Source organism: Stenella coeruleoalba (genome assembly GCF_951394435.1).
Source record: "Stenella coeruleoalba genome assembly, chromosome: X".
In the NCBI taxonomy this organism is placed as follows: Eukaryota; Metazoa; Chordata; class Mammalia; order Artiodactyla; family Delphinidae; genus Stenella; species Stenella coeruleoalba.
The window spans coordinates 110,123,442-110,185,218 of NC_137152.1; the positions used below are offsets into that span (position 1 = coordinate 110,123,442).

At 40.3% G+C, this 61,777-nt stretch overlaps 2 protein-coding genes across 4 annotated transcripts; both read right to left on the bottom strand.

Annotated features, from left to right (window-relative positions):
• Nucleotides 1–28: 28 nt before the first annotated feature.
• Nucleotides 29–19,944, bottom strand: LOC307180453 (integrator complex subunit 6-like). 3 transcript variants are annotated; one of them, XM_079910728.1, is made up of 5 exons: nt 19,812–19,944; nt 12,174–12,317; nt 10,231–10,602; nt 1,839–1,932; nt 29–1,119 (listed from the first exon to the last, which is right to left on the bottom strand). In XM_079910728.1, exons 2-5 carry the CDS (start codon nt 12,301–12,303, stop codon nt 1,038–1,040), a joined length of 678 nt encoding a protein of 225 aa, XP_079766854.1. In that variant the 5' UTR covers nt 12,304–12,317; nt 19,812–19,944; the 3' UTR covers nt 29–1,037. The 3 variants fall into 3 exon arrangements, with proteins under 3 accessions (XP_079766854.1, XP_079766852.1, XP_079766853.1); XM_079910726.1 differs by having other exon boundaries at nt 12,174–12,351; nt 19,812–19,923; XM_079910727.1 differs by lacking the exon at nt 19,812–19,944 and adding an exon at nt 18,965–19,781 and having other exon boundaries at nt 12,174–12,351.
• Nucleotides 19,945–38,312: 18,368 nt separating this feature from the next.
• On the bottom strand, nt 38,313–50,159 carry MMGT1 (membrane magnesium transporter 1). The gene is made up of 4 exons (XM_079910612.1): nt 50,015–50,159; nt 46,183–46,235; nt 43,749–43,852; nt 38,313–42,142 (listed from the first exon to the last, which is right to left on the bottom strand). The coding sequence occupies exons 1-4, from the start codon at nt 50,091–50,093 to the stop codon at nt 41,983–41,985; spliced, it is 396 nt and encodes a 131-aa protein (XP_079766738.1). The 5' UTR covers nt 50,094–50,159; the 3' UTR covers nt 38,313–41,982.
• Between the last annotated feature and the right edge of the window lie 11,618 nt (nt 50,160–61,777).

Here is a 61,777-nt window from a genome sequence, read left to right on the forward strand (position 1 = left end):
CGCGCACAGCAATGGAGGACCCAACGCAGCCAAAAAATAATAAATTTATTGTAAAAAACCCAACAGTGTGCACTTTTTTTTTCTGGAAGGAATAACAAAGCAGAAGAAACAGAAAACTAGAAATTTCTCTAGCATCAGGGACCTTGTGAAAAATCAATAAAATGATATATATATGCAATGTCAGAATCTCTTTGCACATTTAAATTTTTGCATATTAACACAAACATAACAATACTGCCCCATATAAACCTTTGTATAAACATTAAAGGAAATATATGCATTATTTTGTCTTTTAGTGCTTCTGAAGCACAGAATGCACAAGTCCCCCTGAAGACTTTCTGTCGTCACATGCGAGAACAAATGTCAGGGGTTGAGGCAGCCTCAGGTGCACTTTGTAATGTCTCTAGACAAAATAGAACAGAGTTGGAGGTAGATTGTTTGGTGACTTCCCCTGCCTCTCCCATGGAGAAATAACTTACCCAAATAGCAGCTTTCTTACTCTTTGATCCAAACTGTCCTGAATCTTGCATGGTTTTAAGGCACAACTAGGAATGGTTGAAAACTTTGTTCAGCACACACAAGATTACCAGTTGGCCTCTGAACACCTATTCTTTCTAAAGGACATAGTAAGAGCACCAAGTAGTGCCCCACCTGCACGTAGCCCCTAGTCACTCTGGAAATGCCCAGGATGGCCAAGTTCAAGAGTGAACCCTTATCACATGTGGTAGGGGCAACAGGGTTTACTGATTTTAACCTGCTGGATTAATAACATCACCTTCCTCAATTGGGAAAAGTAACAACAAAACAACAAAGTAATACTTTCAAAGAACACTCATAAGGCAAAAGCCAGCTTTTGCCGCCAAATAAACTGAAAACAAAAAGCTCCACTGCTTTTTCTTAGCCTCTGGAAGGCAGTTCCCTTGACTAAAACATCGTAGGATAATCAACAATATCCCATTCTATCCTACAGCACAGAACACTTATTCTTTTTTCCTCCTTGGTCATTGCGTTAACATCATGATCTGCTGTTGATGTGATTAAACGCTGTTGGGAAGGTGATGGGATTCTATTTCTTCTAGTAGCTTCTCAAGGTACTGAATTAAGACTCGTCTTTTGAACCTAAAAACGAAAAAGAAATTTTATTATCCAAGAGGTCCTTAAAGCATTTATGATGCGCGAGGCACTGTGTGGGGTACAAAGTTGGAATGGCCATTCACATGGGAAATAGAAAATGTATGTCCGTGTAAAGATAGGGCTTAGCTAATACCGAGATTACCAGCTGAGAGCCCAAGCCCACCTCAGACTGTGAGGAGTGCAAAAGGCTCCACAGACCTGGATGATTGAATTGGCCTCAGGTAGTATTAATCTAAACGCCTCTGCAGACAGCCGTAGTTATGACTGAAGGCCAGGGCTTAGGAAAGCAAAGCAGGACTTCCCTGGTGGCACAGTGGTTAAGAATCCTCCTGCCAATGCAGGGGACACGGGTTCGAGCCCTGGTCCGGGAAAATCCCACATGCCACAGAGCAACTAAGCCCGTGAGCCACAACTACTGAGCCCGCGTGCCACAACTACTGAAGCCTGTGCACCTAGAGCCCGTGCTCCACAACAAGAGAAGCCACCGCAATGAGAAGCCGTCGCACTGCAATGAAGAGTAGCCCGCGCTCGCTGCAACTAGGGAAAGCTCATGTGGAGCAACGAAGATCCAATGGAGCCAAATAATTAATTAATTAATTAAAACAAAAAAGAAAAGCAAGGCAGAACCAATCCCTCCGCCTGTCTTGCATTGGGCAGCCCTCCTGCTTCAAAAAACACAATGAAGAGTTCCTCTTTACACCCACCTTGCAGCTTCCTTGATGGTAAATTCAATAAATTGTTTCCTCACTGCAAGAGGTCCTTGCACTCCTTCAAGCAAAATGAAAATTCTTTCATACTCTGAAGATATTAAAAAAATTAGTATTTTTAAAAATATGGATGAAAAATAAAATTCAGTCTTTACACATCATCAGTAATCATTCCTTGTGTGTGGAAAGTTAGCTATAGTTTGTATTTGAAACACTCAAATCAAGATATCCGCACATATCTGCTACGGAAACTCTAAACACTAATTAAATGTGGTCTACTGAATAATGGCCCCCCAAGTTGTCCATGTCCTAATTCTGAGAACCTGTGAACATGTTACCTTATATGGCAAAAGAGACCTTACTTTGCAGATGTGATTAAGTTATGGCTCTTGAGATGGGGAGATTATCCATGTTTATACATGTTGCCCAACGTAACCACAAATATCCTTATAAAAGAGAGGCAGTAGAGCTGGTCAGAAAGAAAAGATGTAAGGGTGGGAGCAGAGGTTAGAGAGGAGAGAAGGGGCTAAGTTGCTGGCTTGAAGATGGAGGAAGGGCCCACGAGCGAAGGAACACAGGCAGCCTGTAGAAGCTGGAAGAGGCAAGGAAACAGATTCTCCCTAGAGCCTGCAGAAGGAACCCTGGCCTGCCAACACCTTCTTGCTAGCCCAGTGAAAATAATTTCAGATCTGACTTCCACAACTCGAAGATAATACAGTTTTCAGCCACGAAGTTTGTGATAACTTGTTACAGCAGCAAAAGGAAACTATTACAGTAAGTAAGGGGAAAAAGAGAGAGAAAGGTGTATTGGGTCTTTTTTAGGTAAAGCCAGAGGAATCATTTTAAATTATGTGAAAACCCAGTACTTCCCAAAAATGCACCTCAAGAGATACCTTGAGAGGAACTTCCGGGAAGATGGCGGAAGAGGAAGACGCGGAGATCACCTTCCTCCCCACAGATACACCAGAAATACATCTACACGTGGAACAACTCCTACAGAACACCTACTGAACGCTGGCAGAAGACCTCAGACCTCCCAAAAGCAAGAAACCCCCCACGTACCTGGGTAGGGCAAAATAAAAAAGAATAAACAGAGACAAAACGATAGGGACGGGACCTGCACCAGTGGGAGGGAGGTGTGACGGATGAAAAGTGTCCACACACTAGGAAGCCCCTTCGCGGGCGGAGACTGCGGGTGGCAGACGGGGGCAGCTTCGGAGCCGCGGAGGAGAGCGCAGCCACGGGGGTGCGGAGGGCAAAGCGGAGACATTCCTGCACAGAGGATAAGGGCTGACCGGCACTCACCAGCCCGAGAGGCTTGTCTGCTCCCCCGCCGGAGCGGGCGGGGCTGGGAGCTGAGGCTCAGGCTTCGGTTGGAGCGCCGGGAGAGGACTGGGGTTGGCGGTGTGAACACAGCCTGAAGGGGTTAGTGCACCACGGCTAGCCGGGAGGGAGACCGGGGAAAAGTCTGGACCTACCGAAGAGGCAAGAGACTTTTTCTTACCTCTTTGTTTCCGGGTGCGCGAGGAGAGGGGATTAAGAGTGCTGCTTAAGGAGCTCCAGAGATGGGCGCGAGCCGTGGCTAAAAGCGCGGACCCCAGAGACGGGCATGAGACGCTAAGGCTGCTGCTGCCGCCACCAAGAAGCCTGTGTGCCGACACAGGTCACTCTCCACACCTCCCTTCCGGGGAGCCTGTGCAGCCCGCCACTGCCAGGGTCCCGGGATCCACGGACAACTCCCCCGGAAGAACGCACGGCGCGCCTCAGGCTGCTGCAACGTCACGCTGGCCTCTGCTGCCGCAGGCCCGCCCCGCACTCCGTGCCCCTCCCTCCCCCCGGCCTGAGTGAGCCAGAGCCCCCGAATCAGCGGCTCCTTTAACCCCGTCCTGTCTGAGCGAAGAACAGACGCCCTCCAGCGACCTACACGGGGAGGCGGGGCCAAATCCAAAGCTGAGCCCCTGGGAGCTGTGAGAACAAAGAAGAGAAAGGGAAATCTCTCCCAGCAGCCTCAGGAGCAGCTGATTAAAGCTCCACAATCAACTTGATGTACCTGCATCTGTGGAATACCTGAATAGACAACGAATCATCCCAAATTAAGGAGGTGGACTTTGAGAGCAAGATTTATGAATCTTCCCCTTTTCCTTTTTTTGTGTGTATGTGTATGCTTCTGTGTGAGATTTTGTCTGTATAGCTTTACTTCCACCATTTGTCCGAGGGTTCTATCCGTCCCTTTTTTTAAAAATTTTTCTCTTAATAATTACTTCTTATTTTAATAACTTTATTTTACTTTATCTTCGTTCTTTCTTTCCTTCCTTCCCTCCTTTAGACAACGAATCATCCCAAATTGAGGAGGTGGACTTTGAGAGCAATATTTATGATTTTTTATTCTTTTCCTCTTTTTGTGAGTGTGTATGTGTATGCTTCTGTGTGAGATTTTGTCCGTATAGCTTTGCTTCCACCATTTGTTCCTGGGTTCTATCCATCCATTTTTTTGTTTTTTGGGTTTATTTTGCTCTTAATAATTATTTTAATAACTTTATTATATTTTATCTTAATTTTACTTTATCGTCTTTATTTTCCTTCCTTCCCTCCTTCCTTCCTTGCTCCCTCCCTCCCTCCTTTCTTTCTTTCTACTTCTACTAATTCTTTCTTTCTACTTTTTCTCCCTTTTCTTCTGAGCCGTGTGGATGAAAGGCTCTTGGTGCTGCAACCAGGAGTCAGTGCTGTGCCTCTGAGGTGGGAGAGCCAACTTCAGGACACTGGTCCACAAGAGACCTCCCAGCTCCTCATAATATCAAACGGCGAAAATCTCCCAGAGATCTCCATCTCAACACCAGCACCCAGCTTCACTCAACAACCAGCAAGCTACAGTGCTGGACACCCTAGGCCAAACAACTAGCAAAACAGGAACACAAACCCACCCATTAGCAGAGAGGCTGCCTAAAATCATAATAAGTCGACAGACACCCCAAAACACACCACCAGACGTGTACCTGCCCACCAGAAAGACAAGATCCGGCCCCATCCACCAGAACACAGGCACTAGTCCCCTCCACCAGAAGGCCTACACAACCCAGAACCAACCTTGGCCACTGGAGACAGACACCAAAAACAACGGAAATACAAACCTGCAGTCTGCAAAAAGGAGACCCCAAACACAGTAAGATCAGCAAAATGAGAAGACAGAAAAACACACAGCAGATGAAGGAGCAAGGGAAAAAACCACCAGACCTAACAAATGAAGAGGAAATAGGCAGTCTAGCTGAAAAAGAATTCAGAATAATGATAGTAAAGATGATCCAAAATCTTGGAAATAGAATAGACAAAATGCAAGAAACATTTAACAAGGACCTAGAAGAACTAAAGATGAAACAAACAATGATGAACAACACAATAAATGAAATGAAAAACACTCTAGATGGGATCAATAGCAGAATAACTGAGGCAGAAGAACGGATAAGTGACCTGGAAGATGAAAGAGTGGAAATAACTACTGCAGAGCAGAATAAAGGAAAAAGAATGAAAAGAACTGAGGACAGTCACAGAGACCTCTGGGACAACATGAAACGCACCAACATTCGAATTATAGGGGTTCCAGAAGAAGAAGAGAAAAAGAAAGGGACTGAGAAAGTATTTGAAGAGATTATAGTTGAAAACTTCCCTAATATGGGAAAGGAAATAGTTAATCAAGTCCAGGAAGCACAGAGTCCCATACAGGATAAATCCAAGGAGAAATACACCAAGACACATATTAATCAAACTGTCAAAAATTAAATACAAAGAAAACATATTAAAAGCAGCAAGGGGAAAACAGCAAATAACACACAAGGGAATCCCCATAAGGTTAACAGCTGATCTTTCAGCAGAAACTCTGCAAGCCAGAAGGGAGTGTCAGGACATATTGAAAGTGATGAAGGAGAAAAACCTGCAACCAAGATTACTCTACCCAGCAAGGATCTCATTCAGACTTGATGGAGAAATTAAAACCTTTACAGATAAGCAAAAGCTGAGAGAGTTCAGCACCACCAAACCAGCTCTACAACAACTGCTAAAGGAACTTCTCTAGGCAAGAAACACAAGAGAAGGAAAAGACCTACAATAACGAACCCAAAACAATTAAGAAAACGGGACTAGGAACATACATATCGATAATTACCTTAAATGTAAATGGACTAAATGCTCCCACCAAAAGACACAGATTGGCTGAATGGATACAAAAACAGGACCCATATATTTGCTGTCTACAAGAGACCCACTTCAGACCTAGAGACACATACAGACTGAAAGTAAGGGGATGGAAAAAGATATTCCATGCAAATGGAAACCAAAAGAAAGCTGGAGTAGCAATTCTCATATCAGACAAAATAGACTTTAAAATAAAGACTATTAGAAGAGACAAAGAAGGACACTACATAATGATCAAGGGATCGATCCAAGAAGAAGATATAACAATTGTAAATATTTATGCACCCAACATAGGAGCCCCTCAATACATAAGGCAAATACTAACAGCCATAAAAGGGGAAATCGACAGTAACACATTCATAGTAGGGGACTTTAACACCCCACTTTCACCAATGGACAGATCATCCAAAATGAAAATAAATAAGGAAACCCAAGCTTTAAATGATACATTAAACAAGATGGACTTAATTGATATTTATAGGACATTCCATCGTAAAACAACAGAATACACATTTTTCTCTAGTGCTCATGGAACATTCTCCAGGATAGATCATATCTTGGGTCACAAATCAAGCCTTGGTAAATTTAAGAAAATCGAAGTTGTATCAAGTATCTTTTCCGACCACAACGCTATGAGACTAGATATCAATTACAGGAAAAGATCTGTAAAATACACAAACACATGGAGGCTAAACAATACACTACTGAATAACGAAGTGATCACTGAAGAAATCAAAGAGGAAATCAAAAAATACCTAGAAACAAATGACAATGGACACACGACGACTCAAAATCTATGGGATGCAGCAAAAGCAGTTCTAAGAGGGAAGTTTGTAGCAATACAAGCCTACCTTAAGAAACAGGAAACATCTCGAATAAACAACCTAACCTTGCACCTAAAGCAATTAGAGAAAGAAGAACAAAAAAAGCCCAAAGTTAGCAGAAGGAAAGAAATCATAAAAATCAGATCAGAAATAAATGAAAAAGAAATGAAGGAAACGATAGCAAAGATTAACAAAACTAAAAGCTGGTTCTCTGAGAAGATAAACAAAATTGATAAACCATTAGCCAGACTCATCAAGAAAAAAAGGGAGAAGACTCAAATCAATAGAATTAGAAATGAAAAAGGAGAAGTAACAACAGACATTGCAGAAATACAAAAGATCATGAGAGATTACTACAAGCAACTCTATGCCAATAAAATGGACAACCTGGAAGAAATAGACAAATCCTTAGAAAGGCACAACCTGCCAAGACTGAATCAGAAAGAAATAGAAAATATGAACAGACCAATCACAAGCACTGAAATTGAAACTGTGATTAAAAATCTTCCAACAAACAAAAGCCCAGGACCAGATGGCTTCACAGGCGAATTCTATCAAACATTTAGAGAAGAGCTAACACCTATCCTTCTGAAACTCTTCCAAATTATAGCAGAGGGAGGAACACTCCCAAACTCATTCTACGAGGCCACCATCACCCTGATACCAAAACCAGACAAGGATGTCACAGAGAAAGAAAACTATAGGCCAATATCACTGATGAACATAGATGCAAAAATCCACAACAAAATACTAGCAGACAGAATCCAACAGCACATTAAACGGATCATACACCATGATCAAGTGGGGTTTATTCCAGGAATGCAAGGATTCTTCAATATATGCAAATCAATCAACGTGATACACCATATTAACAAATTGAAGGAGAAAAACCACATGATCATCTCAATAGATGCAGAGAAAGCCTTTGACAAAATTCATCACCCATTTATGATAAAAACCCTGCAGAAAGTAAGCATAGAAGGAACTTTCCTCAACATAATAAAGGCCATATATGACAAACCCACAGCCAACATCGTCCTCAATGGGGAAAAACTGAAAGCATTTCCACTAAGATCAGGAACAAGACAAGTTTGCCCACTCTCACCACTATTATTCAACATAGTTTTGGAAGTTTTAGCCACAGCAATCAGAGAAGGAAAGGAAATAAAAGGAATCCAAATTGGAAAAGAAGAAGTAAAGCTGTCACTGTTTGCAGATGACATGATACTATACATAGAGAATCCTAAAGATGCTACCAGAAAACTGCTGGAGCTAATCAATGAATTTGGTAAAGTAGCAGGATACAAAATTAATGCACAGAAATATCTGGCATTCCTGTACACTGATGATGAAAAATCTGAAAGTGAAATCAAGAAAACAATCCCATTTACCATTGCAACAAAAAGAATAAAATATCTAGGAATAAACCTACCTAAGGAGACAAAAGACCTGTATGCAGAAAATTATAAGACACTGATGAAAGAAATTAAAGACGATACAAATAGATGGAGAGATATACCATGTTCTTAGATTGGAAGAATCAACATTGTGAAAAGGACTCTGCTGTCCAAAGCAATCTACAGATTCAATGCAATCCCTACCAAACTACCACTGGCATTTTTCACAGAGCTAGAACAAAAAATTTCACAATTTGTATGGAAACACAAAAGACCCCGAATAGCTAAAGCAATCTTGAGAACGAAAAACGGAGCTGGAGGAATCAGGCTTCCTGACTTCAGACTATACTACAAAGCTACAGTAATCAAGACAGTATGGTACTGGCACAAAAACAGAAATATAGATCAATGGAACAGGATAGAAAGCCCAGAGATAAACCCACGCACATATGGTCACCTTATCTTAGATAAAGGGGGCAGGAATGTACAGTGGAGAAAGGACAGCCTCTTCAATAAGTGGTGCTGGGAAAACTGGACAGGTACATGTAAAAGTATGAGATTAGATCACTCCCTAACACCATATACAAAAATAAGCTCAAAATGGATTAAAGACCTAAATGTAAGGCCAGAAACTATCAAACTCTTAGAGGAAAACATAGGCAGGACACTCTATGACATAAATCACAGCAAGGTCCTTTTTGACCCACCTCCTAGAGAAATGGAAATAAAAACAAAAATAAACAAATGGGACCTAATGAAACTTCAAAGCTTTTGCATAGCAAAGGAAACCATAAACAAGACCAAAAGACAACCCTCAGAATGGGAGAAAATATTTGCAAATGAAGCGACTAACAAAGGATTAATCTCCAAAATTTATAAGCAGCTCATGCAGCTTAATAAGAAAAAAACAAACAACACAATCCAAAAATGGGCAGAAGACCTAAATAGACATTTCTCCAAAGAAAATATACAGATTGCCAACAAACACATGAAAGGATGCTCAACATCACTAATCATTAGAGAAATGCAAATTAAAACTACAATGAGATATCATCTCACACCAGTCAGAATGGCCATCATCAAAAAATCTAGAAACAATAAATGCTGGAGAGGGTGTGGAGAAAAGGGAACTCTCTTACACAGTTGGTGGGAATGTAAATTGATACAGCCACTGTGGAGAACAGTATGGAGGTTCCTTAAAAAACTAAAAATAGAACTACCATATGACCCAGCACTCTCACTACTGGGCATATAGCCTGAGAAAACCATAATTCAAAAAGAATCATGTACCAAAATGTTCGTTGCAGCTCTATTTACAATAGTCCAGAGATGGAAACAACCTAAGTGTCCATCATCGGATGAATGGATAAAGAAGATGTGGCACATATATACAATGGAATATTACTCAGCCATAAAAAGAAATGAAATTGAGCTATTTGTAATGAGGTGGATAGACCTAGAGTCTGTCATACAGAGTGAAGTAAGTCAGAAAGAGAGAGACAAGTACTGTATGCTAACACATATATATGGAATTTAAGGAAAAAAAATGTCATGGAGAACCTAGGGGTAAAACAGGAATAAAGACACAGACTTACTGGAGAATGGACTTGAGGATATGGGGAGGGGGAAGGGTAAACTGTGACAAATCGAGAGAGAGGCATGGACATATATACACTACCAAACGTAAGGTAGATAGCTAGTGGGAAGCAGCCGCATAGCACAGGGAGATCAGCTCGGTGCTCTGTGACCGCCTGGAGGGGTGGGATAGGGAGGGTGAGAGGGAGGGAGACGCAAGCGGGAAGTGATATGGGAACATATGTATATATATAACTGATTCATTTTGTTGTGAAGCTGAAACTAACATACCATTACAAAGCAATTACACTCCAATTAAAAAAAAAAGAGATACCTTGAATCTATTCTGAATCCTAAACGGAAAGGGACCTCCATTATATTATTGATAGATGGTCTTTCACTACTTACTTCGCCCAAATTTTCGAACTTCCTTCATTAACTGGTGTTTTATATCAGCATTGATTCCTTGTGCCATAGCAGGAGTTATTTGCGATGTATTTGGCCCAGTTTCCAAAGCAGATGTTACCGAGACTTTTTGATCATCTACAGAGACGCTGCAGTTCTTGGTTCCTCCTATGACTGCATTACTACCAGGATTGTGCATCAGGTCATCTTTCCTGAGACTAGTGAAATCATCAGACAGGCAATCCACTTGGTCGGGCGGGATACTATCTCCTGCCATATTCATAAGCTCTGGGGCAGCAGATTTTGACAAGAAGCCATCGGGTGAGATTTGACCATTTTCCATCTTCTCATGAACATCGTGAGTGACGGTAACATCTGGAAACCAAATTAACAAGTGGAGCTGTGACGTAGGTGCATTATGGCAACCCCACAGGGACCACCCGCTGCTCCTCAGTTTTGAGGAAATTGTTTCATAAAGCAAGAGGATGTACCAGATGGAGCCTGAGACCCCTCAAATTGGGCTCAGGAAGTAATACGACAAACGCACTTTCTTCTCTTCATGGCACCATGAACACATATGGAAACCACGTAAGACAGTACAACGAATAAAGAGGCTCAGGTCCCTGGTGCTGAGGGTTGAGCTGCAGCTCGTGCTTTACAAGCTGAAAAGCAGCAAGTCTCACTTGGTGGCATGATTGCTGTCCTTTACCTATGAAATGCCATGCTCTACCGAGCTTGACATCAGATTACATGCCCCCCCCCCCGCCAAACTCCCGCCTCTCTCCCTCCAAAGTTCTGAGGAAACACAGGTGGTGGCCACTAGACCTGAAGGCTGTGTATGGCCCCCGTCACCCCACCCCAAATCCCTGTCAGTATAAGATCTTCCTCATGCATCTTTTCTCTCTCAGAAACCTGAGTTTCTTTTTACTCCAGGTCTGACACCTCTTCTCCATTGACTCGTCCTGCTCTGTGCCGGGCGCCGTGCCAGGAGCCGGGGAGCGGCAGCCAACAGGACAGACGCCAGCAATCCCCGCCCTTATGGAGCTTCCATGCTCATGGGGACGCCAGGCAGTAAGTGTACAACGATCCAACAGAATTATTACGGTTGGAATTCGTGTTAGGGAAGAGGCAAGCAGGGATGGGACAGAGAGCAGGAGGGGAGCCCCAGCGGACCACGTGGTCGGGAAGGCCCTCCTGAGGAGGTGTCCTTTGGGCAGAGCCTGGAGGAGGAGAGAGAGCCGGCCTGTGCACATGCAGAGGAAGAGCTCCAGGCTGCGGCAAGGGCACGTGCAGAGCCCCGGGGAGGGGACTGGCCAGGGAGCACAGAGCAAAGGATAGAGGCAGAGAGAGCAAGGAGGAGACGACAGGCCACGTGTTAGGAGAGGATGGCAGGGCCAGGTCGTGCACAGCTGGGAGACCAGGGTCGGGAGCTCAGATTGTGTTCTGAGTGCCTAGGAAAGGTGATGATGGGTCTTCAGCATGGATGTGGCGTGATCTCATTTCTGTGTTGACATGATCACTCCGGCTACAGGGTTAGACAGTGAGGGTCAGACTCTAGCAAGAATAGCAATCAGATCAGATAAGAAGCTATTGTAGTATCTTGTTGAAAGATCATGTCAGAGGGGAGTAGACAGAGAAAAAATGGTGGGATTCAGGAATCTTTACAATAATATTTACAGGGAAAATGACAAGGGTAAGCAGAAAAAAAGAATGAAAGCGGGTTACGAATATGAGAGGAAAACCAGTAGGTCACAGAGTATAGCAATCCCAGAAAGTTTCCATGAAGGAGAGAGTAAACAACTGCGTCAAATATGGCTGAGAAATTAATAGCAATCTCAGCCAAAACTAGTGAGATTGATGAGAACAGCTCCAGTAAAGTGTAGGAGGCAGAATCCAGACTCTACTGGCTAAGACCATGAAGAGGAGGTGAGAACAGTCATTCTTACCATCTTCCATGGACATGGATGAGGCCCAAACAGAGGATCCTCCTTCTTGTTCCTGTTTCACGGACAGCAGGTCCATACTCAGCTTTTCCTTAGATGAAGAAGGATTCTCGGGTTCTCCACAAAGTTCCATTTGGTTTTCAGGCCCTACAGTAAACTCCGCTTCATCACTCATCATTTACTGAGAAACATCAATGCACATGTTCCATTTGCAACAAAACTCCAACAATCACAAAGTTGCAAACAGTTTGCATATGTATATATAACCAAGAAGTTGAATCATTAATTTGAGTTTTCACCATGGTCCAATATTTACCATACCTCAACAAATACTCTTTTCAGAAAATGCAACTGAATTTTAATCCAGTCTATAGTTTAAAAAAGGAGGAAGCTGGGACTTCCCTGGTGGTCCCGTGGTTAAGACCCCGCCTTCCAAAGCAGGGAGTACAGGTTCGATCCCTGGTCAGGGACTAAGATGCCACATGCTTTGGGGCAACTAAGCCCATGCACCACAACTACTGAGCCCCACGCACCACAACCTGAGAGCCCGCATGCTGCAACTACAGAGCCCATGTGCTCTGGAGCCCATGCGCCACAACTAGAGAGCCCGCATACTACAACTACTGAGCCTGCGCACCCTGAAGCCCATGCACCACAACTAGGGAGAAGCCCGAGCGCCGCAATGAAGAGCCCATGCACCACAACGAAAGATCCCACGTCCCGCAGCTAAGACCCGATGCCGCCAAAAATGAATGAATGAATAAGTAAATAAATAAATATTTTTAAATAAGTAAATAAATAAAAATTTTCAAAGGATGAAGCTAATACACAAGGTGCTGTCCAAAGCCAAACACGGTGTAACCATGAGTAATCAGAATGCTTGGGGAATGGGCAACTCTCAACAAAAAAGGGCATTACTTTTCTAAGGGGAAATAATTCCCTTTCTTTGTCCTCATTTTATTTATTTTTCAAATCAGTTTACAGTTTTTTTTTCCTTTTTATTTATTTTTTGGCTGTGTTGTGTCTTCGCTGCTGCGACCGGGCTTTCTCTAGTTGCGACGAGCGAGGGCTTCTCTTGTTGCAGAGCACGGGCTTCTAGGCATGTGGGCTTCAGTAATTGCAGCACACGGGCTCAGTAGTTGTGGCTCGCAGCCTGTAGAGCACAGGCTCAGTAGTTGTGGTGCACGGGCTTAATTGCTCTGCGGCATGTGGGATCTTCCCAGACCATGGATCAAACCCGTGTCTCCTGCATTGGCAGGCGGATTCTCATCCACTGTGCTTCTTTGTCCTCATTTTAGAAGGCCAATATAAACTGATAACAACATCTCACAAGGACATTTGAAGAAAAGAAAACTATAGGTCTTTATACTAATATCTCTCCTGAACTTAAACCCAATAATCCTAAACCAACGAATAATAAAATACAATAATATATAAAAAGGATATACATTCTGTCTTGATGAGGGTATACTGCAGGGAGGTAAGATTGGTTTAAAATTCAAAAATCAATGTAATGCTTAACAACACTTAACAACAACAACAAACCAAGGGAAAACCTTATGATCACTTCTATAGATGGGTTAAGTTTCAGCACCTATTCATGATAAAAAACTATCCACAATCTAGAATAGAAGGCAACTTCCTTAATCTGATAAAGTGTATCTACCCCCTAAAAATCTATAGCAAATGTCACACTTAATGATGAAATATCAAACATTTCTCCCTGCGTTTGGAAAATAGGATGTTCACTATCCATCAACAATTTACTGATGGTTCTAAAAAGTGAAGTATTACCAGGAAATTATAATAGTTGTAAAGTTTGGAAAGGAAAAAGTAAAACTGTCATTATTCACAGATGGCATTACACAGAATATGCAAAAGAATATAAAATCATTAGAGTTAATAAGTGAACTTAATCAACTTATCAGTTATAATAAAAACCACTTTGTGGTTATTATTATTACCAGTTTTCTATTCCCATATAATAGCAACAAATAATTAGAATATGAAATTTTAAATACCATTGATAATAGTATCAAAAACATCAAATATCTAAGTAAATAGTGCTAGAGCACAACACAAAAAGTATAAAACATCACTGAGAGAAAGTAAAGACCTCAGGAAACAGAAAGAAATACTTTTTGCATGGATTGCAAGATTCATTATTGAGTTGTTACTGTCAATTCTCTCAAAAATGATCTCTACTAATCCAATTTAAAATCCCACCATGAGAAAAGACGGCCTCTTCAATAAGTGGTGCTAGGAAAACTGGACAGCTACATGTAAAAGAATGAAATTAGAACACTCCCTAACACCATACACAAAAATAAACTCAAAATGGATTAGAGACCTAAATGTAAGGCCAGACACTATCAAACTCTTAGAGGAAAACATACGCAGAACACTCTATGACATAAATCCCAGCAAGATCCTTTTTGACCCACCTCCTAGAGAAATGGAAATAAAAACAAAAATAAACAAATGGGACCTAATGAAACTTAAAAGCTTTTTCACAGCAAAGGAAACCATAAAAAAGACGAAAGGACGAAAAGACAACCCCCAGAATGGGAGAAGATATTTGCAAACTGGCAAAGGATTAATCTCCCAAATATACAAGCAGCTCATGCAGCTCAATATCAAAAAAACAAAAAACCCAATTCAAAAATGGGCGGAAGACCTAAATAGACATTTCTCCAAAGAAGATATACAGATTGCCAACAAACACAGGAAAGGATGCTCAACATCACTAATCATTAGAGACATGCAAATCAAAACTACAATGAGATATCACCTCACATCAGTCAGAATGGCCATCATCAAAAAATCTAGAAACAATAAATGCTGGAGAGGGTGTGGAGAAAAGGGAACTCTCTTGCACTGTTGGTGGGAATGTAAATTGATACAGCCATTACGGAGAACAGTATGGAGGTTCCTTAAAAAACTAAAAATAGAACTACCATATGACCCAGGAATCCCACTACTGGGCATATACCCTGAGAAAACCATAATTCAAAAAGATACATGTACCACAATGTTCACTGCAGCAGTATTTACAATAGCCAGGACGTGGAAGCAAGCTAAATGTCCACTGACAGATGAATGGATAAAGAAGACGGGGCACACATACACAATGGAATATTACTCAGCCATAAAAAGGAACGAAATTGAGTTATTTGTAGTGAGGTGGATGGACCTGAAGTCTGTCATACAGAGTGAAGTAAGTTAGAAAGAGAAAAGAAAATACCATATGCATATATATGGAATCTAGAAAAATGGTACTGATGAACCTAGTGGTAGGGCAGGAGTAAAGATGCAGATGTTGAGAACGGACTTGAGGACACAGGGGAGAAGGGGAGGCTGGGGCAAAGTGAGAGAGTAGCACTGACATACATACACTACCAAATGTAAAATGGATGGCTGGTGGGAAGCTGCTGCATAGCACTGGGAGATCAGCTCCATGCTTTGTGACCACCTAGAGGGGTGGGATAGGGAGGGTGGGAGGGAGCCTCAAGAGGGAGGAGATATGAGGATATATGTATATGTATAGCTGATTCACTTTGTTTTACAGCAGAAACTAACACAACATTGTAAAGCAAATATACTCCAATAAAGATTAAGAAGAAAAAGAAGGAAAAAGAAAATAAAATCCCACCATGTTGCATTTTGGTGAAAATTGACAAGCTGATAGTAAAAAGTGTATGGAAATTAAAGGGCTTAGAATAGCTAAGACAATCTTTAAGAAAAACAAAGTTGGAGGACACGCACTACCAGATTTGAAGACTTGCTACAAAAGTACTGTAATTAAAACAGTCTAGTAATGGAGCAAGAATAGGCCAATACACGAATGGAAGAGGACAGAGAATCTAGACACAGATCTGGAAATATGCTAAACAGCTGAATTTATGACACAAGGTCCCCGGCCAACCACTGTGGATAAGATAGTGTTTTTAATATGTCCAGTTATGTACACGGGAAAAAATAAAGCTTGCTTCTTACATCATCCCATTCCACAAAAATTTATTAGAGATGAATGGGAGATCTGGTGGAAAATTCAGAATATTATCTTCATGGCTTTAAGGTAGGCAAAAATTTATTTTTGAGGATAAAAAAGGACTAACCAAAAATAATAGACTGTCTAATTAGACATAATTAAATTTGAAACTTCTGTTTACCAAAAAGACATGATTAAGAGAATGAAAAAGCAAAACATGTATATAGAAGATACTCAAAATTTTGTAGATATATAAATTGGATAAACATTTATACATTTAATTATTCATATATATCTATGTATTATATAATCAATTTAAACAATGTATATAAATATTTGTGCATATTTATGTATGTATATATAACTGGATATATCCCTCTCTCCAAAAAATCAGTGAAATCCAGAATATATGCAGAACTGTAAATCAATTTAAAACTTACAAACATCCTAATAAAATATGGGCAAAAGACCTGAAAAGGCACTTCGTATAAGACATACTCACATGGCCAATCCATATCTAAAAGGTGTTCAGTTTCATTAATCAGCAGAGGAATGCAAGTTTAGACATAATGAGAAGTCACTGCACACCCACCAGAATGAAATGAAAGACTGCCTGTAGAGCAAGTGTTTGTGAATATGTGGTCCAACTGGAACTCTCATACATTGCTTGCTGAACCCAGATTTCCACCTAGAAGCTCAAGGACATAGTTGAAAGGTTAGCTAGAACTCTCTTAAGGCTGAGATAAAGAAGTCAAGAAAATACTATTGAGCAATCTGCTTTGAGTTGCAGCAAGGTAATTCTTGGAGCAATAGAAAGCATGAACTAATGGAGAGTTTCTTTAAGGTGTTGCTGTGTGAACAACTCAGCCTTGAGTTCTCTCTGCAAAAAGTGGGAAGTGCCCTAGTCTGTTTCAGGAGAACAGTTTTAATAAGACCCTGTGAGAGGGTCTTATTTTTTCCCCTCAAAGGAAAAAATAGACCAAAACAACAGACATCAACCTTGCTAGTGAAGAAAAAGCGTATCCCCAAATGTTGGCTATTGTTACTTCTCCTTTAGTGAATTGCTTCTTCTTGAAATGCTCTTGACTTTCCCAGCTACTATGTTTGCCCTTTTCATACTGAGTTATATCTTTTTATATGTTGAGAACATATACCTCATATCTCTATTATTCATTGTAAATTTTTCCCCTAGCTCGTTGCAAGCTATGCAGTATTCTTTCCTTAAAAAAATTTTTGCTGTTTAAGATATTTGGAATGAAATAAACCTAATACAGAAAATAAGGAAAGAAGTTAAAAGGAAGGCAAGACAACACAACTTTCCCTATAAATGTTAAAATTAAATAATAACCGGGAGTTCTTATGGTCAAGATGATAAGAAAATATGCCTTCACACAAACTTCTAAATTGCTGCAATTTTTCTGGAGGTGCATCTTTCATGATTTCTTCCCATGAGATACTACTTCTACTAATTTATAGAGATGAATTTTATAAATGCTTACATATAAATATTGTATTATACATAAAGATTTATAAAATGGAAAAATCACAAATAAATTGGATGCTTAACAATGCAGATGTAAATAAAAATCATTATATAGCTATATGATTAAATACTTTGCAACCATTAAAACACAAGTTTCAGAATAACATTTGTGATCTAGAGAAAAGGCTTCTGACATAAGTTAGAAAAAAATGTAGCAAATTCTAAGATATGTAGTATGATCTTAACTTGGGGTAAAAAGCATAAATATTTGCACATTAAAAAACTGCTAAAAGCCCAGCAATTCCACCCCTGGATATATATCCGAAAAAAGCAGAAACACTAATTCGAAAAGATACATGCACCCCAATGTTCATAACACCATTATTTACAATTGCCAAGATATAAAAAGCAACCCACGTTTCCATCAACTGATGAATGGATAAAGGAGATGTGGTATATATGTACAATGGAATACTGCTCAACCATAAAAAAGGATGACATTTTGCCATTTGCAGCAACATGGATGGACCTGGAGGGTATTATACTAAGAGAACTAAGTCACACAGAGAAAGACAAACAGTGTATGATATCACTTATATGTGGAATCTAAAACATACAACAAACAAGCGAATGTAACAAGAAAAAAGAGATTCACTGATAACAGAGAACAAATCAGTGGTTACCAGCGGGGAGAGGGAACAGGGAGGGGCAATATAGGGGTAGGGGACTAAGAAGTACAAACTAGTACGTATAAAATAAACTACAAGGATATACTGTGTTATACAACACAGGGAATATAGCCAATATTCTATAACTATAAATGGAGTATAACCTTTAAAAACTGCAGGTCACTATATTGTACACTTGTAATTTATATATTACTGTACATCGATTATACTTCAATTTAAAAAAAAGAAAAAATAAGCAGAGGTTAAAAACGGCTAAAAGGAAAGATAACAAATGTTTTACTGTTTTCTGTTTGTAAATATACAATTTTATTTTCTCCCAATAGAAGTTTTGTTTTTAAAATCAGCATAAAAGTATGCAACTGAAAGAAAAGAAAAAAACACACCAAAACCCCAGAAATCTAGAAGTACCTCACCACCCCAGGGCTGAGACACAGCATCCAAGTAACAGCGTTAGAGCACCCAACTAAGATGTCCCCCCAAAGGCTGAGACACCACATCAAGCAGAATCCACCCCATGAGGCGGACACAAGAGCCCAAAGAAGAGTCCTCAGCCATGGCTGAAACAGAGGACCCAAGAACCAGGAGCCACCCCTACATAAGCGAGATAAAGTGCCCAAGAAAACGTCCTCACCTCGGTCTAAGAAACGGCACTCAAGACAGAGTTCCCGTCCTGGGCAGGGGCCAACCTTCCAAGGAACAGTCTCAGTTGCCTCGGATCCCACAGGAAGCCCCAAGAACGAGCCCAAACCCCCAGTGCTGAGAAAGTGCCCAAGGGAAAGTTCTCTCCCGCAACGGCTGAGCCACAGCCCCCAAGGGAGAGGTCCACCCTAGTCTCAGAGCATCCTTGGAATGGCACCCCGTCGGCTGTGACAGCACCAATGCTAAGTCCTCTCAGAATGGAGAACAGTGCTCCCACTAACAGTCCCCACGGGCCACGAGCAGATCACAAGCAAAAGCCACCCAATCAGAGTGGACACAGAGGGTCAAAGGACAAGTGCCCCCCCATGCTGAGCTGGGCACCTGAGGAGAGGCTCTCACAAATGAGGGAGAGCCAAGGGAGAGGGAGCCACAGCCCTGGGGTGACCCACCCAGGAAACCTCCCCTCTCAGGGCTGGGACAGACACCAAGAAGCGCTCGGCCCCCGGGCCTGCTGAGCTAAGGCACCCGAGGAATGGCCTCCCCGGGGCTGAGGCCAGCCCCCAAGGCAGCGTCTCCCCAGAGCTGAGGGGGTCCCACCCTGGACGGAAAACACACAGGGACTGACACCTTCCGGGGCAGAGAGAAGGCCCCTGGGGAAAAGAGTCCACATTCCCACTGTCCATCCTGACCTTAACGGAGAAGCCTGGAAGCAACTCACAAAATGGCGATAAATGGGTGGAGCCTCACGGGTGGAACTTTCTGGAGTGTGCCCTGAGGTAGTTGCTGGACATACACCCTCTAGGGTCCCTGGGAGTGAAGTACACGAGTAAGCGTCTCACCAGAAGCCGATGTGTTATTGCCTGAGGGGGCTCGAGGGAAGCCTCTGGCCACAGTTGCTGCCGGCACGAGCTCCTCACCACTGCGCACTGGGGACGCTTCCGCCTAGAGAGGTAGCCGCCCAAAACCCAGAGCCAGCTTCCGCTGGCGTTGCCTCTGGCTCCCTCTACAGGCTGACTTCTGTGTTCACGTCAGCAAGAAGAAAAAAAATAAAGGGACCAGAACCACTTTCACAGATCAGGCCAAAAGGGTGACTTCAGAGCTGAGAGGTAAAAAATCCAAAACTGGCACACTATAGTACAGAAAAAGAGGAAAGTTATATCATCAAAAACGCAACAGATATTCATGAGGATAAATTAAAAGCATTTGTTAAGACAGGTGTCTACCGGAAATCTACAACCCACTTTATTCCTAGGGGAGAAACAGAAGTATTCAACTTAAAATCAAAGCAAGACAGACCTACTAGAGAATGGACTTGAGGACACGGGGAGGGGGAAGGGTAAGCTGGGATGAAGTGAGAGAGTGGCATGGACTTATATATACTACCAAATGTAAAATAGATAGCTAGTGGGAAGCAGCCGCATAGCACAGGGAGATCAGCTCGGTGCTTTGTGACCACCTAGAGGGGTGGGATAGGGAGGATGGGAGGGAGGGAGACGCAAGAGGGAAGAGATATGGGGACATATGTATAACTGATTCACTTTGTTATAAAGCAGAAACTAACACACCATTGTAAAGCAATTATACTCCAATAAAGATGTTAAAAAAAACAACAGAATATCCAGTTCTCTTGGATTCCTTTTTTTCAAATTTACTTCCCCAGGGGCACTTCATAGTGTCCTGAACTGCGATGAAGAGTGGCCCCCCGCTTGCCACAACTAGAGAAAGCCCTCGCACAGAAATGAAGACCCAACACAGCCAAAAATAAATAAATAAATAAACAAAAAGACACGCACATCCCAATGTTCATAGCAGCACTATTTACAATAGCCAGAACATGGAAGCAACCTAAATGTCCATCAACTGAGGAATGGATAAAGAAGATGTTGTACATATATACAATGAAATATTACTCACCAATAAAAAGGAACGAAATTGGGTCATTTGTAGAGATGCGGATGGACCTTGAGTCTGTCATGCAGAGTGAAGTAACTCAGAAAATAGCGTATATTAGCACATATATGTGGAATCTAGAAAATGGTAGAGATGATTTGCAAAGCAGAAATAGAGACACAGACATAGAGAACAAACTTAAGGATACCAAGGGGAAGGGGGTGGGTGGGAGGAATTAGGAGACTGGGATTGACATATATACACTATTGATACTATGTACAAAATAGATAACTAATGAGAACCTGCTGCTTTAATCTTAAAATTCTTCCAAGCAAGAGAGAGGAGTTAATGTAGCAGGAGGCAGAGCCATGAGTTTGTGGCCACTTGCTCATGCAAAGTACTTGTGGCTTCAGGACCTACTTGAATCCACTCTTGTACATACCTCTTCCATTTGATAGCACGCTGCTTCTGTGCATACCCTCCACTGTGACTTGGTGGGTAATAAAACACCCGCGTTAGGATGGGCAGCTCAGGTGGCATGGGAACTTGGTGTCCCGTGGTCAAGCATTCAGTCTCTACTAAGGCCCAGGAGTAGGGCAAATGTTTCTCACATGTACTAGAATGATGTTTGCCTCCAGGAAATTAGTGCAAGTTCAGAGCTGGGGTCCTATAATCCTAGAGAAATTGGAGTATTTCTCTTCCCCTAATAAGCTAAGACTGCAGTGAAAATCACAATTACAAAAGCAAAAGAGACAGTCTTCTATTTTTCATATTTGTCCAATCAGGATATACAATTGAATAAAAGGGTTTAGAAATTGGTTTTTGTTTTAATACAAAAAAAAAAAGAAACCATTCTTGTAAAAAGTGTCTGAATAGACTAAAGATTTCTAGTGATATCTGAATAAGATTCAAAACTTAACTTTTTGTTTGGGGGATTGTATTTAAAAGTTCAACCCCTGTCTGCTGAAGCTAATCATTATTGTTAATTGATAGATAGGGGAGAAGAAACCTTATTAAGTTGCATCTATTAATCTTTTGATCTGGAATTTTATACACATTTTCACTTTCAAAGCTTATTTTTTACTTGATTAAGCCACAGCAAAATTATAGAAAGCTGCAGCCCCCAGGGATATAAAGAATGCTCCAACAATGTGAAATCACAGATGCTTGGCCAGAAAGCCACGCATCTGAGGTTTTGTCAAAGAACTGGAAGCCATGGTAGTTATTCTCCTCAACACCAACATCCTTCCAGAATTCCAAGCTTATTTTTTTGTGTGTATGGAAAATAGTTTTTCTTTTAATTGAAGTATAGTTGTTTTACAATGCTGTGTTAGTTTCAGGTGTACAGCAAAGTGATTCAGATATACAGATAGATAGATAGATAGATAGATAGATAGATAGATAATTCTTTTTCAGATTCTTTTCCCTTACAGGTTATTACAAGCTATTGAATATAGTTCCCTGTGCTACACAGTAGGTCCTTGTTGTTTATCTGCTTTATGTATAGTAGTGTGTATCTGTTAATCCCAAATTCCCAATTTACCTCCCCCCGACTTTCCCCTTTGGTAACCATAAGTTTGTTTACTATGTCTGTGAGTCTATTTCTGTTTTGTAAATAAGTTCATTTGTATCATTTTTTTTAGATTCCATGTATAAGTGATATATGATATTTGTCTTTCTCTGTATGACTTACATCAGTTAGTATGATAATCTCTAGGTCCAGCCATGTTGCCGCAAATGGCAGAATTTCATTCTTTTTATGGCTGAGTACTATTCTATTGTACGTATATACCACATTTTTTTGAAGTATAGTTGATTTACAATATTGTATTAGTTTCAGGTGTACAGCAAAGTGATTCAGTTATACATACATCTGTATCTATTTTTTTCAGATTCTTTTCCCTTATAGGTTATTACAAAATATTGAGTATAGTTCCCTGTGCTATACAGTAGATCCTTGTTGCTTATCTGTTTTATGTATAGTAGTGTGTATCTGTTAATCCTGAATACCCAATCTATCTCCCCATCCTTTCCCCTTTGGTAACCATAAGTTTGTTTTCTGTGTCTGTGGGTCTATTTCGGTTTTGTATATAAGTTCATTTGTATCATTTTTTTTTAGATTCCACATATAAGCGATATCATATGATATTTGTCTTTCTCTGCCTGACTTACTTCACTTATTATGACAACCTCTAGGTCCATCCATGTTGCTGCAAATGGCATTATTTCATTCTTTTTTATGGCTGAGTAATATTCCATTGTATAAATATACCACATCTTCTTTATCCATTCATCTGTTGGTGGACACTTAGGTTGCTTCCATGTCTTGACTACTGTAAATAGTGCTGCTATGAACTTTGGGGTGCATGTATATTTCTGAGTTAGAGTTCTCATCTTTTCAAGATATATGCCCAGGAGTGGGATTGCTGGACACATGGTAACTATATCTTCAGTTTTTTAAAGAAGCTCCATACTGTTCTCCATAGATATTGCACCAATTTACATTCGAACAGTGTAGGAGGGTTCCCTTTTCTCCACACCCTCTCTAGCATTTATTATTTGTAGACTTTTTGTTGATGGCTATTGACTGGTGTGAGTTGATAACTCATCGTAGTTTTGATTTGCATTTCTCTAATAATTAGTGATGTTGAGCAGCTTTTCATGTGCTTCTTGGCCATCTGTATGTCTTCTTTGGAGAAATATCTATTTAGGTCTTCTGCCCATTTTTTGATTGGGTTGGGTTTGGGGGTGGAATTTTTGGCGTTGAGCTGTATGAGCTGTTTGTATATTTTGGAAATTGATTCCTGTTGGTCGCATCATTTGCAAATATTCTCTCCCATTCTGTAGGTTGTCTTTTCATTTTGTTTATGGTTTCCTTTGCTGTGCAAAAGCTTTTAAGTGTAATTGCAAAGCTTACTTTCAGTACAGTAGAATTTATGTAAAATTGTCATAGCAGTAAAAAGTATTAAAATGAAATTGTTAGAGTGTTAATGTAAGAAGCCATTTCACTCTTGACACAGTTATTTGGAAGGGATTGCTTTACTGGTTCTATAATTTTAAAAATATGTTTGTTAAACACCCTGTCAGAAGAGAGTCATTTTCATTATTACAGATTCCTATACTGTTAAGATTCACCTGTGCTTTGGAATGTTCATGAAACATACTTTCTTTTGGAATATATTTCATTGCTAAGAAAGTTTAAACATTGCTTTCACCTCAGTGTAGAAATACCATTGTTTTGTTCTTCTTTCAATGCTACTAAAATAAAACTCATTTTCCATTTAAAATATCCCACTACAGCAGTACTTATATTAGTGTTTGATTGAGTATTCAGAAGACTGGAATCTTGAAGGGACACCTTTAGAACCCTGCCTACCACACAGGCCCAAAGTGGACAGCTGCAGCACTCCAGTACACTCTGGGACAGCCCGGAAGGATATGGTGAAGGGTAAGCCTCCCAGAGGGAAGAACTTTGAGCAGTGCACCTGGTTGTTCATTCTGCCTGGAGGAGAGACGGCCACAAGTATGAGTGCATATCCATGCATAGGTCATGTCCGAATTATTGGCTGAAGGGTCAGGGACTTTGAGGATGCATGATTGAACATTTGGGACAAGGAGGCCCAGGGAAAAAGTATGTGGATACACCTGTCCAAATCGATAGATGATATGAAGGTATTTGTGTCTTACGAGAGTTCTCAGCAAATAAGCTTAGCAGAGCAGAATTTTAATAATCTGATGGATAGGATATTCATTATCTAGACATCAATCAGCCTCTTTCCCCAGCATTCAGGTCACAACCCAATGGGCTCAAGAACCAAGTGGCCAAGTGGCAAGAATGGAGGTTCTTCTCAGCAACATGGGCTTTCACTTGCCAAGGCTGATGTCACTATAATCACTGCTGAGGGCCCGATCTGCAAGAAGCAGAGACCAACAATGATATGGCATCAGTCTCCAGGGTGATGGGCCAGTTACCAGGTGGCAGGTGATTACACTGGACCACTTCTATTAAGGAAGGGGCAGTGCTTTGTCCACACTCAAATAGACACTCTAGATATGGATTTTCCTTCCCACCTGAAGTGCTTTGGAGAAACGAATATTTATAGACTTGAAAAATGCCTTATTCACCATCATGGTATTCCAATCAGCATCACTTCTAAATAAGGAACCCATTTCACAGGAAACTAGTGCAGCAATGGAGCACTGTTCATGGAAGTCACTGGTCTTATTATGTTTCCCCTCATCCTGAAGTGAAATGACCTTTGGAAGACTCACATATGTTTTTAGCTAGGTGGTAAAAACTTGAGGGGCTGGGGCAACAACCTCTAGGAGATGGTAATGCTCTATCTAGGTATTTATATGCATAGATATATGGTGCTATTTCTCCCATAAAATGGATTCATGGGTCCTGCAATCAAGGTATGTAAATGGGAGTGCCTCTCCTCACTATTAACCCTGGAGATACAATAGAAAAACGTTGTGTCTTGTCCCCACAACTAGAGCTCTAGCTCTTCTGAGGTAGAGATCTGAGTTCCAAAGAAAGAAGTGCTTTCACCATGGGATACAACAATGACTTCATTGAATGGGAAGTTGGAACTTCCAGCTGACCACTTTGGACTCCCCATCCCTCTCAAGCAACAGGCGAAGAAGGGCTATACTGTCCTGGCCTGAGTGATTTAACCTGACTATCAAAGGCAAGTTGATTACCTACTACTAAAGGGGCTATGGAGGACTATGATATATCTAGAGAGCTGCTTGATACTCCCATGTTTTGTGATTAAAGTCAGCAGACAGTGTATGTAATATCAAATCATCACAGTGTACACTTTAAATACCTTACAATTTTATTTGTCAATAAAGCTGGGGAGAAAAGTCAATGGATAATTATAATAACCTAATTGAGGCAGAACGTCTAATGGCCAAAGGATTCAAGAATGAATGCTGAGGGGCTTCCCTGGTGGCGCAGTGGTTGAGAGTCCGCCTGCCGATGCAGGGGACACGGGTTCGTGCCCCGGTCCGGGAAGATCCCGCATGCCGCGGAGCGGCTGGGCCCGTGAGCCATGGCCGCTGGGCCTGCGCTTCCGGAGCCTGTGCTCCGCAACGGGAGAGGCCACAACAATGCGAGGCCCGCGTACCGCAAGAAAAAAGAAGAATGAACGTTGAGTCACCTCCCCAGGGAAAGAACCATGAAGAGCTGAGTGCTGGCTGAGGACAATGGTATTAAAAGAAGGTAGTTATAAATACCAGCAATGTGACCTGCTGCACAAACCAGGACTGTAATAGTATTTAGCCTGATGAGTTAATAACATACCCCTCCTCAAAGGGAAAACAAATAAATAGGAAAGCAAACTATATTTTCAAAGAAAATTCTTAGGGCCAACGCCAGATTTTACTGACATAGAATCATAGCAATAAAAAGCTCCACTGCTTTTTCTTTCTGGAAGTTACCTTGAATGCCATATTCTAGGAAACTTCAGCAATATCCAGCACCATCCTACAGCACAGCAAGCTTTTCTTTGTTTCTCACTGATGGTTGTTATAGGATTATGTTTTGATGTAATTAACTTTGTTGTGAAGATGGTGGGAATTTATTTTTCTAGTACCTTCTCAAGGTGCTGAATCTTCTTTTAAATCTGAAAATAAACAGGTATTTCACTAACCAAAAGATGCTTAAAACACCTCTGTTGTATAAGACATTGCGAGGGATACAAAAAGGAGCTTACAATCTACCTGGGATTATAAAATGAAACCCCATGGAAAGTTTCAGGATACAAAATCAACACACATAAAGCACTTGCATTTCTATACACTAACAGTGAACAAACTGAAATTGAAATTAAGAAAACAATTCCATCTATAAGAGCATCAAAAAGAATAAAATACTTAGAAATAAACCTAACAAAGAAGGTGAAAGATTTGTACACTGAAAACTACAAAACATCGCTGAAAGAAATTTGAGAAGACACAAATAAATGGAAAGGCATCCCATGTTCATGGATTGGAAGATTTAGTATTGTTAAGATGCCCATACTAACCAAAGCAATCTACAATGTAATCCCTATCAAAATCCCAATGTCATTTTTTACATAAATAGAAAAATTGATCTTAAAATTCTTGTAGAATCTCAAGGGATACTGAATAGACAAAAAAAAAATTGAAAAAGAATAAAATTGGAAGACTAACATTCCTGATTTCAAAGCATATTAAAAAGCTATAGTAATTAAAACAGTGTGTTACTGGCATAAAGGCACACAAATAGACCAATGGAATAGAATAGAGATCCTAGAAATAAACCCTCACATATATGGTCAAATGCTCTTCTATATGGGTGTCAAGACTACTCAATGGAGGGACCTCCCTGGCAGTCCAGTGGTTAAGACTTCGCCTTCCAATGCAGGGAGTGTGGGTTCGATCCCTGGTCAGGGAGCTAAGATCCCACATGTCTCACAGCCAAAAACCCAAAACATAAAACAGAAGCAATATTATAACAAATTCAATAGACTTAAAAAAATGGTCCACATCAAAAAAAATCTTTAAAAAGAAAAAGAAAAAGACTACTCAATGGAGAAAAGAGTGTCTTCAAAAAAATGGGACTTACCTGGTGGTCCAGTGGTTAAGACTCCACGCTTCCACTGCAGGGGGCGCAGGTTTGACCCCCTGGTCAGGGAACTAAGATCCCGCATGCCACGCAGCATGGCCAAAAAATTTTAAAAAAATTTAAAAATGGTGTTGGGAAAACTGCTTATCCACATAAAAAGAATGAAGGGACTTCCCTGGTGCTCCAGTGGCTAAGACTCTGTGCTCCCAATGCAGAGGACCCAGGTTTGATACCTGGTCAGGGAACTAGATCCCACATGCTGCAACTAAGAGTTCACATGCCGCAACTAAAGATCCCACATACCGCAACGAAGATCCCACATGCAGAAATTAAGACCTGGCACAGCCAAATAAGTAAATAAATATTAAGAAAAAAAAGAATGAAGTTGGAGTCTTATCTTACACCATAAACAAAAATTAACTCAGAGTGGATTAAAGACCTAAATGTAAGACCTAAACTATAAAACTCCTGGAAGAAAACATAGGGGAGAAGCTTCATGATACTGGACTTGGCAATAATTTCTTGGATATGACACTAAAAGCACAGACAACAAAAGCAAAAATAAACAAACGCTGTAATGCAGAAAAGGCTTTTGCAGGGGAATGAGTTCAGAAGTTCAGTTTAAACACATGGAATGGATTGAGTTTTAAATGTCTCTTAGACATGCCAGTGGAGATAACATGTATGTATTTGAATTTAAGTCTGGAGTTCAGGAGTAAGTTGTAGTCTAGAGGTATAAACTTAGGAATTGTTGAAATACACATCATATTTAAAGCTCTAAGACTATGTGGGATCATCTAGGGAGAGAGTATATTCAAGGGAAGAAGGCCCAGGATCCAGATTTGGGGCCCTACAATATTTAGTGGTGGGAATGAAAAGAAACAACTAGAAAAGGAGAATGAAAAGAGTATCGGCAAACAGGGAAGAAATCAGGGAAATGTGGTTTCTGGAAACCCAAGAAGATTTCCAGGGAGGAGTGAGTGAAAAACTATATCAAATACTGCTGAGAAGTTAAAAGCAACATGGAGCAGACACTGGGGACTTGACATGACAGTTTCAGTGGAGTGGAAGTTGCAGAAGCCAGACTCCTCTGGATTAGAATATGAACAAGAGGTGACAACATGCAGACCCATCCTCTTGTTGAGCCCATCCTCTCCTACTGCTTCAGGAACCTGCTCCATCTTCCTAACACTTGCAGTAACTCCAAATTGTTGCACCTTATTAGATTCTTTCTCTTCCACTTGCAAACATGTTCATATCTCTCTGTTCCTCAAAGACATAATTACCATTTTCCTTCCTATTTCATTAACAGCAAGGCCATACTCTACCTTCTCTTAGATGAGGAAAGACTACTGGGTTCTTTAGGACTTTTCATTTTGTTTTCAAGTCCTGCAGCAAAGTCATCAGCTTCATCAGTCATCATTCACTGAAAAAAATCAATCAACATATTCCATTAATACAACCATCACAAAATTCCACCATCACAAAATTCAAAGTCTTCAAATGTGTATACAACCATGCGTTTGCACCATTAATATGATTTTAATCATGGGGCAAAAATTTGCCATCCCCCAAGAAACACTCTGTTCTCAGAAATGCAACTTAATTTTAATCCAGTTTAAGTAAAATAAGGAAGTTAAAATGCAAGGTGTTGACCAAAGCCAAACATGGTACAACCATGATTAATCAGAATGTTTGCGGAAACAGCAGCTCTCATCAACCAAAAGGGAACAAACGCATAATTACCCATTGAAGAAGTACAACTCATTCTGCATCAACCCTTTTTAGAGAAAGTCATTCTTTTGTGTGTGTGTCCTTTTATACTTTAAACTCATCATTAACAAATACTGATTACCACTTTACCCAGTGCTACACATAGATGGTGAAGGGTCGGGTGGTTTGAAAATGTAAGTCCCCTCACCCCCAAACACAAGGAGATTCAAATATGCCCACCTAGGTGCTGGATCGGTGGGGGGGACTTTTCAATGTTGGGGGATAAGGATCAGAAGTATAGAAGGCCATCCTTAAGCTGTTAGCATCCAAGGATAACAAAGACTACGTCCTCCCCCCATTATTTGAATAGAGTCATGATAAAGAATGTTTGCATTTCCCATAATAGAAGAGTCCAAAGAGGGTGAAAACATTTCATTGAGCACTTACTACCTGCCAGGTACAATTCTAAATGTTTTACATCTATTAACTCACTTAATCCTCTGCAGAACCCTATGAGTTAGGCGTGATTACCATCTTCATTGTTATAAATGAGGAAACCAAGGCACGGAAAGATTAAGGAAAAATCTAATTAACTAAGGATTGGGGTAGATGGAATACAATTATATCTAGTTTTTGTTAGACAAGCATTATTGCATGTTCTGTACCTTAATACCAATGGTCTCTTCCATGAGTACAGATATAATGTGCCTCTCCCATCCCTGCCAGGACTGAGATAGAGCTCCAAAGAAGAGCCACCCTTCAGGGCTTAGAAAGAACACTCAAGGGAAAGTACCACTCCCAGGACAGTTAGAGCACCCAAAGAAATGCCCCCACCAGGGCTGAGATAACAGCTCCCAAGGAACGCTCTGCTACTGCATAGCTGAGATAGGGTCCCCAAGGAAACTTCCTCCTCCAGTACTGACATAAACACCCAAGAAAGAGTGTCATAACTTGGCTGAAATAGAGTACCCAATGAAAAGTCCTCTCCAGGGCTTAGAGGGAACGTAAGGGGAAAATATTCCCCTCCAAAAGGGTTGAAATCCAGTTCTTGTTGGAGAGACCCAGCTGTGACTCAATGTGTGGCAAAGAATTTTTGTGGTGCCACAAACCCACCCTCTGGGATTAGAGATGAAGCACCCAAGGAAGAATCCCTTTGGCTGGGGCTGAGATCAAACACCCAAGGGCAAGCCCCTCCTTTAACACTACTGAGATAGAAGGCCCTAGGAAGAGCTCCTCCCTGCCATGGGGCTGAGACAGGGCACTCAAGCACCTCCCACCCATGGCAAGGATAGAGCATCCAAGGAAGAGCCCCCGCCCCAGGGCTAATATAAAGCACCCAAAGTAGAGTTCCTCCCCAAATCTAAGAAACTGCCCCAAACCCAGGGCTGAGATGGAGCAATCAAGGAAGAGACTCCCCACTACATGGCTGATAAGCAAGCAAGGAAAACCCTTTCCCCCAGCATAGCTGAGATGGGGAGCACCCGCAGGAAAGTCCTCCCCCAGCACTGAGATAATCACCCAAGAAAGAGGTCCTCCTCAATGGACTGAAAGAGAGCGCTCAAGGAAAGCCCCCTCATCAACATGGCTGAGAGACAGTGCCCGAGGGAAAGTTCTCCCACAGTGAGAGAGATAGTCACCCAAGGAAGAGTCCCCCCACCCCATGGCTGATCTATAGTACCGAAGGAACAGTTCCCCCTCCCAGGGTTGAGATAGATCGCCCAAGGAATAGTACCACCCCCTAGACTGAGAACACACAAGAAAGAGCCCCCTTGCAGGGTAAAGCACCCAAGGAAAAGTATTACCCCTGCCCAAGGGTTGAAATCCTGACCTTGTTGAAGGAAACTAGAAGCAACTCAGAGAATGGCAGTAAAGTTGTGGTACCACACCAGTGGAAATTTCTAGAAATCTGCCTCTGGGGTATCTGAGAATGTTGTATACAGAGATGTCTCACCAGAAGCAGTCTGATGTATACTACTGCCTGAGAGAGTTTCAAGGGAAGCTGCTGGCCATCGAGTGCTGCTGGCCACTATGCCCTGCACCAGCCTGGCAGTGGAGAAGCTCTGTGCAGTGCAGGGCCTGGCATTGGAGAAGCCTGGTGCCCAGCAGGAACCCTCTGTGCCAGCAACCCAGGACCCAGAAGCAAAACTTTCCCCTTACAATGTCTCTGGCGCCCTCTACAGACAAACTTCTGTGACAACTGTTACAAGAAGAAGAAAAAACAAAAATTAAAGGAACCCACCATTTCCACAGATCAGACCAAACAGATTAATTTGGAGCTGAGAGGCAAGAAATGAATAACCAGCACACTGTATTAACAAATAAAGGAGGAGAGTCATACAATCATCTTAATCAATGCAGAAAACACAAGCGATAAAATGCAACAACTATTCATGAGGACAAAATTAAAAGCATTTGTTAAGAAGTGAATCTACCAGAAATCTATAGTGTACATTATTCCTAGTTGTGAAAAATTAGAAGTACTCCTTGCAAGATCAAGACAGGGATGTCAACCACTTCTATTCAACACTGCACTCCAAGAATCCCTAGCTTGCACCCTAAGACAATAAAAGGTAAATAAGTTATCTGGCTAAACTTAAAACTCAAAGTTGTCTACAGACAAAGAATTTGACAAAGAGAATAGATATAAAATCAACACATAAAAATTAACTATTTCTATATAACAGCAACAAGAAATTCAGGAAATGTAAGTTTTTTAAGCTATTACTAAAATTAGCAAGATTATATAATAAATAAATATTAAAGAGATATATATATAGAAATATATATAGCATATATGAAATATAGAGAGAATGTGTGTGTGTATGTATGGAATGAATGTAACTAAACATGTCTAATAATAGCAGACAATTATAAAATTTTATTGAAAGATACCAGAGAAGACTTAAAGCAAGGTCTACACATAGGTAGGAAGACTCAGTGTCCACTTCCTCTGCCCCTCAATTTAATGTATAAATCTAACACACTTATAATCAAAATTCCAATAGTTTTTCATGGAACTTGACAAGCTGATTCTAAAATCTATATGGAAAAGTAAATGCCCAAGAATAGCCAAGACAAACACAAAGAAGAACAAATTAGGGGGATCTGCCTTACTATCTCAAGACTTATTATTATTAACCTTTAGTAATAAAGACAGTGTGATATAGATGCAGAGGTACACGAGCTGAACAATGATATAGAATAGCAGAGCCCAGAAATAGTCTCATGCATATATGGGAATGTGATACATTTCAGGGGTGTCATCGAAGATCGCTGGGGAAAGACTAGACTTTCTTTTTGCAGCATATGGTGCTGAGACAATTGGCAATCTATGTGAAAAATAATACAATTGGATCTCTTCCTCACACCATATACAAAAAAATTTCAGATTGATTAAGTACTTAAATGTGAAAGAAAAATTAAGACTTTAGAAGAAGTTAGAAAAGAATATCTTTAAGACTTCAAAAATAGGAAAATATTTCTTAAAGAGGACACACAAAAAAGCCCACTAAACATAACAGAAAAGGTTGATGCAATAGTATTGGTAATGCTCCTGTTCTTAAGTTTGATGTGAGCTTACGCAAGTCCCTTTTGTTAAGTTTCAGCTTACATATATGCTCCATACATTTTTGTATGAACCAAATACTACATTATAAAATGTTTGACTGCAAAAAAAAAAGGCATATAAATTACGGCAGAGAAAGAAGTCAGTACCTTTAATAACAAAGGAAGAAATAACCCAACTTTTAGCAGAAATCTAGTTTCAGTAGTGAACATGTGGTTTAAAGAAAGTATTATAAAGGCAGGGTTAACTTTAAAGAAAATCATAAAAACCAAAAATCCTAGCACGCTGTTATCTTTAATGGATATTCGTTTCATCCCATGAATGCAAAACTGGGTCAACATTTGAAAGTCTATTCTTATAATTCACCATTGTAATAGGTAAAAGGAGAAAACAACACATGACTATCTCAATAAATACCAAAATTACATTTGACAAAATTCAAGATCCATTCCTGAATTTTTAAAATAATGATAAAAAGGAGTAAGATACAAGGTTAATATACAAAAGTCAATTGCTTTCCTAAATGCCAACAATGACTACTGGAATTTGAAATTTAAAAAAGAATACCATTTACAATAGCACCAAGATAATGAAATACATATAAATCAAACAAAATATGTACAGGATCTCCGTGTGAAAAACTACAAGATCCATATGAATGTAGAGATATTCCATGTTCACAAAATGGAAGATTCAATATTATTAAGATGTCAATTCTTTCCAATGTGATCTATAGATTCAAAGCAATCCCAATCAAAATCCCAGCAAATTGTTTTGTAGATATCGACAAACTGACTCTAAAGATTATAGAAAAAGATGAAAGATCCTGAATAGCCAATGTAATACTGACAAATAAGGACAAAGATGGAGGGCTCACACTACCCAAATTTAAGACTTAGTGTAAAGCTACGGTAATCAAGACAGTGTGGTATTGGTAAGAGTAGACATGTAGATTAACGGAATAGAGTAGACAGCCCAGAAATAGACCCACACATATATAGTTGACCTATTTTTGACAAAGGAGCAAAGGCAATTCAATGGAGAAAGCAGAGTCTTTTCAACAAATGGTGTTGTAACAATTGGGTGTCTGTATGAAGAAAAAAAACCTAGACACATCTTATATCTTTCACAAACATTAGCTAGAAAGGAATCATAGACCTAAATTTAAAATAAAAAACAATAAAACTTCTGTAAGAAAACATAAGAGAAAATCTAGATGGCTTTGGGTTTGGAAATGAGCTTTTAAATTTAATACCAAAAGCCTGATACATGAAAGAGAAAATTGATAAGTTGGACTGTAGTAAAATAAAAATTTCTCTGTGATAGACATTGTTATGAGAATGAAAAGGCAAACCATGGACTGGGAGAAAATATTTGCGAAACACGTATCTGTAAAGGACTTGTATTCAAAATATACAAAGAACTCTTAAAATGCAACAGTAAGAAAACAACCGGATTTCAAAATTAAGCAAAAGATCTAAACAGATACTTCTCCAAAAGAGAAATACAGATGGCAAATAAACATATGAAAGATGCTCAACATCCTTTGTCATTAGGGAACTGTAAATTAAAATGAGATATCACTACACATCTACTACAATAGCTAAAATTTGAAACCTGACAATACCAATTGCTGGCGTGGATGCAGAGTAACAGGAAGTCATTCATTGCTGATGGGAATGCAAAATTGGTAAGGCCACTTTGGAAGACAGCTTGGCAATTTCTTATAAAGCTGAACATAATCTTACCATATGATCTAGCAGTCATGCACCTTGGTATTTACCCAACTAATTTGAAAAAATAGGTCCACACAAAAAACCTGCATGTGAGTGTTTATTCGTAATCATCAAAACCTGGAAATGTCTTTCAACAGGTGATGGATAAACAAACTGTGGAACATCTATACAAGAAACTATTATTCAGAGATTTAAAAAATGAATTATCAAGCCACAGAGAGACATGGAGGAAACTTGAATGCATATTGCTAAGTGAAAGAAGCCAGTCTGAAAAGGCTACATACGGTATAACTCCAACTATATGACACTCTGGAAAAGGCAAAACCATGGAGACAATAAAAAGATCAGTGGTGAACAGGGGCTCAGGGGAAGGAGGAGGTTGAACGTGTGAAGCACAAGGGATTTTTAGGGCTGTGAATTTATTCTATATGATAATGCAATTGTGGATACATAACACATGGATTTGTCAAAACCCACTGAACTTTAGATCACAAAAAGTGAAACTTGATGTATATTTTAAAAAATCATTTAGGTCAGGGGAATCCCAGGATAGAATGCAGAATGTGACAAAACAATCTATTACAAATTTTTGAAACAAACGTACTGAAGAGAGTGGGCAGGAAATGTGCTGACCTAAGTAACTTTGGAAATGAGTGGAGTCTATAAAACGAATGGCAAAAAAAACCTTACACAATCACTGTGCTTTGGTTGAAAAAGTTGTTTCCCATGGGAATACGTGTTAACAATTCTGAAAACACTGCACTTGTATACTGGAATTACACAATTCAAGTAAGCGGGTAGCAGACGGTAGGAACCAGGTCTCTCAGTGTTGGGGTGGTTTACAGATAAGCAAGGGGAGGAGGTTAGAATGATACATGTGGTGGATCAAACATCAGTAAGAACTTGTGTTTCACTTAATAGAAATACAGATGTTACATATAGGAATATTTATACATATGTGTATAGGCACAGGTTAGTACACACCCATATATTTCCTTGCCCTGTTAGCTGGAAGGGCCTTGAAGAGACAAAACCCCAGGAGCAACTGAGCACAACTAGGGCCCAGATCTTGGTTTCTAATACCATTCTCCAATAAAAAGAACCAGGTTCCTTGGAGAAAAGGCTGACTCTAGGACTGGGGAAGGAAATATACAAGATGAGCCTGGAACATCTCGTAGTGCCAGAAAGTAAGAAATGCTGGGGAAAAAATCCACAGTAATGGGAGTGATGTCAAAGGGAGTGATGTCAAAGGGACACAAGAGTCAAATGAAACGGCTACCAATGTTCAAAACTGGAACAATTTCAGCAACAAAATGAAGTAGTATTACATGATAACCCAGAGTACAAAATAAATTAATATCCATGAGCCAAACTCATATAAATAAAATATTGAATAAATTAACAAGTGGGGGAGAAGAGACATACCTCCCGTGCAGAATTCCAAATAATTGATGTAGATACTCCATCCTCAAGAAGGTGAAGCATAACTCCCTACTCCCTAAGTGTGGGCTGTGCACAGCGACTTCTTTCCAAAGAGGACAGTATGGAAAGGGTAACTCTACAATGGAGAAACCCGACAAACACTGCTTTAGGTGATCAAGAATAACATCAACAGGGAATTCCCTGGCAGTCCATTGGTTTGAACTCCGCGCTTTCACTGCCATGGCCCAGGTTCAATCCCTGGTTGGGGAATTAAGATCCTGCAAGCTGCGTGGCGCAGCCAAAAAAAAAAAAAAAAATCAACATTTATAATTCATGTTAATAAATGTATGCCCTGGGTATGAGAACAATGGCACACCTAATCCAGGTCTAATAATGGTAAAAAACACTGGACAAATCCCAGTAGAGGCACATTGTACAAAAATACCTGACCAGTATTCCTCAAAACTGTCAAGGTCACCAGAAATAAGGAAAGTCTAAAAAACTGTCACAGCCAAGGAGAAGCCTAAGAAGACATCGCAGCTAAATGACCCGGCACAGCCAAATAAATAAATAAATATTTAAAAATGAAATTTAAAAATGCAATGTGGTATCCTGGATGGAATCCTGGAACACAAAAAGGGCATTTGGTAAAAACTAAGGAAATCCGAACATTAACTCCAGTTAAAAATAATGTAGCAATATCTGTTCAAGGATTGTTATCAAATGTACCATGCTAACATGTTAACCAGTGGTGAAACTGAGGCGGGCTATGTGGGAATTTTCTGCACCATCTTCCCAATTTTTCTGTAAATCTAAAACAGTTCTAAAAAATAAGTTTATTTAGAAAATACCATTTTAAAAAGGAGGTAGAAGGACTATTTAAAAGAGACTAGAGAGACAAACTAACCAATGTAATTTGTGAACCTTGGTGGGGGCAGCTATAAAAGTCATTCTGGGGATGCATGGGTAAATTTGAATAGATTAGATGGTTCATCCTTTCCTTAAGTGTGAGAATGGTATTGTGGTTAAATGGGAAAATGTCTTCACTCTCATAGGAGAGGCATGCTCACATATTTAGGAACGTCATGATGTGATGAAGTGTGATGATGAAGTCTGTAACTCACCACAAACAATTCAGGAGGGGTTTGAAAGAGGCACATTTGGAGAGAACAAAAGCAAAAGTAACAAAATGTTAGGAATGGTGAATCTAAATGAAAAGTATTTTGGCACTCATCAAACTATTCTTTCACACTTTCTGTAAGTTTGAAATTTTTCAAAATAAAATTTTAGGAAAAATATCAATAGGATTTTAGAATTGGATAAAATGATACTAAAGTTCATCTAGAAATATAAACATGCAAGAATAACTGGGAAAAAAAATCCTGAAATAATATTGTGGTATGGACTAGCTATGCCAAATATGAAAATGCGTAATAACTTAGAAGACTGGTAATCTTTGCAAAAGACTGCAGAGTTCAGAAACAAATCTACATATATATGGAAACAATGTATGAGGGATGGTTTTTCAAATCAATGTGGAAAAAAGTCAACAAATACGGTTGGGATAACCAGATAGCTATTTGGAAGAGAAAAATCTTGAATTCTTACCTCACTCCTTCCACCTAAATAAATTCCAAATGAAGCAAAGATTTAAAGGTTAAAAAAAAAACTTAAAAGTACTGGAAAAATACATTAAATTTATTCTTAAATGTAAAGAAGGCCTTTCTAAAGCAAGGCACAAATCCCAGAAGCCATAAAGACTGATAAGTTTAACTACATAAATAAATAAAACTCAGGAAAATATTATTAAACATATGACAACGGACCAATTTTCTTAGCTTACAAAGAGCTCATACAAACTAATAAAAAACAAACCATCTAATAGAAAACAGAACATGACCACACAGTTCACAGGAAATGAAATATAAGTAACCAATAAACATGAAAATGTGTTCCATCTCCTTCGTTAAAATGCATTATAACTTCATTAAGATGCAAAATACCATTTATTCACTTTCACATGATCAAATTTTAAAAAGTTGAGGGCCCAGTATTGGCAAAAGCCTCATAAATAATTATTCTTATACATTATATGTGGAAGCATAATTGGGCAAAGATTTCTGGAGATCAGTTTGGCAACAACTACTGACCTGAAAATGAAAACTATCCTTTGACCCAGCAATTCTATTGCTAGGAAGTAACCTTGTTAGTTTAATCTCATTATATGTACAAGTAAGTTCACTGCAATATGGTTTAGCAATAGTAAAACATTGCCAACAACCTGAAAGCCCATAAATGTTTGAACATTTATTACACATCATATATTAGAATACCACATAGTCATTAAAAAGAATGAGGTATTTCTGTACATACTTATACAGAAAGATCTTATAAGACACAGGTAGCAAAAAAAGCAAGGTACAGAAGAGTGTATACAGTCTGATTCCATTAATGTAAAAACTTTTTAAGTATATATTTGCTGGCAAATAACGTTTTTCCTGAAAGAATATACAAGACACTTAAAGCTGGTGACCTTTGGAGAGAGGTATTAGGAGGAGGGAAGGGAGCAGGTTTTAACCTCATGCCTTTCTGTACCATCTGGGGTTTTTGCCATGTGCATATATTATCTTTCTTTTTTTCCTTTTAAAAGAATACTTGATTAGTAGGTTAGTTTGAGATATTCCTGTGTAGATTTGAATACTAGTAGTGCTATCTTTCAAAATACTGCAGATAAACGCCAAGCTTTGTGAACCAGAACTTCCTCTTGGATTTCCATTAAACTTTAGATTTGTCCCCTGATGCTTTAATCATAATGATTTCCTGTTAAGTATAAATTCCCATTTTGTCATGGCAGTTTGGCTATACAACACATTTGTGCTGGAACGCTTAGACACTGCTACTCAAAGACCAATATTCTTATACTCCAAAGGGCATTCGATAATTCATAAATATAAATATAAATGAGATTACACATTCTATTTCAACTCTAAAAAAACATAAAATTGCAGTAAGACTTTACATGTACAATGAAAAGTAAAGTATCCACTGAATTTAGTAAAACAGCATCACACTGGAAAAAATACAGTCATTAAAATTAGATCTTACGTTTTTCTGGGGACAGAGAAACAGAAGAAAATGAGATTAAAAGTAAAACGAACAAACAAACAAACAAAACAAAACAAAAAAAAAACCACTACCAAAAACAGGGTGAGACAATCATTTATTTATTGGACAGGGCAAGGTCATTTAAAGAGAGGAAACATATCCAAAAGACTGTGTTTAGCTTGGTGTTACAGGCATCGATGCTCACAACAAACAACACTACTCAGTACATCATGGAAACAGGCCACATACAACCAGGGGGATGCTGTCATGCCACTCAAAAATAAGCCACAATGCTTAGAAAACAATCATTAGGGAGTTACAGAGCATCACAGTCTCTAATTCACCAATCTGCATTTTCTGCAGCTGGCCCACTAGGGCCATAGCATTTGGCTGGTTCCCTGGTCATTAAGTCTTCCGATATTCTAGAGAGCCTTCAACAGTACACACTTCTGAATGTCACTGAAATCACAGTCAACTGCAGGCTTAACTAGCTCGCATGACTACATTTTTGGCTACCTTAGTACTGCCTCATAGTAGTATAAATAGAATTCTGAACTTAATCCATTTAGCGCTGTTATGAAGCACCCAAATCACCCAAATCCTATGGTACCTACTTTTAAAAGACAGCATAAATTCATTGGAGGAAATTAAAGAAAAAATTTGGGAAGCTCACCTGATCAGAGGTATACAAGCTCCTAGCAAAATTAGACACAACTGAAGACTGCTATGTCAATTATTTGCCACGTTATTTGGCATCATATTTAGCAGGACTTTCCTGACTGGGCTATCCATATCAATACCCATTCTAGAGACTAGACAAAAATATTATAAGTAGTAACATATCATGAATGCTTGGTTCTGAGAAAAAACTATTCAGCATAAGACAGACTGAGAAACCTGTTAGGTATGTGACCCTCCCTCCTTACATCTACTGATTTTTACAAACCACTTCCTTTTACAGCAATCAGTTCTCAAGAGGAGAAATTCTCACTCCACATAGAACAAAACCATATTTGGGAAGCCAGTCATGAAAGCCCAGATACTGCAGGAATCCATTCATATTAAGTGACCAGAATAGACACATCTACAGAGACAGAAAGTAGATTAGTGGCTGGGAGGCATTGGGGGAAAAAGACAGGTAACCGCTAAAGGGCACAGGGTTTCTTTCTGGGCTGATGGCAATGTTCTCAAATTCACTGCGATCATGGTTGCACAACTTCATGAATATATTACACCAGTGAATTGTACCCTTTAAATGGGTGAATGGTAAGGTATGTGAATTATACCTCAGTAAAGTTATTATTAAAACATATTAGGAAAGGAAGACAGGCCCCCAAAGAGAAGAAAATAAGACGCTCTTGCGAATCAAGTCATACCTGAGGAAACGGTACACAGGCCTGATGTAAGGAGCTTGTTTCTCATACACTGTTCTGATTTAAATACAACCACTTTAACCCCTGACTTCACATTTTAAACTCATTTCTAAATTATTTTAGGTTTTCAACAGATTTCTAACTTTGTTCTCCTTAGAGAGCAGAGTCAGTGTTCCACAGACAGATTGGGTTGGCAAAACAAAATTAAACAATGAATAAAAACCCGATGACAAAATAATCTTGTACTTCAGGCTGTGTTACCAGGCAGAAGAGAAGAGCTGAGGTTCATTACTAATAGGAAAAAATGCCTTCAAGGATAAGGACATCTCATGACTCTTGCCTAAAGCACATTTCCTTTTCAAATCTGCATACAGTTATTCCCTTTATACCTATACAATTCAACAAAAGCAATGTTTCCATACCTGTATGATTCAACAAAAGCAATGTTTTCTACGAAGAAATGTAGAAATGTTAAGCTTCCTGCAGATCAAAGAGCTAGCCAAATTCCCCTAAAACTGAAATTATTGTTTCTAAAAAAATTCTTCTCTGTACCCTCATCCTCACCTTCAGCAACATACAATGAAGATGGAAAACAAATCAGAAGCTATGAAACAATTTCTTCAATGACCTTAATTATTTTTAAAGACATGAGTTCCAAATATTTAAAACATATTTGGCCCAATTCTGTTGAAGTCTACCTTTAATGAGGTTTCCTTTATTTTTAGTAATTCATTAGTATGCAATAAAATAACAGATTTTGAATAAGTTAAACTGGCTAATGACAAGTAATCAGTTTTCCTCAGTGATTACTATTATTCTACACAGGCAGGATAATTAATTCATGGATGGTCTTTTTGGTCTATCTTCAACTATTCTTACACTACATGATCAATTCGGGACATTTTTTACCAATAAATGAAGAGAACACAAGTAGCTTTACAGCAAGCTGAGTTCGTTAAGTATATCTGTTACGACAAAGGATTTATGACACAAAAATTGCTCGCTGCACACAGAACCCCAGAGAAGGGATGAAACAAGACTGATGTTAGGAGGTATATGGGAGCGGGGTAGGGTGAGAAGTAATGGGTAAATTAAAAACTGGCAAGTATCTGCTGAAGCAGAGCCACTTTTTAGGGGGCATAAGAAAAACTGATAAGTCACCATTTTGGTCTCTTTAGAGAAGTCCATTTGTTGTTAAGAACTTAAGACCATTTTACTATCATTCACGCTGCAAAATGCAGTAGTCACACTATCTCCAAAAGGATCCTAAAAACTGTAGTGCAAAAGAAAAGAAATCTAAGAAAATAAATAATTACAAAACCATCATTTTTCAAAGAAATGTGTTCAAAACAGTGACTTTTACAAAACATGTGAATTTGTTTTAGATGAAAAAAGAATTCTCTCTCTATGAAAGATCAAAGACTCATTTCACAGATAACTTATATTGCATTAATGATTTGATTAACAGTGTATAAACAAGGGTCATAGACTTTTTCAATTAGGTCTGAAAGATCAATATAAATACTGATGGGGGGGAGTGTTTTGTACCCCAAACTCCAATATTCCAGCTCTGTGTCCTGTCCTATTCTGTTATTATAATTTGTAAAAATCTTAACGACGCAGTGATTCAAGTTTTCGTAACTTCAATGATGTGTTAGAGGACAATGCATCTTGGTTTGAAGAATTTGTTGTATCCGAAGGCCGGAACAGTACTCGACCGCGATGATTAAATACATAAAATGATGGGTGATTCCTTAATGTGTCAAATGTCCTTAAAAGAAAAAAAGCATCAATTTTAGATAAACTTTTATAAAAGCTTATTTGAAAATAAGCAGGCTTCTAATAAATTATGATTTTGCTATGGATTATAGTTTTAACTAAGTTTAAATCCATAAAATCAGACTATAATTGGTAAACATACTGTATCTCACTTTCTTCCTGTACAAGGAAAATAAGAAACCCGGAAATGCAACATAAAACCCTCAAATTTTTTAATTCAGGCATTCCTTCCAAGATGCCTATGAAAACACAAATAATCGCTCAACTTTAATCACCTCTATAAATCTAACACTAGCCCATGCCAAATAGTCCTTAAAAAAAAAACAGTACATAGATTATAACTTTGATTATTCTCACCTGGCCCTCACTATTCAAGCCATCTGATAATTGTACAGATCTGTCTTCCAAGAATCAAGTACAACGGAAAATTCCTTTTGGCCCTTCTGTACCTGCTGTTGTCCAAACTCGTATATTTTGCTACCACCTACTAAATTCATGTATTTTGCTACCACCTACTTAATGCCATTCTGTTTTACTTCTTTCTTTCTAAGCCCCTTGCCTGTGATTCTTGGTAGACTCTTTGTAAGAACTGTAGTGGGTAGTGATAGTGGAGTATCCTTTCATCTTTCCAGTGAGATATATGCAGTCTAAAAAAAAGTTCACAAGCACCTAAGTGTATGGCTTTTGGTATTGGTTTGTTTTTAAATATTAATTTCCTGGAAGGAAAGAGAACTTTTCTTTTGATAAAAACTCAAATCTCAAAGTCAGCCCGCCTGAAAATCCAAGCATACCCCAACATAAAATGGGAAGCCTGAGATGTGACTATTTAAAATGTAAATTAAAAAGTAAAAGTAAAAAGAGGATGAATTTCCTCTAACACATAAATGTTTATTGTGAATTCTTCTAAGGAAATACTGTGTTAAAATTTCTAGGATCAAGAAGGTGGGTAAAGTCCAGAGACGGAATTGAATAAAGCTAAAGGATGATTTTATGCAATTCAGAAATACAGAAAAGAAAAGCAAGCAAAGCTCATGAAAATAGCTTAGAAGTAGTATAGGAGAAAAAAAGAAAGCAGAATAACAAATATACTTTAGTCCAAGGATAGAAAAGGGCCTAAGAGCAGAGTTTATGTCACAGACTAGGTTCAAGTGATAGAGGAAACAGAAAACCTCTTAATCTTCCAAAGATTAAGCTGGGTCAAGAGGATAAGAAGAGGAAAAGGGAAGGGAGGGAAGGGAGGGAGGAAGGAGAGGGGGAAGCAAGGCGGGTGGGGAAGAAAGAAGGAAAAAATTCCTGAGGGAATATCTTCCTATATATCTATTTCCATCCACCTATCTATCCAACCAGCCAACAAGTAATTTAAGAAACCATAACATAACATCTTATTCTAATGTCAATCATCTGTCATTCAACTTCCATTTTTCCTGTCACATCAAACACTGCCTCAATTTTTTTACCTCGTTACTCATACAAACTGCATAATCGAAATGTAAAAACAAAACCGACTTTTATGTACCATAAAAAACATAGATTTTAAATTATGTAAATGAAGCAAAACCCCCATGAAATTAAATGCCTATGAAAAGGAAAAGACTTACTTATTTTTTAGTTCTGAAGTGGCATCCATGTCTTTAAACTCCCCTGCAATATGAACTATACCATAACAGGTAACTGCAAAGGCCAGAAGTGTCTGAAGAACTATCTGTGAGTATAAAGATTGAAATTACTAAACAACATACAAATATTATTATAAAAATTTACAATTTTCTCTCCATCTCTTTCTAGCCTCTTAACAGGTATTTCTTCTAGATCCTATCAAGGAGTCTCACTTTAAATGATTTGGACTCAGACAAAACAGTATCTTCTATAAGTTCTGTGAATCGGCTGCAAAGATACTTCTGGGTTTTGCGCAAATAGCAAAAACAGGTACCAAGCCATTCAGAACTCAGTTATCAACTATTACCAGCTTCTAAGAGCAACTATGAATGTTTTAATGTATTATTGTTAAATATCACAGAGTATAAAAAGAACACCCCTCAGCCACCACCTAGCTTAAGAAATAGAACATTACCAGTACCTTTCAAGGCCCAGGTACCCCTCTCCAATTATATCCTTCACCCTCCCTCCCAGTTAACTATTGTCCCCAATTGTTTATTAATCAGTTCCTTGCTTTTATTTATAATTTTACCAGCTCTGTATGTACCTCTAATACATACACTGCTTACTTTTGCCCATTTGAGCTTTTTTTTTTTGGTGAGATTCCTCCCTGTTGAAGTACATAGTTGTAGTCCATTCATTTTCATTGTATTTCATTACACGAAAATCCCACAATTTATACATTCTACTGTTGATGGCTATGTGGGCTGTTTCCTGTCTGTGACTTCTACAACATCAGGATGGATATCTTTGTGTATGTCTCCTGGCACACGGGAGTGCAACCACTGGTGTAGAGTATACACAAATTCAACTTTATTAGGTAATACGAAACTGCTTTCCAAACAGGTTCTGCAAGCAAAAACTTGCAATGTTTGATATTAACCAACATGGGATTACAGGCATATTTTATTTTCTTGATTGTGATTTTCTGTATTTTTCAAATTTTCCCATTTGTAAACAGAAGAAAGTTATTTTAAACAGATATAAATGAGTGTGTATATGTGTGTGTGTGTGTGTGTGCACGCATCTACCACAAAACAAAGGTGATGGGAGAATGAGTTAATAGCCACATCCACCATGTCTTTAATTATGACAATTAAAGTCAAAATTAGCCACAAGCTATTACTCTTTCTAAACTAAAATCTAATGTCATCTGTTATACTGGTTTACATCCCCACCACCAGTGTACCAAGACCCATTTCATACAATGCAATCATAGGCATCATTAACAAGGATGTGGTAAATCTATGAGTTGTCATGAAAATATGTCAAGATAAATTGTTAAGTAATAAAAAGCTAGTTATGAAAGTATACATATATACACATAACTTTTTTAAAAGAAACACTCTGTGTTTTGATTATGTAAAACTATACATACACAAAGATAATGTTGTTTATGCATAGAAGAAAACTAAACTACTGATATACTCCAAACTGTTGGGAGTAGAGGTAGAATTGTGAGCAACGGGGTCAGTTTTTTTTTTTTAATTGTATGGGGTCAGTTTTACTTTTGACACTTACTGGTTGATTCTATTACAAAGAACTTACTACTTTTGTTCTTTAAAATCTAATAAAGATTTTAAAAAGGGGGGAGGGGAAATTCCCCAGCAGTCCAGTGGCTAGGACTCTATGCTTCCACTGCAGGGGGTACGGGTTCAATCCCTGGTCGGGGAACTAAGATCCCGCAAGCCACACGGCGCAGGCAAAAAAACAAAACAAAAATCCAATAAAGATAAAAAACTGTGAGTGAAGTTCACATATTATTTCAGCTTTAAAAAAAAGCACTTCCTATTTTTCTTTAGTTTTACCACCTATTTATCTGTCCCTAAACAATGTTTTGTTAGTTTTACTTGTTTTTAAACTTTATGTATAAAAGGAATTTTCTAAAAAAAAAATAAAGTCAAATAATCAACTTAAGTCCATCTCAGACTACAGACAGAGCAACTTCTAGAAAGACTATTATAAACTAAGTTCTAGGGAGTTCCCTGGCTGTCCAGTGGTTAGGACTCCACACTTCCCCTGCAGGGGGCCCGGGTTGGACCCCTGGTCAGGGAATTGAGATCCTGCAAGCTGCGCGGCATGGCCAAAAAAATAAACTGAGTTCTAGAAACCAAACAGAAATCTTTTGTTTCCAAATCTTTGGGTTTTATAATGAGTGACAAAATGTAGATAACAGATATGCTATTTCATCTCTGGAAAATTAAGAGAATAAAAAACCAAAACAAATTTAAAATATATGTTAAGCTATGTGGCTGATTTTTAAAATATATATTTTTTATTGAAGTATAGTTGATTTACAATATTGTGTTAGTTTTAGGTATATGGCAAAGTGATTCGGTTATATATATTTTAATGGAACATAAATGACCAACTTACATCTATTGGCAGTGATTCATCTTCTTTTTCTGTTAATCGCATATAAGAACGATCTATAAACCAGAAGCATACCATTAAAGAAACTGTAGCCCATTTTTCTTAAAATGCAAGCAAATCTATATACCAAAGAAGCAACTGACATGTGCTACAAAAAGTAATGCTAATCTCGGATTCCTCAAAAACCTCTATCTTCTAAGGCAGTCAGTCTGATCTTGAACTACTTTATTCCCATCATGACCTGCTTTGTCACCTTATAAAACAGGAGAAGAGTGAAAAGTGAGCAAATATGAGGAAGAAATACCTAAACATAATTTTTCTTTCATTACTACAGGAAAACTAGAATTCTCTGAAATTCTTTCACTATCTGGTCAAAGAAATCACAATTATTTAAAAATTAAGTCTACAAAAAATCTCAACTCTGAAATAGCACCACCATCACATAATATGGACAAAGTAATATTGTTATGGAAATGTTTTTCCTGAGACAATATGCTGGGGGGTGTTGGAATAGGAGAAATTCCGGGACATCAATTGCTGCTTATATTATTTAATTATAATTCTGCTACTGCCTTAGCCTCAGGAGGCAGCAAGGTATGAAGGAAAAGGATCAGGATTTGGAAGCTGAAAAGCCGAGATCATAATACCAGCTCTTCAATTTATCGTAATCTCATTCAATGTAAGACACCCTCGTGGATTGTAACATGTATCTCAATTTCAGAGTGTTAAAATGTAGGAGTGGGAGGTGGAATGTGCCTGAGAATCAAAAAAATACAGTATCTATCTTTTCACTGCCTAAATTTCTGCAACTGTAAATTGGGAATATGAGGATCAAATGAGACACAGGACAGAAGCTCTGCCATGACAAAGTTCGTCACGGCAAAGACCAGCATGGCACAGCACCCCAGGGTGCTGCCCGCTGCCACAATCTGACAGGACACAATTAGCCTCAAAGGTAAATACTGGTCTCTTTCCAACATGGGGATTATAAAGAGGTCCCACTGCAGTGACAAATGCCACAAGGCATGCTCACCTCACATAAAAACACAAAAGCCTAATTCTAGAGGAATCTTGCACAATCCCTACTTAATAACATGCTTAAAACCTCAAATTATTGTGAGTGAGCATGCACTGGCTCTTAAAAGAGAATGTGTTTAGAGACATTTCTGAAGCTTTATCTCACAGGTTTCATCATAAGGACAGGTGTAAAAGAAAAATCAAACCAATACCCAAATAGGTTTTGGCTAACTTCCTACTGCCTGTTCAATTCCCAGCTACCTTTCTTCTTTGCATGAAGCCTAATCTGACTCTAACTCCAGCTTTAGCAGGGCATTTCCTCATCTGTAAAATGAAGGGGTTGGACTTCAGTCATCTATCTCCTTGCTCTAGGACAGTAAGATTGTACAGCTGAAGTCTATTGTAGAAAATGACGCAGTACCACTGTATCCTAATCTCCTCTAGGGAAGCTATTCTAAAATGAATGTACATACAAATCACCTGGGGATCTTATTAAAAAGCAGATTTGATTCCATAGATCTGGGGTGGGGGTGTCTGAATTTCTGCATTTCTGACCAGCTCCCAGATGATTTCCAAGATGCTGGGCTAAAGACCACACTTGATCAGCCAGACTCTAGGTACCTTTCTTAACCCCTTCCCCCCACCCCCTGAAAAATGACTACTCCCATCTCCATGTATTTTTACATACTTTTAGCATAGCATCTATATTACTTTATGGTGATTGTTGCTTGATGCACTTCTTTCTCCACTTGACTTTGAACTCCCTCAGGACATCACTGCACCTTCTAGCACCTAAGCACAGCGCAATTTCAAGCAATTACTCAAGACTGAATTTTACCAAGCAGTGTAGCACACAGGCTCTAGAATCCAACTGCTTGTCTTTGAAACCCAGCCCCACCATTTATCATCTCTGTAATTTTGCACAAGTTTCCTAGCAGTATGTCTCAATTTCTTCATCTTTCAAAGACGATAATAACAATCATATCTACCTTCCAGGGTTTTTGGTAGTATTGAATTACATAATACACGTAAAATGCTTAGTTCAGTGCCTGGCACATGGTAAGCACTTAATAAATGTTAGCTATTATTATTGTTGTCATTCAAGATTGGAGCTTTGGAGAAACTGTCACAGAAAGAGGAGCCTGAGGAAACATGACAACTAAATGTAATATGATATCCTGGATTGATTCCTGGAATAGAAAGAAGACATTAATGGGAAAACTGGTGAAATCCAAATAAAAGCTAGACTTTACTTAATAGTAGTATACCAATGTCAGTTTCCTAGTTGTTACATTATAACATAGTAATGTAAAGTGTTACCAATGGGGGAAACTGAGTGAGGGGTACACAGTAACTCTCCGTACTATCTTCGCAACCTTTCTGTAAATCTAAAATTTCAAAATAAATTTTAAAAAAATAAAGCTGAATTTCTGCCAGACAAATGTTGTCATAATACCTGTATGTAAAGAGTAATTTTAATAATTGGATCATTTAATTATGTACAATAAATAGAACGAAACGTTTTATCTTGAAAACAATTGGAGCTTTGAGGAATTCACATTTCATTTGCTACTTTATTCCTGAAGATGGAAAGTAATGTAGCAAATAAAGTTCAACTCTGAATTTCTTTCCTTCATTCAACAAATTTATTGAGTACCTAGTTGGGAACATTGTGCTGGGCACTGACATTACAGCAATGAACAAAATACACATTGTCCCTGCCCTTATGGGCTCTATAGGTTAGGAAAGAGCTCAGCAAACTTTTCCTGTAAAGGGCCAGATAATAAATATTTTAGCCTTTGCAGGCCTTACTATCTCCATTGTAACTACTCAACTTTGCCCTTAGAAAGCAGCCAGACAATACCTAAACGAATGGGCGTGGGTGTGTGCCAATAAAACTTCACTGATGGACACTGAAACTGGATTTTATATAATTGTCATGGATCATAAAATTATATTCTTTTGCTTTTTTCCCCCAACAAATTAAAAATCTAAAAACATTCTTAGCTCATGGCAAAAACAGGAGGGAGGTTGCATTTGGCCCACATGCCAGAGTTTGCTAACTCCTGGTCTCGGAGAGAAGGTAGACCTCAAAACAGATCAGCTGTCTCACTGCACTGCATCCTCTGCTGGACTCCAAGTTTCCTCTTGACAATACAATTGTATATGTGTGATAAAGCACTTTTGTTTTTTTTCATTTAAACTTCCCAATCACTCTCTGACATAGAAAGTGCAAGAATTAAAATCCACCTCAGTGAAGCCTCAGAGAAGGGACATGATGTGCCCAAGGTCACAGATTTAGCGGTAAAGCAAGTTTTTAAGAACCAGCCCCTCAGTGCAGTGCTCTTTGCCCCGCATCACAGTGCCTCCCTGAGGCAAATGGTCATTTAACTTGTCAGTCCGCCTGGACAACCCAGGAGTGCCCAAGACGTTGTCCACCTAGTTGTCATGGGACCATGAGCATCCGAGGTCCTCGATCTGAAACTTTGCCAGCCCCACGCTGGATCTGACATCACTTGTCCCGGATTCCCGGATAGATCCCCTCTCTGCCTACCCTGCAGCCCACCGGTCCCGTACTGAGACCTCTCCCCAACACCCACTTCCAACCCTGCTGCAACCCCAGGTGCCCCACTCTTCTCAAACTCAGACTCCAAGCCTTCCACCGGGGAGCCCCGCACTGCTTCTCACAGCCACCCCAAACTCTAAGGTCTCAAATGACCGTTCCCGGGACACGCGGTCCTACACTCCCTCAAGGGTGCGCCCACACGCCGCCCCCGGAGTCCCGCACGGAAGCGATCGCCGTCCATCAGGCACTTACGCTGCGCAGCGGAAAAGGCCGCGTGGGCTAGAGCAAAGAGGCCGATGCCCACCAGCCCCTTCCACAGCGACGGCGCCATGACTCCGGAGGAGTAGCAGCCCAACAAAAGAAGCGAAGGGCGGCGGAGCTATTCCTTCCTCCACCGGCGGGTGTCCGCGCAGCGCAGAGAGATGACGTCAGTGAACCCCTGGGCGCGAAGCGCCTGAGAGGTGGGAAAACCAAAGAGCCGTGAGAAAGCGGAAACGGGGATGCCGGGAAGAAGGGGAAGCGACACGGAAAACAGTCCGCGAGTACCGAGGGGCAGGGCCTCCGCCGCGCTGCCGCTTTGCGAGGGGCGGAGCTGAGCGGACGGCGTAAAAGAAGAGGCGCAAGCGGATCAATGGGGAAGTGGAGTGGAAGGGCGCCAGCAAATGAACGCGGGCCGCGGGGCAGGGGGCGGGGCCTGTGGAGAGTTCCGGGCGGGGCAGAAGGACCCTGGGCACTGCAGGCGGTGGTTAAAGGCGGTCAGTGCTGGCCCCCTACCCCAGGGCTGGGAATTTTTGTTTGTTTGTTTTGCTTTTCCCTCAAGCTGTGCCCTTTGTTTTCTGTGGACCTTTCCACCGCGGAAGGAGGCAAGGGTGTGAAAGCGAGGGGGCGGGTGGGGTGTAGAGGAAAACCACCCGGCATTTGGAGCCGCAAACACGTCGCACGCGGGGGACACTCAGTAAAAGTTAGTTCCCTTCTCCTTACCTTCAAAAGGTCTATGAGAAAGATTCACGCCCAAAAGGGTGTAGCGCGGCGGGAGTGTTTTCGTCACGAAGAGAACCAGTTTACACTAGGGAGAAATGAAAGGGGAGGAATAAAGTGATGCTAACAACAAAGGCCCATCCATCTTCTGTCTCTCTGATCAGGATAAAATATACTCTCCTTTCTCGATTTTTTTCTTTGTCTTCATCCACTACACTATAGACATTTTACATTGACCTCTTTCCACTGTATTCTCCTTTGGCCAGCTCACCTATTCATACCCACTGCTTTCAGCCATCGTCAATATTAGTGATTCCAAGTCGACATCTCTATCTCAAATGTCTTTCCTGCGCTCCAGACCTGCATTTCCAACTCCCTGCTGATCATTTATTTCTATCCTGTGGCCTTTAACACTTACTATGGCCAAAACAGAATTCACCCCTTTTTCCAAACTCCACCAACTCCTCCAGTGCCTCCTGACTGGTTGGCACAATGTTGTAAACTGCATATCACAAGGTAAATGCAAAGTGTGACCACCATCCTTTGCCCTTAGCCCTGTCAGAATTCGTTTTAGCTGCATCAATTTGCTCACTCTTACTGGCTACTAGACGCCTATCCTCTCCACCCTTTTAAATTTGCATTCTTTCCATTCCTGATCTCCCTCACCTGCTCTATTTTTATATCACCTTCTAACATACTCTATAATTTACCTATTTTTTATGTTTGTTGTGTTATTATTGTTTACCAGCTCTCTTCCTCCAGGAATGTAAGTTCCAAGAAGACAGATTTCTGTCTATACTTAGAACGTTGCCTGTCACATGATAGGCATTCAGTGTTTGCTGAATGAATGAATGAATTATGGGAAAGAAGTAGAGAGGGATGTATCCTCCTTTGAAAGAATCTCTATAGAGAGTCCATCCATTATTTTTGAAGTGGATTCAAAAATCCCTGTGGACTTGTACACACCCTTAGATTTTGGTAGCACTTTGATTGATGATAAGCATTTTCCGATATACTTGAGCTTCCTCAAAGCTGAAAACGTTGAGAAAATAAAGAAGGCATCCAAGAGTCATCAGATTTCCTCAACTTTACCTATATAGTTTTTGTCCTGGATCCCATTTTCCAAACCTTTAATTATAGTCATTATTTTTCTCTGGGCCCTCTCCAATTTCTTCACCTCTAAGCCAAGAGTTGACACGGTACTTGATCAATGTCAAGTACAGTATATTGTATTCCTTACAAATGTAGCCCTATTTATAGACCTCACAATCAGGACGAACCAGGAAATAATCTCTCTGCACTTAACAGGAAAGTGCTTCCTTCTCCACCGCTGGGAGGTGACAAGGTTGAAAACATAGGTGATCCAAAAAAAATCTTAAAACTTTGTTTTGGCTTTGATAATAGTCAAATTGAAATTAGTTTTTTCAGGTACCCTATTAAATTACTTCTGTTAATTTATCTGAAGCAGAAAATGATTAGGAGGTTTCTTAAAGGAGCTGAGATCTGGTGACTTTCTTTTAAAAAGATGAGGTTATAGAAAAAAGAGAGAGCCAGTAAGGAATCTGGTATTTGTATAAGCCACCAATACATTATCCTAGTCTTCAGGGAAGTGACCCCTGTCCAGGCCTTGAATTTTGTTTTCTCCGTTACACTCTTAAAATGCATTCCCCACTCTCTTCTTTTGAATCTGTTACCCACATACTGAGTGCAAGCTACCTAGTTTTACATTTTCTAGAAATAAATGGTTAACTCATATTCATGAGGTAGGATTTTGTCTCATCTATAGATTCCACCCTGAAAGGAGGCCAAGATATTCATAGTCACAATTACTAAGGAATTTACTAAGTCACAGTTACTAAGTACCTTGGGTCCACTCATGCAGTGTTCTCTACGTTAGAGTTAATCCCAAAGGTGCAAGTTACAGTTAATGGCAGCAGTGTTTTCACGAGCTCTTAGAACAAACGTCAAACTTCATGAGAAAGAGCATTTAAATTCCTGGGTGACCCAAGAAGTGCCTTTAGTTTTCCCAAAGAAACAGCCGTCGTCCACATGCACAGTGGATAAATGATGTGGATGTTATTAAAGGTGGGGATAACCATCTCTAAAGCGTTTCCTATGGAGATGGAGATGTTGTTTATGAAGGCTCATCACTGTTTCCCCAGGATAGTTGGTTGAATAGAGAAAGCACTGCAATCCCAGAATTGTCTTCAAGTTAATTAACTTTGTTACATGCCACCCAACTGGAGGAGTAACTTCATACACCACATCCATGTACCCATTTCCCAAGCAGATTCTCCCTCTACCTAGCACGCTCTGTCCTTTCCTACTTAGTTCAAAAACCCACCTTCCCTAGAAATATATTCCTGACTATTATAGGTATCTATAGGAGCCATATATCTATTGTAGATGCTAAACCTTTCTTCAAGCTATTTATTACAACCCCCCTGGATCACAAATTCTAGAGGTTTACTACTATATAAACTAGTGTTTTATATATATATATATATTTTATTCTTCTGCTCAGTCTAAGAAATTCAAACAACAAAGCAATGTGTCTTCCTCTTAAAACATTAAGTGGTGTGTTGGTATTTTGAGTTTTGAATCTTAGTTAAAAGACTGGTTACTTGATTCATATCTTTAAGATTACTTTGCTGGAAGGTTTATACTACTGTGGTTAAGAACATATGCTCAAGAATCAGATTGGGTTTATTTTTTATTTTATTATTTATTTTTTTCTTCCAGTTTTATTGAGATATAACTGACATACAGCACTGTATAAGTTTAAGGTGTACAGCGTAATGATTTGGCTTCCATACGTCATGAAATGATGACCACAGTAAGTTTAGTGAACATCTATCATCTCATATAGACACAAAATTAAAGAAATAGAAAAAAATTTTTTTCTTATGATGAGAACTCTTAGGATACTCTCAACAGCTTTCATATATAACACCTAGCAGTGTTAATTATATTTATCATGTTGTACATCACATCCCTAGTACGTATTTATCTTTTATAAGTGAAAGTTTGTACCTTTTGACCACCTTCATCCAATTCCCCCTCCCCCTAACCCCCATCTCTGGTAACCACAAATCTGATCTCTTTTTCTATGACCTTGTTTGTTTGTTTTGAAGTATAATTGACCTACAACACTATGTTAGTTCCTGTTATACAACATAGTGATTTGGCATTTCTATAAATTTCAAAAGGATCACCATGGTAAGTCTAGTTATGATGTCACCATTCAAAGATTTTACATAGTTATTGACTAGATTCCCCACACTGTACATTTCATATACATGACTCATTTATTTTTGCAGCTGGAAGTTTGTACCTCTTAATCTATATATGTGATTATTTTAGGCTTCTGATCTCTTAAGTTCAAACACATTTTAACAACCCTGCATTTTTACTCCCCTCCCCCCATATTTACTGTTTTGATATCATATTTTACATCTTTTGGTTTTCTGTATCCCTTAACTAATTATTGCAAATGTAGATAATTTTATAACTTTTGTCTTTCAACTTTCCTACTAGCTTTATACATGGTTGATTTACTACTTTAATGTGTTTTTGCCTTTACCAATGAGATTTTTCCTTTCATAATTTTCATGTTTCTAGTTGTGGCCTTTTCTTTTCCACCTCAAGAAGTTCCTTTAGCATTTGTTGTAAAGCTGGTTTAGTGGTGCTGAACACTTTTTTTTTTTTTTAGAGGTTTGAGAGACGAAAATTATTTATTATTTATTTATTTATTTTTGGCTGCCTTGGGTCTTCATTGCTGCACGTGGGCTTTCTCTAGTTGCGGCGAGTGGGAGCTACTCTTCGTTGTAATGCACTGGCTTCTCATTGCGATGGCTTCTCTTGTTGTGGAGCACGGGCTCTAGGCGCGAGGGCTTCAGTAGTTGTGGCACGCAGGCTCAGTAGTTGTGGCTTGCGGGCTCTAGAGCGCAGGCTCAGTAGTTATGGCGCATGGGCTTAGTTGCTGCGCAGCATGTGGGATCTTCCCAGACCAGGGATTGAACCCGTGTCCCCTGCATTGGCAGGCGGATCCTTAACCACTGCACCACCAGGGAAGTTCGGTGCTGAACTTTTTTAGCTTTTGTTTGTGTGTAAAACTTTTGATCTCTCCATCAAATCTGAATGAAAGCCTTGCTGGGTAGAGTATTCTTGGTTGTAGGTTCTTCCCTTTCATCACTTTAAATATATCATTCCACTCCCTTCTGGCCTGTAGAGTTTCTGCTGAAAAGTGAGATGATAACCTTATGGGAGTTCCTTTGTACGTAACGTTGCTTTTCCCTTGTTGCTTCTAATAGTCTCCCTTTATGTACAATTTTTGCCATTTTAATTACAGTATATCTTGGTGTGGTCCTCTTTGGGTTCCTTTTTGGGATTCTCTGTGCTTTCTGGACTTGGGTGTCTGTTTCCTTTCCCAGGTCAGGGGAGTTATCAGCTATTATATCTTCAAATATGTTCTCAGTCCCTTTCGCTCTCTCTTCTCCTTCTGGGACCCCTTTAATGTGAATGTTAGTAGCTTGATGTTGTTCCAGAGGTCTCTTAAGCTGTTCTCATTGCTTTTTTTTAAGAATTTTTTTTTTTTTTTGGCTGCGTTGGGTCTTAGTTGCGGCACGAGGGATCTTCGTTGAGGCATGCAGGATCTTTCGCTGAGGTGCGCGGGCTCTTTGTTGCGGCACACGGGCTTCTCTCTAGTTGTGGTGTGCAGGTTCCAGAGTGTGTGGGCTCTGGAGTTGTTCGCGGCATGTGGGCTCTCTAGTTGAGGCCCACAAGCTCAGTAGTTGTGGCATGGGGGTTAGTTGCCCCGCAGCATGTGGGATCTTAGTTCCCTGACCAGGGATCGAACCCGTGACCCCTGCATTGTAAGGCAGATTCTTTACCACTGGACCACCAGGGAAGTCCCTGTCCTCATTGCTTTTTATTCTTTTTTATTTTATATGCTGACCTTCAGTGATTTCCACTGCTCTGTCTTCCAGCTCGCTGATCCGTTCCTCAGTATCATCTAATTTACTGTTGATTCCTTCTAGTGTATTTTTAATGTCAATTATTGTATTCTTCATCTCTGTTTAGGTCTTTATATTTTCTAACTCTGTTAAAAACTTCTAACTTCTCACTCTGTTCATCCAATCTTCTCGCAAATTCTTTGAATATATTTACAATCATTACCTTGAACTCTTTATTGGGTAGATGGCCTATCTCCACTTCACTTAGTTCTTCTGAGGTTTTATCTTGTTCCTTTGTTTGGAACATGTTTCTTTGTCACCTCATTTTACCTAATTTGCTGTATTTATTTTTATGTATCTGGTAAGTTGGTTACATTTCCTGACCTTGCATAAGTGGCCATTTGTAGGAGATATCCTATGCGTCCCAGCAGCACACTCCCCTCTGGTCACCAGAGCTATATGCTCTAGGGGTGCCCCCTATGTGAGATGTGTGGGTCCTTCTATTGTGGTTGGTAGTCTGGTAGGCACGGCTGGCCCCCAGTCTGATTGGTTGCCAGGTCCTGACTTGTGCAGAGGCTGCAGGCTACTGGTGGGTGTGGTCAGGTCACAAGGTTGCTGGCTTGAGAGCCCCAGTGGGTCCCAGGGCTAGTGCTGGCCCACTGGTGGGCAGAACCAGGTTCTGGGGTGGGTGGTTGGAGGGCCGAGGTTCCCAGATCTGCTGTTGGCCTGCTGGTGGGTGGGGCTGGCTCCTGACAAGGTTGGCTGTGGTGTCCAAGGTGTCCCAAAGCTGGCACTGGCCCGCTGATGAGTTGGGCCAAAACCCGGGGTGGCTAGCTGAGCAGTCCAAGGCGTCTCACAGCTTGTGTTGGCCTGCTGCTGGGAAGGGCTAGGGCCCAGAGGATCCCAGGGCTAGTGCCAGCTTGCTGGTTGGGCAGAGCCAATTCCTCGGATATCTGGCTGCAGGGCCTTGGAAGTCCCAAAGCTGGTGTCAGCCCACGGGTGGGTGGGACCAGATCCCAGGCCACTGGCTAAGGGGCCCAGAGTGTCCCAGAGCTGGTGTTGGCCTGCTGGTGTACAGGGCCAGGTCCTGAGGACTGTGTCAGCCTGGTGGGTGGGGCCAGGGCCCTGGGGAATCCCAGGATTGGTGCCCACCCACTGGTGGGTGAAGGTGATCCCAGGGCTACTGCCAGTCCACTGGTAGGTGCAGCCAGGTCCCAGGGTCTCTGGGTGCAGGGCCCTGGGCGTCCCAGGGATGGTGCCAGTGCACTGGTGTGCAAGGCCAGCTCCTGAGCCCTCTGGTGAACAGGGCTGGGTCCCGGGGCAGCTGTGGGCTCAGGGGTTCTTAAGGCAGCAGGCCTGCTGGTGAGTGGGTCTATATCTCCTCTCAGCCAGTTGCTTGGCCTGAGGTGTCCCAGTACTGGTGCCAACAAGCTGGTGAGCAGGGGCAGGGCCAGGTCCCTGCACTAATAAGCTAGAAGGAGAATTCCGAAATGGCACTTGATAGCACCAGTGTCCACGTGGTAGAACGAGCTCCCAAAAATGGCTGTCGCCAGTGTCTGTGTCCCCAGGGTGAGCTGCAGTTGCCTCCCGCCTCTCCGGGAGACTCTCCAAAATCAGCAGGCGGGTCTGACCCAGGCTCATTTCACATTACTGCTTCTGCCCTGGGTGCCGGAGTGTGTGAGATTTTGTGTGTGCCGTTTAAGAGTGGAGTCTCCGTTTCGCATAGCCCTCTGGCTCTGCCAAAAGTAAGCCTGCTGGCCTTCAAAGCCAAACATTCTGAGAGCTTCTCTTCCTGGTGCAGGACCCCCGGGCTGGGGAGCCTGATGTGGGGCTCAGACCCATTGCTCCTTGGGGAGAACCTCTGCAATTGTAATTATCCTTCTGTTTGTGGGTTGCCCACCCAGGAGTACAGGTCTTGAGTATACTGGGTCTCTGTTCCTCCTACCTGTCTCATGGGGGTTCCTTCTTTATATCTTTAGTTGTAGAAAATCTTTTCTGCTAGTCTTCTGGTCTTTCTCATCAATAGTTGCTCCACAAATAACTGTAATTTTGGTGTGCCCATGGGAGGAGTGAGCTCAGGGTCTTCCTACTCTGCCATCTTGGCCACTCCCCCTAGAATCAGATTGGGTTGAAATCCTGGCTTCTCCTTTACTACCTGTGGCAGATTGGACAAGTTACTTAACTTCACTGTGCCTCAGTTTCCTCATCTGTAAAGTGGGAATAATAATAGTACTTACCTGTTAAGATTGTTGTCAGAATCGAGTGAGATGATGCCTACAAGTTGTTTACAATAATCTCACACACAGGGAGCACTCAATAAATTTTAGCCATTGTTATTGTTGTTGATGCTCCTGTTGACTCTTCTAGCTATTTTTCCAGACTGAACAGGCTCTGTATCCCTTTAGTCTTTCCTAAAACATCAGTTGCTCCACCCCTCTGTTTTTTTTGTTTTTTTTTTTTGGCGGTACGCGGGCCTCTCCCTGTCGTGGCCTCTCCTGTTGGGGAGCACAGGCTCCAGATGCGCGGGCTCAGCAGTTGTGGTTCACGGGCCCAGCCGCTCCGCGGCATGTGGGATCTTCCCGGACCGGGGCACGAAGCCGTGTCCCCTGCATCGGCAGGCGGACTCTCAACCACTGCGCCACCAGGGAAGCCCTGATTATTTTAATTGCTATTCTCTGGACTGTTTCCAGATCCACTAATATTTCTCATGGGGTTTCATTAGTACATCTGCATAAAGTATCCTAGGTTACTTGTCTGAGGTTAATACGAGTATTCATTTCAAATAGCCTTGACACTGAAAATGACACCAAAAATCTTATTTGCTTTTTTAGCACATTGGGCTGGTATGTTCAGGAAATAAACTGAAAAGTCCAGCATAATTATGTTGAGTTCTAACTGATATGTGTGACCTTCTATTCTTCCTTCTACTCTTTGAATATAGGCTTTCCCTATACTACTGTCCTAGTACTGGCTCTCTTTCTACTCCCTCTTCTTTGGAGAACACATGACTCCCACGCTTCAATATTGTGCACATAGCTCCAATTTCTGTCACTGGTCCTGACTTCACTCCTGAACTCCAGACCCCAGCTTTTAATCACCCATTTCGATACCTCCACTTGGATATCCCACCAGTCCCTTAAATCCAACCTGTCCAGAGCTGAGCTCTACCTTCTGACTCCCATTTTAATGCTATTAGTAGTCTTATGCTTTCCAGTTGTCCAGGTTCAAAACCTTGGAGTCATCTTTCAATCCTTCTTCCTCAAGCGCTCCCCATCCACTCACCAAATCAGCTGCTAAAACAGGTTATCCTACCACCCTCCATGTTGGCTTTCTCACCCAGCCTCCCGTTTCCATTCCTACTGCATCCCAAAAATTAAGGCCTCACTGCTTTTCAGCAAGACTACCTTTCCAACCTCTTAACTGGCTTCCCCCATCGCCCATCACTCTGCATTTCATTTATCCCCCTTTCTGTTGCCAAATTAATACTGGAGAGGTTTTGAGCAGGGAAATGAATGAGTTAAAATTATTTGCGGCATTAAGACCTTCCACAATACGGCCTCAACTTAGCTTTTTCAGCCTTTCCCCCAACATATGAATTAATTAATTCAATGTTTATCACGCACCTCCAAAGAACCAAGGACTGCAGCAAACGCTGGCCTAAACTTATGTACACTTTTCAATTATTAAGTCCTTCCTGAGCACTTACTATGTACCCAGTACAGTAAAGTCCTCTTTCTTTTATCCTTGAACTGAACCTAGGTACCTAGGGGAATTTAATGTCATCTACAAACATGGAGATTTCCTTGGTACTCAGTGAAACTGAAGAGACATTCACTGATGCTCAGATATGTTGTATTGAGTACCTGTTTTGGTTAGGCCTTCGGCTAGAGGCTGTCAGTAAAGAAATAAGTAACGCCTGGTTCCTGCCCTCAAGATACCCATGACCTGTGGCATCAGAAACATTTCAATCAAACATAATATTTCAGGAGGGCTAAGAGAGAGATTTGCCTGGGGAGGGGGCGGGGCTCTGGAAACCCATAAAAGGAGCCCCTAACTCAGCCTGAGGGTATCCTGGAAATCTTGGTGACCTTTAAACTGAGTTTTGTCAGATGAGAAGCTAGTTAGGTGAGGGATGCGTTGAAGGACTCTTCAAGCAGAGGAAGAACATGGCAAGGCACATAGACACATGAGAGCACATGAAGCTTTCAGGAAACTACAAGGAGTTCAGAAAGGCTGAAGCACAATATATTTGGGGGAGAAAGACAGGATATATGGTGAAGAAACAGTCTGGAGTCAGGATGTATGGAGCTCCATGTGCCAAGCTAAGGAGCCAGAACTGAAGGCCATGGGGTCAGTGGAGGGTTTGGAGCAGGGCTGTGATATATATAATCAGACTTGTGCTTCAGAAGATCCCTCTGGTAAAAGTGTAGAGTAATGATTGGCAGAGGCCGAGGCAAAGGTCAGCAAACCTTTCCTGTAAAGGACCAGGCAGGAAATACTGGAGGCTTTGCAGGCTATACAGTCTCTCTCTCTCTTTTTTTTTTTTTCCCTCGTATTTTCTTTTTTTTTTAACATCTTTATTGGAGTATAATTGCTTTACAATGGTGTGTTAGTTTTTGCTTTATAGTGAATCAGCTATACATATACATATATCCCCATATCTCCTCTCTCTTGCGTCTCCCTCCCACCCTCCCTATCCCGCCCCTCTAGGTGGTCACAAAGAACCGAGCTGATCTCCCTGTGCTATGTGGCTGCTTCCCACTAGCTATCTATTTTACATTTGGTAGTGTAGATATGTCCATGCCACTCACTCACTTCATCCCAGCTTACCCTTCCCCCTCCCCGTGTCCTCAAGTCCATTCTCTATGTCTGCATCTTTATTCCTGTCCTGCCCCTGGGTTCTTCAGAACCATTTTGTTTTAGATTCCATATATATGTGTTAGCATATGGTATTTGTTTTTCTCTTTCTGACTTACTTCACTCTGTATGACAGACTCTAGGTCCACCCACCTCACTACAAATAACTCAATTTCCTGTCTTTTTATGGCTGAGTAATATTCCATTGTATATATGTGCCACATCTTCTTTATCCATTCATCTGTGGATGGACACTTAGGTTACTTCCATGTCCTGGCTATTGTAAATAGAGCTGCAATGAACATTGTGGTCCATGACTCTTTTTGAATTATGGTTTTCTCAGGGTATATGCCCAGTAGTGGGATTGCTGGGTCGAATGGTAGCTCTATTTTTAGTTTTTTTTAAGGAACCTCCATACTGCTCTCCATAGTGGCTGTATCAATTTACGTTCCCACCAACAGTGCAAGAGTGTTCCCTTTTCTCCACACCCTCTCCAGCATTTATTGTTTCTAGATTTTTTGATGATGGCCATTCTGACTGGTGTGAGATGATACCTCATTGTAGTTTTGATTTGCATTTCTCTAATGATTAGTGATGTTGAGCATCCTTTCATATGTTTGTTGGCAATCTGTATATCTTCCTTGGAGAAATGTCTATTTAGGTCTTCTGCCCATTTTTGGATTGGGTTTTATGTTTTCTTGATATTGAGCTGCATGAGCTGCTTGTAAATTTTGGAGATTAATACACAGTCTCCTTTGCAACCACTCATCTGCCTTGTAGTCCCAAAGCTACCACAGACAATCAGTGAACAAATGGGCATAGCTGTGTCCAGTCAACTTTTACTGGTGGACACTGCGATATGAATCGCACGGGATTTTCACGTGTCAGAAAACAGTCTTCTTTCGATTTTACTTTTCAACCACTAAAAAATGTCAAAAGCATGCCATACCAAAACAGGCGGCAGTGCAGACGACTCTTTTGAGAAGCTCGGTCTGAACGGGAGGAGAGAAATGGGAGGAGAGAAATGGTGCGGTAGAAGAGGGGCGTGTGGACTGGAGGGGCGCGGGCGGGGTGCTGTTTCTTAAAAGAGACCTGAAGGCGGTTTTAGAGAACAGGAAGGGGGTGGAGAAGGAGCCGCTGAAGATGGTGGAGGGAGATGACAGTTGGAGTAGGTCCTAGAAGAGGCAGGAAGGAGGTGGCGGGATGCGGAGCGTAGACTGGGGCT

Coding starts and splice junctions, on each gene's coding strand:
- LOC307180453 (XM_079910726.1), bottom strand. CDS start 12,348: ATGATGAGTGATGAAGCGGAGTTTACTGTAGGGCCTGAAAACCAAATG. Junction 10,603..12,173: donor ATCCATGTCCATGGAAGATG/GTAAGAATGACT, acceptor TTTGGTTTCCAG/ATGTTACCGTCACTCACGAT. Junction 1,120..1,838: donor ACCATCAAGGAAGCTGCAAG/GTGGGTGTAAAG, acceptor TTTCGTTTTTAG/GTTCAAAAGACGAGTCTTAA.
- MMGT1 (XM_079910612.1), bottom strand. CDS start 50,093: ATGGCGCCGTCGCTGTGGAAGGGGCTGGTGGGCATCGGCCTCTTTGCT. Junction 46,236..50,014: donor GGCCTTTTCCGCTGCGCAGC/GTAAGTGCCTGA, acceptor TCTGGTTTATAG/ATCGTTCTTATATGCGATTA. Junction 43,853..46,182: donor ATGAATCACTGCCAATAGAT/GTAAGTTGGTCA, acceptor TTATACTCACAG/ATAGTTCTTCAGACACTTCT.